This window comes from Sparus aurata, chromosome 14 (assembly GCF_900880675.1).
Source record: "Sparus aurata chromosome 14, fSpaAur1.1, whole genome shotgun sequence".
Taxonomy (NCBI): domain Eukaryota; kingdom Metazoa; phylum Chordata; class Actinopteri; order Spariformes; family Sparidae; genus Sparus; species Sparus aurata.
Window position 1 is genome coordinate 23,259,010 of NC_044200.1, and position 59,099 is coordinate 23,318,108.

A 59,099-nucleotide genomic window follows, 5' to 3' on the forward strand; every position below is an offset into this window, starting at 1 on the left:
CACAAACCGCACGGACACGACAAAGGAAGGAGATTCACACAGGAGGCGATTAACTGAGTATTTATTGAAGTAAAGTGACCTAAACTCATCACGGCGTGTGTAGTCAGTGGAATCAGGAGTGTAGGTGAATACATGAGTGGAGGAGTGTGTGTGTAATGATTTAAAAAGGAGTATAGAAACCTATAAGTGGAACTACTGAGCTCCAGGAGAGTCAGCAGCACCCAGACGCTCAGAGCTCAGGTGGGCCTGTCGAAGCTGCTGGTGTCAGCAGAGGGAGGAGAACAGGGATAACATGGAGAACAGGGAGGTCGGCACTCTGGACCTCCAGCTCCTGCTTTGTTTAGTTTCCTGCCGATACTCCCACGACCTCAGCAATTACAGGCATGTCATGTTGTTGTGTCGAGGACGTTGAACTTTCTATTTTAAAGAGCATTTACATTGACGAGCTGAGAACAGATGAAGTACATCAATTAAATATTTCCTGTGTCACTGACAGGCGATTTATTGATTCTCCAGGGACTGTTGTTCTCTGTCAATCGATCAATCAGTCAGCTCGAGACACTTTCAGACTTAAACAGGAGACCCAACATTTCCCAGAGACAGTGTTGAGAGACACCCAGAGATAGAGAGAGAGATAGAGATAGAGAGAGAGGGAGAATATTCATGTCCTCCAGTTCAGGAAAGTCTCTTTCTCTTTCACCAGAAACCGGTTTTAGAACCACCACTATGAAAACTCACCGACCACGTAGCGTTATCTTCCCAACATCCCTGCAAACAATCGTCCTGCTTCACCTGTACGTTTCAAATGACAGCCTCACCTACTCACTCGTCACTAGCTGTTTTTAAACTGGGCAGCAAGGCGCCAATTTGGCTGTCTTTTTTGCGGCTCGGTCTGCGGTTTTAGATAGAAGGCGGTAAATTGTCTGTTTTAGGCCGCCAATTTGCCACCTCAGAGGGAACACTAATTTCCGCCTTGACTGCTATCTAAATCCGAAGCGTCATTGTGCCGGCCTCTGCGTGAGGTGGCAGAGGTGTGGATGACCTGCACTGTTGTGCGATCCACAGCCGGGGAGTTTTAAAACCAGGAAACAGCTGATCACAGCAGTCAGTCCATCACTTCATCCGCGGACATTAAGATGAGCAACTGAACAGCCGCTGAGATCCAGGAGATGCTAGCGTCTCCTCGGTCTCTGTAGCTGTCTTCGCTGTCCGCTTGTTGTTGTAGCGGCAAGCTAGGAACGGTCGCTACTTTCAAATTAAAAGCCCCCCGCTATGAACCCAATTCTAAACTCTAATGGGGTGCAATGTAAAGCTCTTATTTTGAAGACATTTGTTGTCACTGTTCACAGCCCAACATTGAGCTTCACGTCATGCCACGTCACGCCACGTCACGTCACGCCACGCCACGTCACGTCACGTCACGTCACATCACGCCACGTCACGTCACGTCACGCCACGTCACGTCACGTCACATGTTTACGCCTACCTCAGAGGCGGCTTTTGGAAAAGGAGGAACATTACGCCTCGGTTTTAGAACGACTAAAAAGGGCTAGTGTTAGCTGTTGCCGTGGTAACGATAAGTATGGCGACATCAGTGTAGCAAAGAGAAGTTTAGTCTCACATGCGCTCGACAGCCGATCGCTTATCACATAAATCCTTAAAAATGCTTTGCAGGTGGTGTCACAAAATGTTTGGTTACCTTGCTGAATTCTGAAGAACAGACACTTCAAATAATGATGTTTGAATTTACGCACAAGTTGATGTAATATCGAAAACAACATGACACAACTGCTCAAGAAGAGGCCGGTTTGAGAAACACCAAATCTACTAAACTTTAAGAAAAGGCTGCTTCAAAGCATCATTTTTATTAAATGTAGTTTCGTCATGATCAAAAGCTAAACGAGTACTTTTTCTTCACAGTTTCTCAACAGAAGTGGCTTCACTTCCTGGTCCGGGCTGCTGATTGTCTTCACTTTTCATTGTCCGTCACTGTCAGCCATCAACAGCCACGTCTGACTCCTCTGAAAGGCCTCAGTGAGAATGAGAGAGCAGCCAGCGGTGTCTGAGATCTTTAATCCCTGCGGCTGGAATATTTGTATTGATTTGGTTCCTGAGAGTCAACAGACGGCTTCCCTCTCTGAGCCTGTATGTGTGAACAAACAAGCAGATGAAGGAAACAGAAGCGAGGACGGCGAGGAGGCAATCTGTCCGAGCAAACACAGCTGCAGGATGTCAGTCCATCATCGGCCTGCTGTCAGCGTCCGTCCACCGGCTGCTATCTCAACCGTCACGTTATAAAGTCAAAGAAACAGAAAGCAGAACGTGTCAAACACAACAGGGTGAAACACACAAACCCTGAAGACTCAGGACATTCTAAAACAAGTCGCCTTCTTCATCTTCCTCGCTGATTTTTATCTGTGGAGTTTATCCTGATGAACAAAACGTGTCATAAATCTAATTCAGTAATCTCACAGAGGGAAACTTCAGGGTTAGCCTACAAAACTAAAACTTCATCACAGCAGCAAAGACGACTGCTGTGAGAGAGACGTCTGTAAAACTGTCGACAGCAAACAAGGTCGATTATGGAGGTTTTATATTAAGAGAAACGATTTATAAATGCAGGATGTCGTCACACAGTCGTCTCTGACATTCTCTTCTCTCGTCTCCAATGAAGGGAAACGGCTGCCGATGACAACAGAGAGAGTTTTTAATGATGGAAAAAAAACAAAATCGCAGCTTCTGGGAAATGAAGTGTCTTTTGTGTTCAGTGCGCACCAACAGATGGATACGCTCTGCTTTAAGTGACAAAGTGACTGAAGGAGCGGCGCTGACGGCTCAGACGCTCACTTGGTGCTAAAAGTGTTTATGTGAAAGACTTCCATGATTCAGAGAAGTCATTAAAAAGGGATCAGCTCTGTTTATTAGAAAACAAAAAATGGAAAAACACTTCCTGTACTGTACTGTAGATAAACACTGACAGTGATAGAGAATTAATCTTGATTGACAGCAGGCCGAATTTCAAAGTAAAACAACATTTTATAACACGTTAGCGACGTTAGCATTCAACCACCTCCTAGCGAACATTACGTTTGATTACATTACTTAATGAAACGTCTCCAAGATGTGATTGTGATGTAATTTGGCTGTCAAACAGTAGCGTTAGTCGACCTTTTGACTCACGGAAGCTCTCTTTAGCCGTATCCAACGGTTTACCTCAACTTTTCCTTCCGTTCCACTTGATGTTGGAGATAAAGTTCACGTCTGAATTGGATCAAATTTAACAAAACTTCCTACACAGTCTGTTGGTTTTAGAGTCGCCCTGATGTCTTTAGCGCATGTTTCTCTGCAGATGATTTTGTGTTATCTGATGTTAAAAAAAACATTAAACCCTCTTCTAATAGCTTCAGTAAAAACTGATTCTGCGAGATAAAAATCCCATCATGCCTCATAACACTGAGAGGTGTCAAGATGCCAAAACCCACAAACTGCAGTTAAAGTGAAACTCTCGCCAAAAAGCAACCAAGGCTTTATTTGTGATGAGTCACTATGAGTCAAACCTTCATGTAAAAGCATAATTCTGACAATAAAGGGACTTTTAAGATTCACCGTATTTTCGTTTTCGGGTCAAACTCATTTTCAATGGGAGTGCTACGGGCACTTTTACGATAGCATCAAAGTCTCTATTTTTAAAACAGTAAGAAGTCTCGACACAACATGAAACTTTGCTGGTAGTATCACCAGGGTCTCTACACATGAACACGAGCATTGAGAACACTGTTTGTGTACACAGAGTGTTCATATGAAACGAAACTAAGGTAAATCTTAAAAGTGCCTCTTTCGTCGTAATTATGCATTTACACAAACGTTCACTTTAAGTTTCATTTTGATGCTGTGTGAGTTATTTTGTCTGTGACTTTATCAGCTCACTCCATCTGAACATCCGTCACCGTTAAATGCGTTTTCAGAGGCTGACAGAACTTCTTGGTTTGTTTTTTTTGCACAGATCTGCACATAGAGCTGTGTTACCTCACCTGGGAAAAACAGTCTGTGGTGACATCGCTGATAAAAACACCAACCGTTAGGTTTCAATTTGATATTTTCAGTTTACCAGAAATGAAAGCTGCGGTTCACACACAAAGAGGATGTGCAGTCTGAGGCTTGTAGAGACGTGTGCAGTGTTGTGACAGAGATTGTGACAGAGATTCTAACTGATTATGTAATAAAAATGTGTTGAACACGAAAAACAAAACCCCCCTCAGGGCTGTAAGATGATTTATATTCTGTTTGTTTCCCTTCTTAGATGTACTGTAATTCAAAAAAGCCTTTCCCGTGTGCCTCGGATCTTACAGGTGTTTCTGACTCACAGGAGGACGGTGGGCCTCAGATCTTTTATTTCATTTAACAGTCCGGTTTGTAAGAAAGTTGTTTTCTCGCCAACTCGTCAAACACTGAAGCTGTGGGATTGAAGGTCGGGTCGACACAGTGACAGTTAATGACGAGTTTAAAGTTGATCTTTGAAAGCACCAAAACGATGTTGTTGAAATACAACATTACTAGTAAAAAGTACAAATCCTACTTTATCAGGAAAAGTGCTGAAGATGTGACAACCATGAATTTTACATTAAAATGTGGAAGACCGACTCGACTTCGTCTCGACTGTTTGTTGAGTTCTTACATTATCTCAAAGTCGCCTTGTCTTCCTGGATAATGACGTCACTGAACACGAGTGTGAGCTGATGTTTGAACGCAGGTCGACTCTGAGTGAAGTCAGCACTCAGCAGAGACTCTGGTTCTGGTTCTGGTTCTGGTGCTGGTCCTCTCTCTCCTCTCTGTAACGTTACATTCATGAAGTAAAGTCCGTTTCCCCTCCAGCTCCCGTCAGCAGAACAGAACCTGGAGGTCCGCTCGGTATCACTGCTGCAGTCACTGATCAACAGGAGTGAAGAGAAACTACAAGTCGTCTCTGAGTTCTGCTCCCGTCGGATCAGAACAGAACCTGATGAGACTCCGGGTGTTTATTCCTCCAGCAGGACTGGATCTACTCGTCTCTCTAGCTGGAAGATTTTCAGCCCAAGTTGTGGAATAAAACGTTTCTTGATAATTTCACATTTCCATGTGTCATACAGGGAAACTACAATCAGACGCGGAGCTGCAGGACCAGTTCTGATGGATCTGAGCTTCACATGAGTGAATCATTTCTCTGCCCTGAAGGCTCGACATTTTATTGAAGGAGAATCCTTTTGTTTATTCAACGTGTAGAGACGAGCGATCGCAGCAGATTACTTTTAATTCCTCTTAAATGTCAAACTGCAGAATCCGCCCACGTACCAGAAATAAGAAGGTCAGATGTTGAAGCTCACCTGAGCTGAGTCACATTCCATCCACTTAACTTCTCCTTACTGACAGTAAACTCAACTCACATCTTTGTCCCTCCTCACACCTCCACCTCACACACAGACTCAACATGTTCGTCCTGCTGTTCAGTCCAAACCGTTCACTTTCCCGTGCTGTGACGAGCTCAGCAGCAGAACCACTTCACGCCTGTTTGAGAGCGTTAGCCACGCCTGAAGAGGAAGACGAGGTTGTGGGAAATTCAAGTGTTTCCTTAAAATCCAACCGTGCAGCAAACTGTTAATACACCTGCTGGGATCAGATGACAGACGGATACAGACAACAACCAGTTCTGCTTGTTGTCACCTGCATTAACGTTCCTGTCAACCCTGAATATGTTGCAGCCGGGAAACATTTAAATACAGATATCTGAAAAATGTCCCGACGGTTCATTAAAAACCCAACAAGTGGTTTCATGTTTTCAAATGTTTAAAGACCGTCTCGAGCAGCGGTCTCTCGCCTGGTAGCTGCTAAAAATGTGCGTTTTTTATGTTACATATTAAAATGTTCTTGTTGTAACAGCGCTTTGCCGATTTTCTGGTTTTGTTCAGGCCCTGAGATCTGATTCTGCTGCAACAAACGCGGCTGGAAATCTTCCCGAGGACTCATAAAAACATCCAGCGGTTTGAAACACAGTCCTGAACAGTGGTCTCTGGTTTGGTGTCTGGCAGCTTTGACGTTTCTCTTTCTTATTATTCTTAACGTGGTTGTGTCGGTACTTTGACAGCAGAACATCAAAGTCCGACACGTTCAGCCGACACACACAGGTGTCAGGTTCTGGTGTCACACACACTTTTGGCCGTGCGGTTAACCAACAGGAGGTACTGACGGGATAATCATCCTCGGAGGGATGTGAGGGGGAAGTAAAAGTGAGAAGATGAAAATTAATGTTCCTATTTTGCGGTTTTACACCAACGGCTGCAGGGCTCAACGGATGAAACCGGACCACAACCAACCGCCGGGCCTCTTTCATCACACCTTTTTTATTTTTAACTCTTGGTGCAGTGACTGATGAACGACTCCATCAGCCTCAGTCCTGCTGCTGAGTCCACGTCATGCAGCAAACATCCTGTTTCTGACGGTCTCTGTACAACCTTCAGGACTTTCATCCAGTCAGTCGTGAGTTGAAAGGAAATGTTTGCCTTTGGCGGCAGCAGGGCTCCACCTTGGGTTTCTGTAATCCACCTCCGGACCTGAATGAGAGATCTGAAATCTCTCTGATTACGTCGTCAGTGCCGAGTGTTTACTCTCCGTCACCTGCATTGTCAGGATTCTCTTTCAGGCGTCAGGTTCGACTGCACTCACAGCTTTTATGACAACAACACGCCTCTCAGAGCTGATGGTGGTCGAGCGATGACGCCGAGCGCTCCTGCCACAACAAATCGACACATATTAGCTCAGTTCACCACGGAAACCATCTGTAAAGCCAGACAGGAAACACATCAACACACCAACACACCTCGTCCTCCTGCTGCAGCGCCAACAAATTAATATTGGGTTCATATCTGAGTAGTTTAAACAATCTACATTTCAAAAACAAGAGAACAGAAGGCCAAAGAGTGGAAGATGTGAACATGCTTTCTACAGTTAAACTCAGTGTGCACCCAGTCTGAAGCAGGAGTGTTCCAACAAGGGTACCTCATGATTCGATTCGATTTCGATTATTGGAGCTTTGATTCTTTGATTCTTCGATTAGAACGATTGACGATTCGATTCGATTATAACGATTGACGATTCGATTCGATTATTGCGATTTTTTATGCTTTTTTTCCATACAAGATTGATTTTGTCTTCATCTGTGGCTACATTTGCGAATGAATAGCCTATCAATTAACTCAGTTCCTCTAAAACTACACTCATTAAATAGATAGCAAGGTTTTTTTGAACAGCTGAATTGTGTTTTTCAAGGACACAAAATTGCACAGAAAACACTGAAAACAGCAAATCGCGTAGGTCTCGTCAGTCGTCTTGTTTGCTCTCTCATAAAATCCAAAGTGTTTTCACGCGGTTGCAGTGAACCCCGGTGGCGAGAGAATCAGCCGCTCTGCTGTTCCCATTTTGCAAAGAAACTAACGTTACTGCTCAGCTTGTTGTGGTCCCACTCACTAAACAGTCCGGGCGGCGCACACGCTAAGGTTCCGGTTACGGGTTTTTTGTTCCGGTCTTGCAGCAAAGCATCAACGTTAATTAATCGATGCCAAATCGCCACGTGACGCATCGTGATGCATCGCCACATCGATGAATTGCACCCACCTCTAGTCTGAAGGTGCAGTGAGGTGAACATGTGACCTGTAATGCAGTTTACTGAGCAGGATAACAGGAGAAATATTATTTATAAGAGTCTGTGCTGTTCTTGGTCAGTCAGTTCACTCTGTGGTCAGGATGCTGCTGAGGTAAGTGGAATTAAAAAAAAAAAAAAAAACAGAAGCAGAACACTGAGGTGTCAAACTGCTTCAAGCAGCTATGATGTAATAAGTGGTCAGCATATAGCATGAGAACATCACACTGAGGTCAGACAGCACCAGCAGAACTAGCAGGGAGTGCTGCAGATGTACGATCATATCCAAGAAGTACAGTCGGTTTTTGGGGTTTTACAGTGAGAACAATCTCCCTCCAAAAAACTTCACTGTGATAAAAGTAACTGCAGATACAAACTAATCGTCCTCCACATAGACTTGTAGTTCTTGAGACCGGTCTTGGTCTCAAGAACACTTTTTTGTGGTCTCGTCTCGGGTCTCTCGGTCTCGCAATGTCTCAGACTGGCCGAGGGGTCTCGAAGGGATTTGTAACCTATAATATCCAGGCAGGCACAGTTTTTTGTTTTTTTTTAGTTTTTTTTAAATATCATTATACGCCCCCTTCAAGTGGTAACAATCACATGCATTTTGTGACACAGACGGCGTTGGCGCTCGTCCTCTCATGGCCCTGTGAGGCTATCGTGCCACTACAGCTGCAGAATGGTTTAGGCTACAGATTCTGTAGAGAAGAACATCAGACCTTATAGAGTAGAAGTGTAACAATACACATGAGTTAGTTGGCTGACAGGAGGAGCAGGCATAGTGCTGCAGTTATGCAAAGAGATGAAGTCAAATACAGAGATGATCTGTTAATGTGTCATACTGGATTGGATTTAGGTTTCATAATGCAAAGACCTGATGTTTAGACTGTACACTTAATTTTCATATCACTTGCGTTCACACACAAGGCATGCACTGTCTCTGTATTATTGTGCCTGTCGTTGAAATATTTATACCAAGCAGCTGAACCCAGTATGGTGCTTATGTTCTACAACTCCTGCAAAATGACAAAAAAAATAGGGGTTTTTTTGGTCTCGGTCTCGGTCTTAACTTGAGCGGTCTTGGTCTTGATACTCTCTGGTCTTGGTAGTGTCTTGGTCTCGGTTTAGGCGGTCTTGACTACAAGTCTACCTCCACCTGAGCTGGTGCGCCTGCAGACAGGGTCAAGTTCAAGTTCAAGTTGATTAATTCACAGAGGTAGATTTTGTTTGCAGCAGCAGAGTCATTTCCTACACATGTGGGAAAACATAGAGACACAAAACACACATCATCCAAACTCAGGACAGTGAAAGCTAGAAAAAAGGAGAAAAAAAAGAAAGAATCTTAAAAGTTTTAGAGAGTTCTTACAGGTCCTCCGTCATTCTGGGATAGTAAATATATAAGAAGAAAAAATATATATATATATGTATATATACAAGACGAATCAAAAAGAAAAACAATTATTTAGGCTGTAAAAACAGACATAATGTGTAAGATTAAATGGATAAGTAAAAAGTTAAAAATTAAAATAACAAAAATGAGTAAATAAGTAAAAGCAGCAATAATCAATCATTTGTTTAAAATAAAGTAATTACTTATTCTTCAGTGAAAGAGCTGCAGGGACAAAGCTGTTTTTGTGTCTTTTTGTTTTGCACTTGGGGATTTTAAACTTGTGCCCAGAGGGGAGAAACTGAAAGTCATTGTGCAATGGGAGGGAACTGTCCTTTAAAACTGAATCACATATGCGTTGTGGTTGTTTTGTGTACAGGGCCTCCACGTTGAGCTGTGGCTCACCAATCAGCCTGCTGGACCACTTTACTATCTGGTTAAGTGAGTTTTTGTTTTTCAAAGAGAGGTTCCCAAACCAGGCTGCTAGTGTGAATAATAAAACCGACTCAGTAAAAGCTGGTAAAAGAGGCTCATGATGGATTTATCGATATGGAAGTGACTCAGTTTCCTCAAACAGAACGGATGCTGATGCCCTTTTTTACACACAGCTTCACAGTTAGTTTCAAATGTGAGTTTTGAGTCAATAATCGTCCCCAGATATTTATAAGATTGCGCACATTGAACAGTTTGACCTTTGATTGATGTGACTTCTTGTGTCTGGATTTTGAGCATGTCCTTTAGTTGAAGGTGGGACGCCTCGCACCCTTCAACAGAGTCACTGATGACTGGACCATGACCAGTTTCACAGGTTAACAATCACCGAGTCATCTGCATATTCAGTGATGGTCCTGTTTTCACACCTTCTCTGACACATGTTTGTGTACAGGAAGTAAAGAAGAGGTGGGAGACTGCCGTTCACTCTCACTCTGTGGGTCGACTTTAGTACGGAAGCGTACTGCATTCACTTGAAAAAAAAAAAAAACTCTGGTTTTCCTGAGTAATTTATTTTTTGGTTTGTTTTTTGGAATATTTTTTTTTTTCGGTTTTTCTGACATTTTTTTTTTCCTGTTTTTCTGAGTATTTTTTCGGTTTTTCGTGGTAATTTTTTCCCCCCTGTTTTTCTGAGTAATTTTTTTTTCTGAATCGTCGCGATACTTGGAACTCCCGCGAGAACCTCTATCCTGCAAGTGACGCCCATGGGCCTATAATGACTTCCTTCTGAACAACCGCAAAGTCCTCAGGTGCCTGCGTAGAGTCGACAAACTAATGGTAATACCATCGATATGACTTAAAGACAGGACTATCTCCCAGTGTCTTAAACCCAGCTCAAAGTAAATCTTGATTAAACTAAACAAGTCGGTCATGATTGTTTCCATTGCTCTCTAAACTAACTAACATTCACGTGAGGATGCAGATGAGTTTTCACAGAGAAACTGAATATTTATTGGTTGTTAAATGTGATATCATGTTCCTGGTTAGCACAAGCTACAAATTAATATATTTTATATTTCACTTGCTTCCTCTACATCAGTGTCCTCCAGTGAATGTATGATACAAACTGATGATGTTGTTTCTGTAATTTAATCACTTTTCATGTATCTGCTGAAACAAACTACTAATATCTGAACATCATTCCTCAGAGACGGATGATAACGGGACTGTGGACACATGACATGTTGGATGTGTGTTTATGTGTGGCAGCATCTGAAACTGTAAAGGTGGTTTTCTGGATCAATGAACATCTGTGCAGATCTGGGGTCAGTTTGTAAATGAAACATCATTTCATCATCTACTGCAGCTGCATTCTCCACTTTCTTGTATTACGTCGTCGTCGTGTCCTGTTTTTTCTTCTACATTTAAATCAAAAAGCTTTATAGCTTCGACCAAACTGAGAAACAGTGACAACAAACAATATGAATGTGTTAAAATCATTAAAAACAATAACACAGAAACAACATGACAGGCTGATGTAGCTGCAACAACAGCTGTACAGACTGTGAGACTGTCCTGTGGTTTCTTGTGCAGGTGGGAGGTGAGAAGGTTTTTAGAGTCGTCCATCATCAGCTGCAACAGAAGAGGAAATCCTGCCGGAGAGCGTCTGAAACAGAGTGGAACAGAATCAGACCCACAGAAACACGTCGGTCTGTGCTGCTTCAACAGATGGATGAGACCTTCACTGTATCAGGCCGGATCGTCTCTGTGAGCGCTGAACATAAACAACCTGCCGCCATGTTGGGACTCACATTCCCTCAGTCGTGCTGAAGGTCGTTCAGCTCGGAGAACAGAATGCTTCTTATGTTAAGTGAGAATAAATGTGTATTTTTTTCTTGTACAAGTTCAAGTTATTTGCACTTGAAACGTCGCACATTTTACTCAACTACACTTAATTGAGGGCTGAAATTAGTGGTAACTCCTTTTTTTGATTTTTTTACAATATGAAAAATAAGTTTGTTATATTTTTGTCCTGTGACCTCGTTAAAAGCAGTGATCAGGTTAAATTACCCACTGTTTTACAACAAAGCAGAGCCACCTGTGATCAGATCTCACTTCCTGATTTGTACACAATTAAACACATACATCACTGCAACAAACTGTGTTTTATACACTAAGAGGGAAATACATTAATGTAGAACATTTGCTGAATTTAGAAGACAGTCCAAATAATGCAGAATGAGTCAGAGACAGAGTTTCACAGAGTTTATAAAGTGTCTCCAACTCAACAACTCACTAAACTGACACATTTGTTAAGGGAGTCTGGGGAAATGTGGTTAATAGTTGGTTTCATGTATCACATTTAATGCTGAATTTACAACAAGGACACAATGAGTTACAATCTGTCAGAGTTTATCTTTCACTGTTTTGAAGTTTCTCATAATTCAACAACTCACTAAACTGACACATTTGTTAAGGGAGTCTGGGGACTTTCTCCACGGGGACAAAGAAGTAGCCTATATTGTTCCTGTTTAGTGTCTTTGTAACATGTGACATGTTTAGATCAATAACATGTTTCTTCTTTCATAAATGGAGTGTAAAAGGTGAAATCAGTGTAAACAGTGTGTTCAAACAGCTGATCAATGTTGGCAGGTAAGACTTTAGCACTTTAGACACAGAAGCAGACAGGCTGGTACAGACATGCTGCCACAAACTGACACTTTTTACAAGGAGACAAACAACTTCAGCTGAAAGATTTAATGCTGAATTTACAACAAGGACACAATGACTTACAATCTGTCACACACACAGTTTCATTATGTTTATAAAGTTTTAAGCTACACAACAACTTCTTAAATTAGCTGATTTGTTAAGGGAGTCTGGTGAAATTGTGGTTAATAGTTGGCTTCATGTATTACATTTAATGCTGAGTTTACAAGAAGGAGACAATGAGTTAGAATCTGTCAGAGACAAAGTTTCACTACGTTACAAAGTTTTTTTAACTCAGCAACTCTTAGAATCACTACATTTGTTTTTGTTAAGGGAGTCTGGTGATGTTTATGTGTTAAGACGTGTTTACTGGTGGTTGAAGGTACTTTTGGCATTGTGGTTAAATGTGCAGCAGGTTTCAGTAATGAGGTCAGTGCGTGTGTGTGTGTGGGTGTGTGTTTGTGGGATTCTTTTTCTTTTTTTTTTTTAAACATACTTTATATAAATGATTTGTTCATGTAAATATATAAAACAGTTTTTCAAAACCTTTATAACTGAATCTGTGAAGAAACAGCCTGAAAACTGAAGAACTGAATCTTTTTTTAAACACTTAACGAGCCGCCGAGACGACGACCTGCCGCTCAATCACATCGTCACCGCCATCTCGTGGCTGCAGAGGGGAACTACAACAACAGGCCACACAAACATCAGAGACAAAATAAACTTTATTTATAACACACTGCTCACAGATGAGAGTCAAAAGAGACTCTCCTGGGTTAGATTAACGTTTCCGTCCCTGCAGGTCGGAGCTGCGTGTCGACGGTCACACAAACATCTGGACTGTTTCCTCACAGCGTCACACGACAGCTGCTTCACTCCTGATGTCAGTGTGAGACGACATCATCACTCCGTCTTTTCTGATCATAATAAAAACGCAAAGAACAGTAAAACCAGTAAAATGTCCTTTAACACGGACACACAACATGAAATATGTCTCAACAACAAGAACATCGAACACGAAAGTTTAAAGTTCGGCTCATCAACTGTTGAGGAGGTGAAACAACTGGCACCATTATTAGCTTCATCACTTTGTGTAAGTTAGCGTAGCAGCTAGCGTAGCAGCTAGCATAGCAGCTAGCGTACAGCGAACCTCGCAGCTGATCCTTTAATTCAACTGTATTTTCTCAGCTCTCGTGGTGAATTTCAAAATAAAGGCTCATCTTAAAAGTGACGATACAGATCTTGGATCGATGGATCGATACAGTTCTATCGAGGAGCCCGACCTCGACTTCCTGGATGGCTCCATGTGCTCCACACGGTTGGTAAATGTCGGTGGGGACGATGGTGAAAAATGAAATGTGCTCGTTTTTCTTAAATTAACGTTTTCTACCTGAGGCCGCGACAATCACCTGCCAACGAGACGTCCTACAGCTCAACCAGGAAACAGTCGGATATAAAGGTCTGAGTGGATGTTGTTGTTGATCATCAGCAGCTGTGTGGATTGATGCTTCGGGTTCAGGCGACGGGTCAGAGGTCAGGTGAGGGAGGGTTTGGGTTCGTACTTCACTCTGTTGAAGTCGTCGACCGTCGCTTCCACCGGAGGCGTCTTCCAATATTCCTCCAGACCCAACGCCAGACACAGAACGATGGCCGTTATCTGCATCACACACACACACACACACACACACACCTGTATTACTGAAAAATGGTGTTCTGAGGTGTCATGAAACTCTGTCAACACGGAGGGAAAAAGAGAAGTTAGAACAGAACTCGCTGAAACTGAGAGCAGGATGTTGTGTGTGTGTGTGTGTGTGTGTGTGATGATGTACCGCGATGGTGGCGAAGGCTGAAATGATTCCTATCCTGAGTTTGATGGGGAAGCTCAGGTAGCTCTTCAGGATGGGACCGCAGGGCTGCAGAGGTCAAAGGTCAACACTCAGTGTAAAAACAGGAGCTACAGCAGAGGAAGAGAGAGGAGAAGTGATGTTGATTCTGTGGATTTACCTTCGAGTGAACCCATTTCTCTGTGACCCGAGAGGTCGGAGGTCGAAGGTCACCGTCCACCATCACACACGCTCCGTCTGAGCTCCAGTTACCAGACTGATGGCTGCAACAGGAAGAAGAGAAGAAGAAACTGAGGCAGCGTCTCTGGATCACAACCGAGACCAGAGACGTGAAAAACAAAGTCAAACAGTCGAGTTTTTCAGGAGGTTTTAGGATCTCCGTCGCTCTGCAGCCTCATGATGTCAACGTTCATCTACATGTTCAACATCTCTGGAACATAAAAGAAATCCTCAAAGTTCTCAAATTCTCCTGGAAGCTTACAAACCAATCTGTGAGATTAAATCTCATTCTTGAACTCAAACAAACCAACAGCTCGCTCAGAACTCTTCTAGAAATCCAGAAGGTTGTCCCGAAACTCGATTCTGTAACAACTCCAGAAACGTCCAAATCTCCTCCCTCTGTACAATTATTCATCACAAAATAAACAACTTAAGAAAACAACTCTTTAACTATTAAACTCTTGGACAACTTATCTAGAAGCTCAAAAGTTCTTCCAGTAACTCAGTAAATATGCAGAAAGCTCAAAAGCCTGATGAGAAAATGAGAAACTGCAGAAATGTGTCTAGAAACTTAAAAAATAACTCAACATTTATGAACAAATTTCTCAAAATCTCTCAAAAAACCTTCACAACTTTCTTTAAAAACTCTAAACCATAATGTGAAATCGTTCAGAAATGTATGAATTTATGAGGAGATTTAAAAAGGACCTACTTAACAGCCGAGTGTTACCTGGGCGACAGGTGGGAGGCGGGCGGGGCGGTGGGAGGCGAGCAGAGGCAGGAGTCAGGAAGTTGATCCTCCCAGTCGTCAAAACGCCTCAGACCACAACACGAGTCCTGAGACACACAGCGACACCGTGAGACGCACAGTACAGTTACACTCACGTGGTTCTGATCAGTTCAATCTGGATTGAAGATGTTTTCTGAAACATGAGTTCTGATCCGGCTCAACTGAAGGACAAGATGAAGATTGAAGAGAGCTAACAGGCTAACAGGCTAACAGGCTAACGTGGATTTTGGATTCAATCAGATTTAATTTAGTTGTTCTTTCTCTCCGTGTCGTACCGACATCTGCAGCTTATTCAGTTCCTGCTGGATGTACTGCTCCACTCTGTGGAGAGGAGTGACGTTCAGGAACACCTCGTCCACGGCGCCGTCCAACTGCACAGCACGATCCAGAACAACAGTGACGGAGAGAACAGGAAGAAGAAAACATCGTTATCCAATCAGAATTATATCAGAGAGGCGTTGATCATCTCTGCTCCGGACACATGAAAACACTTCTCAGGATGTTCACAGAGAGGAAACACGTGTTAGTCTTAATGTTGGTTCTGATTCTGGAAGGGTTCTGAAACTGTTCTGGTCCCTGAATCTCTGTGATGAGCCCTGCAGGGGGCAGCGGTGGACAGGAAGTTACCTGAGCCTGGACCTGGACCAGCGGCGAGGCGACGACCATCAGAGCCACAAACTCCACAAATATCAGAGCCGAGAACTGAAGGAGAGGATGAGAGGTTAGCCCCGCCCCCTCTGTGTGTGTGTGTGTGTGTGTGTGTGTGTGTGTGTGTGTGTGTGTCTCACCACCAGCAGCAGAGGTTTGAGGTCCAGCGTCGCAGCACAGACGCCCAGAACAGACAGAATCACCGTGATCGGACCGAAGACCTGCAGGACCAGCAAACCATCGCTGCTCGACAACTGGTTGAACAACTGAGAGACACACACACACACACACACACACACACACACACACACACACACACACAGTGGGAGGGAGGTTCACACAAAGTTTATTCGGGTCGACTGATTGGATCTAATATTCAACATTTCCATCAGACTGAGTGTTTGTTTGATGCAGCAGGCAGGACATCTGTGCCAGGTGTTGTGATCGAACACGTTTACCTCGGCAACAGGTGTGTTGCCGTCGATGGAGGAGAACCCGACCCCGATCATCACCACACCCGACACCTGCAGAGAGAGAACCGGGGAAACGTGGGATCAGACCGCTGCGACCCAGAGTTTGTTGTTGTTCACAGGAAGTCTTTAACAGCAGAGACATTCCTCTCAAACTGTCGTGTTTCCCCGGAGACGCTCCGTCAGCTGGGAGCTGTGACGCTCCGACGTCACAGTTTAAAGTTCCCAGCTCTGTTTTCAGAACAGTTCTACTGAATGTTCTGACACGGTCGGCTGAGAACAAGACGCAAACACAACAAACACGAGAAGGGATGAGATTAAAACACAGACTGAACCGTCGACAACACGTGAGGACTGAAACAGAAAGTCTGACAGTCGAGTCGACGATCAGCTGACGGAGAGTCAACAACAACACGGCTGGAGCCAAAACAGGAAGCAGCGAACAGAGTAATCAGAGATCACTGCAGTGTTTTATAGGCACGGTGAAAAGGAATGAGTGGAGGAAACAGAGGGAGGGGAGAGGAAGAAAACAACAAGAGGAAGTGATAAAGCACTAATTACACAACTCAACTTATGTAACAACCCGCTCTCAGACCAGCAATCAAACACGGCATCAGAGTACAAATACTGCGGAAATACTGCGCTTGAGTCAAGAGTATTTATTTTTCTGACATCGGAACATCGCACGCCGCCTTCCCAGCATCCGACCTATCAGACGCAGCGAGACGAGACAAAGACGTAAAAGCCGTAAGAAGGCGTAAACAGACAGAGAGGGAGACTGGAATGTGGAGAAAAGGCGTGTTAGTGTCTCGTATCTGCAGAGAGTTTCTGATTTTCTCTCTTTGTTGCTGCTCGGGACGCTTTACCAACCCAACATGTGTCTATTTGACGTCCTGGGAATGAGACTCAACAATCAACTGTCTTTGTGGTGCGTTCAGGAACAGCTGGGACAAATCCTACTGATTCTACCTTTAACTTTAATAGTCTTTGAATTCTATTAATATGACGTGAGCTTCAGTTAGCTTTGAGCACAAATGTCCTTCAGAGGGAGACTTTTTACTCTGATACTCTGAGTACATGTCAGAGCCTGTAGTTTGCTAGCACGCTTTATTTTGAAAGTCTTAACAGGACGTTGCATATCACGTATTACTGTTAACGTGACCACAGAGCCATAAAGCATGATGGTCGTTACTGATATCACATAAACTCTTTTCACACAGGTCAGTGTGTTACAGGTGACTCATGTTAATAATAAGAAAGTACAAAATATAAACCATAAAACTAAAATCTAAGATATATCTGTAACAGCATCAGTTTCAGTCACAACATCACTCACATAACGCAGAGAGTCATCAGCATAAAGAAACATGTTTTACACAAAAAACTGTTTACATGGAGACTAATTCACAAACATCTTACCAAAAAAAATTAACAATCAGAGACAGTTTGTGGTAACTATTTCTGTAACAAGCTGAGTTATAATTAATAAGTTTTTTTTTTTTTATTGCCGTTTATTTACACGCTCCTGGGTGAATAAATAAATCAAGTTGCATTATATTTTATAGTCTGATTCAGATCATCAGTGTGTTTTTGTATGTTAGATATTATTTTGTAAAACAATGTGCAAATAAAGTTGTGGAATAAATGAGCAAGTATTAAAAAAAACATCACAATAAATGTAGTTGAGTAAAGATTGAATATGAAACAGAATCTGCCACCAAATAAAATAAACTTTAAATGACATGTTTGATTAAATCACAGCAATTGTTTTATAACCAAAGAACGTCTTTATTAATCAGCTTTAACTCGTGTTTTCCTCCAGAATATTAATCCAACTGTAAAAATTAAAAGAAGCTAAATTAAAGTTCAAATATTAAACTCAAATACGCGTTTTCTTCTCTCTTCATTTTCTCATCAATCTTTGAACCAATGAACAGTTTTGCAGCTTACTTTTCACACTCGTCTCAACCAATCATAAACATGCTGTTAGCAGTTAGCAGTTAGCGGTTAGCTTACCATCAGCAGCACAGTGACACAGATGGCGAGCCCTCGTAAGTAACTCCTGCAGCGAGCCATGACCGCCGTCTGAGAGAGCCGGGCTGAAACAGAACCAGAGAGACCGGAGAGCAGCTGAGAGTGTGTGTGTGTGAGTGTGTGTGTGAGTGTGTGTGTGTGTGTGTGTGAGTGTGTGTGTGAGTGTGTGTGAGTGTGTGAGAGAGAGAGAGAGAGTGTGTGTGTGTGTGTGTGTGTGAGTGTGTGAGAGAGAGAGAGAGTGTGTGTATGTGTGAGTGTGTGTGAGAGAGAGAGAGTGTGTGTGTGTGTGAGTGTGTGTGAGAGAGAGAGTGTGTGTGTGTGTGTGTGAGTGTGTGTGAGAGAGAGAGAGTGTGTGTGTGCGTGTGTGTGTGTGATGGATGTTGTTTAAACCTCAGGAGTGTTTGGCTGCAGGACGGAGAACATGACCAAGTTTGGAAGATCAACTGGAGAGGAGAGGAGGAAACAAGGAGAGGAAACAAGCAGAGGAAACAAGGAGAGGAAACAAGGAGAGGAAAAAGGGAGAGGAGGAAACAAGGAGAGGAAACAAGGAGAGGAAACTAAAGAGGAGAGAAGGAAACAAGGAGAGGAAACAGGGAGAGGAAAGGAAGGAAAAATTGGGAGAGGAAACAGGGAGAGGAGGAAACAAGGAGAGGAAACAAGTGAGAAGAGGAGGAAATGAGGAGAGGAAACAAGATAGGAGAGGGGAAACAAGGATAGGAGACAAGATTGGAGAAGAGAGGAAATGAAAGGAGGATATGAGGAGAGGAAACGAGAGGAGACGAGGTAATGAGGAGAGGAAACAAAGGAAGGAAACAAGGGACAGGCCACAAGATAAGAGGAGAGGAAGCTAGGAGGGTTAGGAGAGGAGAGAGGAGAGGAGAGAGGAGAGGAGAGAGGAGAGGTTACTCCAGGTAACAGAATCCCTGATGAGGAAGGATGAAGGATGAAAAACAGGACTTCCTCCTCCAGTTTCCATCTGATCCGGTCCTGATTAAATACTGACTGGTTTTATGTTAAAGTCGTGTTGACGATCTGTTTCTATAAAGTTTATAGAAAGCTACGCTGCAGCTAGCATTAGCAACGTTAACATTAGTAGCTCACATAAGCAATGTTAACGTTGCTAACACATTTAGTGTGAAGGTGTAGCGGCTGAATGTCGTCAGTCAGGAAACTGTTTTAAACATTAATCTGTGATATAAATCAAGGTCCACTCTCTCTCAGATTTAATTTTGTGATTATGTCGGGTGACGACAACTGAGCAAGACCAGGAGCTGCAATTAAGAATCCAGGTTGAACCCAGATTAAAACCTTCCACGACTGAAGCAAACATAAATAAGCCAATTAAAACAAAACAAAAACAACATGTAATATATCGTGACGAGTGAATTTAAAGGTCTGTTGACCAGATAAGATAAAATAAAAATGGAACAGAAAGGAATTCAGTGGAGTCATTAAGCAAAGCGCCCTGTTGACTTTAGACTAAAAATAACTGGAGGGGACGAACTGACTGGCTGCCTGAGTGTGTGTGTGTGTTTATGCCCATAAATGTGTGTGTGTGTGTGTGTGTGCTGGTTTCTCGGCAGACGCTCGTTGTGTTTAAAGAGTATAAATATCCTGACGAACAGCGGCGATGGCGATAAACAGCGACACACTCCAGCTGCTCACGTGATGGAACACTTCCATCCATCAGCGTCTGGCGGTTCTGCTGGTTCTGCTGGATCTCTGCCGTCTGCTGGCGCCAACGTTTCATATTGTTAAACACATTTCAGCCTCCAGAGGGCGCTGTGTGGGTTTCATACTGTGAGCGGGCGTCCAGTCGTACCTGTTAATACAACAACAAAGTTCAGCTCTACTTTTATAGAAATGGAGGAAACATGGGGAGTTCTTTGCTTTCTGTATATTTGAGCTGTAAAATGATTCAATCACAGCGACACCTGCTGGAGACTGAAGCTCAACACAGTCTGAAGAAGCTGTGTGTTGTTATTACACCTGGAATATTTGTGATGCACTAACTGTAGATGTTATTGCGTGATGCCGTTAAACTATTACCAATAATTAACTTGAGGTGTCATCAGTCACACACTTGTTCTTCTTTTGACACCATCGTCTCTATTGGTCAGCGCTGAAAACATTTTCAGATCTCTCTGTAGATAAGTTGGTCATGTGTTGTATTTTTTACAGAATGTTTTGTCATATTTATTCTGTGTATTTGGTACAATTGATGCAAAGATGGATGGGTGGTGGTTTTGTGTCTCTTGTGGTGGTTTTGTGTCTCTTGTGGTGGTTTTGAGTCTCTTGTGTTGGTTTTGTGTCTCTTGTGTTGGTTTTGTGTCTCTTGGTGGTGGTTTTGAGTCTCTTTGTGTTGGTTTTGTGTCTCTTTTGTTTGGTTTTGTGTCTCTTTGTGGTGGTTTTGAGTCTCTTTGTGGTGGTTTTGTGTCTCTTTGTGGTGGTTTTGAGTCTCTTTGTGGTGGTTTTGAGTCTCTTGTGGTGGTTTTGTGTTTCTTGTGGTGGTTTTGAGTCTCTTTGTAGTGGTTTTGTGTTTCTTGTGGTGGTTTTGAGTCTCTTGTGTTGGTTTTGTGTCTCTTGTGTTGGTTTTGTGTCTCTTGGTAGTGGTTTTGAGTCTCTTTGTGGTGGTTTTGTGTCTCTTTTGTTTGGTTTTGAGTCTCTTTGTGGTGGTTTTGAGTCTCTTTGTGGTGGTTTTGTGTTTCTTGTGGTGGTTTTGAGTCTCTTGTGGTGGTTTTGTGTCTCTTTGTGGTGATTTTGAGTCTCTTGTGGTGGTTTTGTGTCTCTTGTGGTGATTTTGAGTCTCTTTGTGGTGGTTTTGTGTTTCTTGTGGTGGTTTTGAGTCTCTTGTGGTGGTTTTGAGTCTCTTTGTGGTGATTTTGAGTCTCTTGTGGTGGTTTTGTGTCTCTTTGTGGTGGTTTTGAGTCTCTTTGTGGTGGTTTTGAGTCTCTTTGTGGTGGTTTTGTGTCTCTTGTGGTGCTTTTGTGTCTCTTGTGGTGGTTTCGAGTCTCTTTGTGGTGGTTTTGAGTCTCTTTGTGGTGGTTTTGTGTCTCTTGTGGTGCTTTTGTGTCTCTTGTGGTGGTTTTTAGTCTCTTTGTGGTGGTTTTGAGTCTCTTGTGTTGGTTTTGTGTCTCTTGTGTTGGTTTTGTGTCTCTTGTGGTGGTTTTGAGTCTCTTGTGGTGGTTTTGAGTCTCTTTGTGGTGGTTTTGTGTCTCTTTTGTTTGGTTTTGAGTCTCTTTGTGGTGGTTTTGAGTCTCTTTGTGGTGGTTTTGTGTCTCTTTTGTTTGGTTTTGAGTCTCTTTGTGGTGGTTTTGAGTCTCTTTGTGGTGGTTTTGTGTTTCTTGTGGTGGTTTTGAGTCTCTTGTGGTGGTTTTGTGTCTCTTTGTGGTGATTTTGAGTCTCTTGTGGTGGTTTTGTGTCTCTTGTGGTGATTTTGAGTCTCTTTGTGGTGGTTTTGTGTTTCTTGTGGTGGTTTTGAGTCTCTTGTGGTGGTTTTGAGTCTCTTTGTGGTGATTTTGAGTCTCTTGTGGTGGTTTTGTGTCTCTTTGTGGTGGTTTTGAGTCTCTTTGTGGTGGTTTTGAGTCTCTTTGTGGTGGTTTTGTGTCTCTTGTGGTGCTTTTGTGTCTCTTGTGGTGGTTTCGAGTCTCTTTGTGGTGGTTTTGAGTCTCTTTGTGGTGGTTTTGTGTCTCTTGTGGTGCTTTTGTGTCTCTTGTGGTGGTTTTGAGTCTCTTTGTGGTGGTTTTGAGTCTCTTGTGTTGGTTTTGTGTTTCTTGTGGTGGTTTTGAGTCTCTTTGTGGTGGTTTTGAGTCTCTTTGTGTTGGTTTTGAGTCATTTGTGTTGGTTGTGTCTCTTGTGGTGGTTTTGAGTCTCTTTGTGTTGGTTTTGTGTCATTTGTGTTGGTTTTGTGTCTCTTTATCATACGATACGATATACTTTATTGTCCCGTTCAGGGAAATTTGTCTTGGACTCAACAGCTGCGCCATAAATGCCTTGACAGCCACAATGACAACAAACAATACATCATCAGCCATCCCATCACTGACAAATACATAACAGTATTGCACATATCCCATAACATAGCACATATATACACTATACATAAGTAATACATGCTAAAAGATCACCATAATAAATAATCAAAACACTCTAAAAATTATTGCACAAGTATCGGCCTCAAGCAGCATTATTTAGGAATTTGATGGAGGTTGGAACAAATGAATTCTTAAAACGGTTGAGTTTACAGTGAGGGACTCTATATCGTCTGCCTGAGGTTATGAGGTTATATTCTAAATGAAGAATATGGGATGGGTCAGTCACTATCCTCTGGGCTTGCCTAAGAACAGTTTGTTCATAAGTGAACTGCAAGGTCTGATAGTCTCTTTTCAATCACCTTCATGGCTGTGTGCACCAGACGAGCGAGTTTAGTTTTTAGTTTTGCAGTGATGTTGCCATACCAGGATGACATCCCATATCTGGCTAAGCTCTCTAGTACTGCCTGGTAAAATAAAAACATGATGCTTTTGTCCATGGTCCATACGCTCTCAGTCTGCGCAGAAAATACAGTCTGCTGTAAACGAGAGCACAAACTTTCAACATGCACATACCAACTAAAAGTGTCATCTAAGTGAACTCCCAGATACTTGTATGAGCTGACCTGCTCAATAGGTGAGTCATGTATGACAACAGGACTATGCCGTTTTGAGAGTCTCTTCCTAGTGGTTTTGTGTCTCTTTGTGATGGTTTTAAGTCTCTGCGGCAATTTTGAGTCTCTTTGTGATGGTTTTGTGTGTCTCTTGTGGTGGTTTTGTTTCTCTGTGTGGTTTAATATATAAAACCAACTCAAGGAAACTCCAAAAAAGGTCCAGTGACACTTTATATTTGCTGAATGTTGAACTGCAGGTACTTGAGTTTTTCTTCCTGTAATAAAAAGGACAGTTTGAATTTATCTGGAGGAGGGGAAGTGAGTCCTGGCATTTATCAGAAATTCAGCGTTGAAGCATTTCACCTGTGACAGACGGAGCTGCCCTTCATCACTTCTCCTACTCAGACAGCTGGAACGGTGTTAAAACCATCTTAAACAACAGCTGCAGACGTTCACACGGGAACATCAGGTTCAGTGTGTCAAGATGGCAAAAAACGACATCCTGTGTCAGGTTTTATCACAGTGTGCAGATCAGTGAGGCTCAAAGTGAGGCTCGGGGACAATGAGAGGCCGGGAGTGGAGACGAAGGGTCCACAGAAAACATCAGAATAAAGTCAGTTATCTTTTTGTTTTGTTATTGAATTTTACCTTTATTTAGAATATTAAAGAATCTCTCCCTCTCTGGTAGGAGAAGAGTGTAGGATAAAACAGACAAGCAATTTTTTTTTACTTTTTATATAGTATGACACTTCATGTCCCAAAGTAAAGGTGACAAAAATACACAATAAAAACATCCTTACAGTTTTCAACCGGTGCCAGTACGAAAAACAAAGTGTTCACATATAAATGCAACAGCAACAAGATTCAGTGCAAAGACTCAAAGAAAAGAAATCAAGTCTGCTCCACAAGATTAAACCACTTCTAAATCAAAAGTTAACGAGTACTATAACGATTTGGTCCAATATATTACATCTATGCAGCAGTGTTGCACGGTTTGATAATGACAAACAGTGATTTATTTTTTTTCTAAAGATATGATGAGACACAAACAACACAACCTGAACTTCCTGAGGATTATTGTGTAAAAATGGCAGCAGACATGGAGACAGAAAGTTACAGCAGTAAATGTTTAGACATCAACTATGGAAGCCCATCGCTGCCAAAAAGCTTTCATCGACCAAGAAGAAAAAGAAATATAACTTACAGATCTAATTACTATGATTTAGCACATAAGAATAATAAGAATACCACATTAGATTCTTTCACGCACTCGAACAATTTACATACAGAAAATGTCTAAAAACACTTGGCTGAAAAGATTCCTCTTATATTTCACGTACAGTACCAATTTCACTTCACACAAAAGAAACGTTTGCATTTCTCCGGGACAGGATCGAAGGGAAAAAAGTCCACATTTTTAAAATGAATTAATCATTTTCCTTTTGTTTAAACCCAGTCTTACATTTTCCAATAATTTCTAATAGATATGAGAAGAAATTGATCGTATAAACCTACTTTTATATATTTGTTTCGCTCCTTCTTGGCAGTAACAGGCTTCCATACATAAAAGCCCGACAACACTGAACTGATTCAAACACTGGTCGATCATTTTCCACCATTTTGTTCCTTGAGGCCACAGCGTGAAGGGAAACATAGCTGAGTACTGTTTGTGTTTTTCTGTTGAAGCTGAAGGAAAACTTTCATATTTTGGGAAAGATGATCGTATCGCAGGCAGTTTTATTTTTGTGCATTCAAGATAAAAATTAATCCAACCAAAATATATCAGCGTGTTCCTTCACAGTAAGAGCACAGGTTGAGTTACAGAAGCACTGAGGATACATGATGCATGTTACATGGTGCATATTTGGGCACTGCTGATTGGCCGTCGCCGGGCAGAGACGGGCCGTGGTCACATACGTGTTCAGGCATTGGTTGTGGTGGCTTCGCCTTTCCTGCCGATCTGACAGTAGAGAATCATGGCGAAGACCATGCCGAAGATCTGCAGAGAGAGGAAACTCATCAGAGAAGCAAACACTGGAGACGACCGCCGTACTCCGTAGTAACAGAATACATCATGTTATATCGTTTGGTGTGAATCTGAATCAGGGATGGAGCCAGAACGTTTGTCTCTGCCGCTCAAAGAAATGGTATCTTTCACCATTTTCTCAGAGATGCATGGATCTTGATGAAGAAAACTCTGTCATCTATGAGCCAATTTAACATAGAGCCATTTAAACATCCATATGTAGCAGATTAAATTATGTTTTAGAGGATACTGGATTAGACTTCAGGCTTGGATTGCACATTTGGAGAAAATTCAGTGCTTCAGATGTCACATGTGTTACATCATAAAGATATTTAAAAATGGCTGAAAAATAACGTGATTATATTGTTGGATTTGTCACATTAAAGTGAAGGAAACTGATGTCAGGCATCAGGAGTTTATCACAGTCTTTATTTGTTGCGGCGACCACATCCATGAACATTATTAGAGACCTTTTATGGCTTTTATTTGTAAATATTAAGTATGATACAGTACAACATGTGGGTTGGTACAGTTCTAGACTGATATAGGTCTTATTTAACAGTTAAAGACTACTTTGTTTCTATTAGTCGGGAATTTCTGTTCAGAAAGACTAAATATGTCGTGCAAGTTTCCATCACTACGCAGATAAGATGTTCTATATCATAGATTCAGCTGTTGATGTGACGACCCTTTTATTTGGAAAACTAAAAGGCTTTACTCTTTGTTTGTCATTTAATCTAAATTTCAGGTATGTACCATATATTATGATTGTCTCTTAAAAACCTTCTGAAGCTCTGAAGTATGTTTTTACTGCATGTACTTTTATTTTAATGTGTATCACGTTAACGTCTCTTCAGATGGCAGTAAAGAGCCTTGATGTGGCTCCAGGATATAAATGATCTGTATGGATTGTTTCTCCTGGGAAATTAAATTGTATGCCTGTGCGTGTGTGTGTGTGTGTGCGCGTCTGCTGACCAGCAGGATGGCGATTGCAAATGCAATTCCAATCACGACCTCCATGTGTTGCTCCATCAGACTGATGATTCGGGTGGAGCAGGGCTGCAGGAGGAGACAGTGATGTCATTACTCATAATCATACTGTACATCAGGTGGTTTTATGTTTCAGCTGATGTCCAACTGACATTTTCAGAGACGATCTTGAACTCACCGTGCTGTAAACACCGTTACCGTTGCAGTCTGTGTCTGTTGCGTTGCAGCGGCAGGAGTCTGGAACTGGTTTCCAGTCTGATGGTCCGTTCACCAGACCACAACACTTCAGCTGGAAGGAAGAGTGTTGATAAGTCATTCCCACAAACTGTTGATTTGTATCTTCAAATAAATCACCGACAGAAATGAATCATCACTGTGCACAATAGTTTCATTTCTACCAGTAGAATACCAATGTTGTCAGTTTTTAAAGACAAAAACAAATTACTGAGCAACAAACTATGATTTTGTTAAAATTGTAGAGTTTGTAGGAAGTGGCAGCAGGTGATTCTTTTTATTTTGGGTGGATGTAAAAGTTTCCACATCACATCTGTGCATCACAGCCTACAGATCATACGGACATTTCTAAAGAAGCGTGCCATATACAGTATCTTGTGATATTCATATCAGCAGGCGGAGGGGATGAAGGGGATGGTGGTGAAGCTGCAGGTGAGAAGGCATGTGATGTCTGTTCTTGAGACCTATTTTAAAAGGAAGCCTTGGACAGTTTCTGCCATGTTTGTGGTGAAAAAACAGGTATTTAGAGCCCAATCACTCAGTTTTATACCTTAACCAGGTGTTTGTGTCTAAATCTAACCTGATCACACACACAGAGTCTATATAAGAAAATACTGAACCACTGAACCAAAAGAAAAGTAAAGGTGCAACATAAAGAAACCACGTTTCAACACGTGTGTGGTTCACAGAAACAGAACCTGCCAACATGTCCTCTGGTGACTGAGTCGCTGTTGGAGTTGAATACTGGACCAGGACTGAAAACAGCTTTTTGAAAAATGCTTTAAATCTTGAAATAAAGCTGCGTCTGATTCTGATGCTTTAAAAATAAAACACTGGCAACACTACATGCAGTCAGCCAAGAGACCAGGTGTTCAACCAGATGGAAAAAGCTCAGGTGTAACCTCTGTTTTCATATTCGCTCCGAGCTACAACAACCAGCCACCGCTCTCTGCTGCCACCTGCTGGGATATTCAGCCAAATGCGGCTTTGAGTCAAAATGGAAGAATTCTGTGTCTTGGGCTGGAAATAAGTCACAGCTCAGAAGACAGAAGTGTGTGTGTGTGTGTGTGTGTGTGTGTGTGTGTGTGTGTGTGTGTGTGTGTGTGTGTGTGTGTGTGTGTGTGTGTGTGTGTGTGTGTGTTACCTCTGCCTGCAGTAACTCCAGGTCTTCCTTCACTTCAGCTGGTTGATCCGACAGCGGGGTAAACTTCTCCAGACGTTCCTTCACCCAGTCCTTCACCTGCACACAAGAAATCCACAGTGAAACTTCCGAACGAGCTGATGAGACGATGACAGGTGACTGACGATGGCGTCACTTCCTGTTTTACCTTCTTCTCCTCCACAGCTCCCAGGATTCCCGCTGCCAGCAGGAGGATGAAGATGATGAGGAGGCTGATGAAGAACTGAGGCAAGAGAGAAATAATAGACAGGTTGAGTTTCTGATCACCTCATTATGTGAGGATGACTTTTATCTGTCGTCTGTTTTTTCCTCTTCCATGAAATATTAATTAATTAATTCAGAGAATATCCGATCAGATCATGTAGGAAGAATAATGTGATGATTCCCACCAGCAGCAGCATGCAGCGGTTCTCTCTGATGGCTCCACAGCAGCCCAGGAAGCCGAGCACCATGATGATCACGCCGATGGCGATCATCAGGTCGATGCCCGGAAGAGATTCATCGGTGATCTACAGACAGGAGGAGGTGGGAGACAGTCAGTCAGAGTTTACACAGATGAAAACTCAAACATGTGGCAAAAAGAACATCTGGACTGTGGAAAGTTCAAACAGTTGGACTCTTAACACTGATGCTAAAGCTTATTTTTAGGAAAAGCTCGGGTTAAGGTGAAGAAGATCTTCACACACATTTTCATATTTATCATCTGCATCAGATAATAAACTGTCAGTCTCACCTTGTTTCCATCTTTGCTGACTTTCAGGTAGATAGAGACACCCAGGATGATGCAACCACTAATCTGTAGGAAGAGAAAGAGGTCAAATGTAAGTGCAGAATGCGCAACAAGCTTCACCTCAGTTTATTGGGGAGATCTTGGTGACATCTGGTGGAGAAAACCTGCAGCGACGCCAAAAATTCACACAACATCTCTCAAAATCTGAATCTCAGGGTTGAATACATTTTATTTCGCAGGCTTGTGGCCTTTCTAGCGCAACCATCAGGACAAAAAAACACTTTCTTCATCTTATGAATGCGGCTGCAACTTGCCATCACCCAAAAATCAGTCCAAAACCCAACGACTCAAATTATTGTCGTTAAGGACAAAGAAAAGCAGCAGAACCTCACATTTAAAAACCTTGAAACATTGAGATACTTCTGCTTGAGAAATAAAATTTACTGACTGACTATCAGGTGCATAGGAAAAGACAGAGCCGACAAAATCAGGACATAAACTCCGGCTCACCATCCTCTTTACTTGCAATTAAGTTTGATGACATCAATGTTTGGGTACTCAGACCTTCATCAGGTGACCTCGACTGAACTTTTGGGATTAAAAACGGGGATTGTACTTCATGAATGAAGAGAGAAGAGATCGCAAAAAGGAAGGACACTGGAAGATAACACAGAACCAGACTTTCTGGTGAGTGCTGACTTCAGTCAGAGGCTGAACTATCTCACTCTTATTCAGTATTCTGCATGTTTGGGGGAAATAAACCGGCGGTCAAACTCAGTGAATTTCACTTCATGCTATTTGCAGAAGTTATGTGTGAGCACAGACAGCTTGTTAGCTTCACTGTAGCTAGGTTGGTAGTTTCCGCGTCGGTGGGCTGGTTTAACTAACTAGGTTTGCTTCAGCTTCATCGCTTTGTTCCTTTTGTTGTGATTACCTGGGGGTTGAGTCAGGTACTGCCAAGATGGTGAACATGGTAAACGCTGTCACTGCTAAATTAGCCTTGTCTCTGTATGTTAGCATGCTGACGTTAATATTAACAGCTCAACATTACAGAGCTGTTGGAAGTCTTGATATTATTTGAAGACAACAGATGGAGTGCACTCAGCTGACTGCTATTGACAAGCTACAGAGCTTCTCTCCACATTTAATATCAAGTACCTGACAGATATTTCCTTTATCAGTTCTTACATTTGTCGAACAATAAATAGAACTCGACAGGACGGGAGATCAAACTGGACCAAAGCCAAAACAGGCAGCTGATCCTCGGTCGGGATCAGGACTCTCTCATAGAGATGCTCCTACATGGGCAGGGTTGAGGATTGATGACTGACATGTATTATTCAGGACTTGTACAATTAGCCGACACAAACAAGCTACTGTGAGTAATTATCTGCCATCAATATTTCATAATCGGAGCTGTCAGCACGCAGCAGACAGAAGACAGAGCCGAAACACAGAAACCAGGCGGGGGACACATCACATGGGAGGAATAATTACAGGATGTTGAGGAGATGAAGAAGAAACAGAAATACTCGGCTCGCGCCTGAGAGTCTATTTATTCAAATCTAAATTAAAAGCTGTATTTCCTTCTCTATGTTGCAAAAGTGCCCTTGGGTTATGTGAAAGAAGCTTCAAGTAAAAAGTAATTTATAAAAAAAAAAAACATTGATGTATTCTTTACGTTTTTCTTATCTTTTTATAATATTGTTAATTGCATTATTAGTGTTCTTTGGCTGCTTTGACAAAGAAACGTCCCCGTTTGTAGGACAAATAAGTCATGACCAAAAGAGAAGTTTTTGAAGCCGTCACTGAGATACTCGGGTACCAAATTCTGAACATGTAGGTGAAAGCAGTGCCAGTGGCTGCGCTTTAGGGGGCGCTAGTGAGCCTTTATCCCAACCCAGGGCCAAAATCCCTAAAATACATTAAACAGGGTTCCTGCAGGTTTGAACAAGTCAAATTTAAGACTTTAAGACCTTTTATGACCATTTTGAACTAAATTTAAAACCTACACGAAGTACGAAAAAGTAAGGAAAAATGCGGACCCAGAATTGCTTTAAACAAATAACCACATTTACTGCCATTCACAGAGAAGCTCAAACAAGGAATAATGGAGTGAATGAGTGTGTGTCAGGGTTATTATAGTTTTAACATTTTCATTTGTTTTTCAGTTTGTTTTTTCATTTTAGTTTAGTTTCAATTAGTTGTGATCTAAGTGATCCAAGTAGTTCAAGTATAGTTTTTAGGAATAGGAATAGGAATAGGAATTTCATTTGAGTTAACTATAATAACCCTGGTGTGTGTGCGCACACACACACACACACACACACACACACACACACACACACACACACACACACACACACACACACACACACACACACACACACACACACACACACACACACACACACACACACACACACACACACACACACACACACACACACACACACACACACACACACACACACACACACACACACACACACACACACACACACACACACAGTGTTCAAAATCGAAAGCAGCTCCGCTTTCAACGTCGGAGTTGGGCTAAAGATGGTTTGAATGTCGCTTGACTGTTAGGTGGCAGAGGCAGTGCAGAGTTCGGGTCGAGCAGAACTGGATGAAACTGGACCGGGAACTGGTGACAAAGGCGTACAGAAGTGTGTGATTACGTGACTTCGCTGGAGACTTTTAGAAGCCAACTGGTGTTTTTTCAGTGCTTTCACACCGAGTGTGCCCAATTTGAGGGTCCTCTGGCAGATTCCGCTGTCGAAGTCGTTCCGGAACTGGCGAAGTGTGCGGCGATAAATTCCTACCACGCTGTCGGCAAAATACCACTTACGTTCCTGGATACTTCAGACAGAAGAACACACGGAGATGACTGTGAATCTCACTAACACATTTCCTCCAAACGAAAAAAAAAAGAAAGGCGATGACGGAAGCGGTTAATGAACGTACATATACAAGACCCGACTAAATTTAATTTAAGACCTATATGCAAAATATGAACGTATTTAAGACTTTTTAAGACCCTGCGGGAACCCTGTTAAATCCAGGGCGTTTTAAATTTGTGTGACGCTTCATGAATACATTTGGCAGCTCAAAGAAGATTCAGACACAGATAAGAGAAAAAAGATGGATCATTCATTCGACTTGTGAATGAACGGAAACAGACGTGACAAACTAAAGAAGGACGTGACCTCTGTGCGTACAGAGGTAGCACAAACACACATTCATCTAATGTCACCACACCCTCAGCCTATTTACACTGCACTCTGATTCAGGAAGGCTGAATAAATACAAAGAGCAGGCTGAAGATTTAACTGCTCTTTCTCAGTCACACCTCCAGAGACACACACCTGACCAGTGAAACCAGCACAACCACAGTCCCAGTTTGGACAGAAACATCACCAGAGTGTGAAAAATCAATGCTTAATGCTGTTAAGCTGCACTATGTTGACACGCTGTTGGAAACATTTTTTATTTAGTTAACACAGCCATTTTCAGACCACCACCTGGATCTGCCCTCAGCTCTGTGGACCTGTGTAGGGAGTTTTAGCCCATTGTTCATCAGTTCCACCACAACTTTAGTTTGTTGGTTTACTCTCAGGGCTAAAAAGCCACAGCAGACAGATTACAGACTAGCTGGTGAACACAGTGTCACACCTTTTGTTGTTCCATATGCAAAACAAATAAGTACTTCCTTAAAAAAAGAACTCACCACTGACTCATTGCTTCAAATAGAAATCAACCCCTGGTCTCCCAACCAAACCCAGACTCCTCACATCGTGGACTTTCTGGCTCTTTTTCTCCTGTTATTATCCCCCTGATGGTACTGGACCTTCAACAAGCATCTACTTTTCAGCCCAAGAGAGTCAAAACATCACCATCACATCCTCACGTCCTCTAGACGGCTTTATTACGCTCTACTCCATTTTTGTGGGCGACTTGGTTTCACAAGCAAAACCAAAGTACGACCATGAGTGTCTCTACAAAATGTCAGAAGAATCCATCCAATATTTCTTCAGGATTCTTCAGCCTGGACTAAATTGTTGGACTGACCAATAGACAGGCATTGCCACCCCTAAAGCTAACCGTTAGCATGGCTTACTGTGGAAAAGTAAAAAGGGCTGCAGCACTGTAATTCAGATTGTTTGCACAACAAACACAAAGGCGGGCAGCCTGCTGGTGGCAACACCGCCTGACGACAAACCAGCTCACCATGGGTTTGTTTTGGAGACATCTGCCCTCATACGATAAAGAGCTTAAAGACAACACGAGCTCAAACTGCTCCAGCTGTTCAGGATCGTTGTGGTTTCACTGCAGATTTTAAAGAAGACCTCTTACTCTGCTTTTTCTGTCTCTCTGGTTTCTTTTTCCATCTTTCTGTTACTTTGGATGCTTGTTTTTATGTCATTCCTCCATTCTGCTAGATGTAATTTACTTTTGGATATGTCACTTAACAAATGTATTTATTCCAGGCTAAAACAATGCGCCGTGGAATTCTGAAGTTATTAGTTGTGACTTAATGATCACAAAGCACACAACAACTCAACAACTGTTTTGTGGTTTCATGAAATGACCTTGGATCCTACGAGCTCCTGTTCTTTGATGCCTGCATTCGTGAAGCAGCACTCCTGAGCCAGTTTGGCATTTGCCGTTTTTACAAGCGCTTTATTATCTCGTAAGATGAACACACTCACAGAAAACCTGCAGAACCACATATGTGATCTGAGTGGGTCTGAAGTATAGAAGACACCCTCTGTGTTCGCCGCAGCATGTCAGCTCTCACACACTGAACCCAGATCAAAGGAAACGATTACAAACCAGGATTACAAATGATCTGGATTACAGATTATCAAAATCTCATGCCTGTGTAAATCACATCCTCGTTTATTTACCATCCTTAATGTCCCTGCTGGGTTCCTGTACACTTATCAATGCAATGTTGAAATCTCAGAGTCAAGTATTTCTCCCTCTTGAGAAACAATAAACACCGTGATCATAAAAAAATAACATGAGTAAAACCAGAGGTGGGGGCGGTTCATTCCTCAGCAGTGACTCACAGGAAGTGGGTATCAGTGGTGATGAGTCACTTTGGAACTGAATACAAGTGGATCTGCAGGTTTAAGTGTAAATCCAGCAGACGAGACGGTGCCATTACACAATAACCACAGACACAAGACCGTGACTGTGAAACAACTAATAAAAGGCTGGTGTGAACAGTCACGAGCCACCGAGCTGATCAAAACACACCCAGCAGGGTTTTCGCTCCATTTGAGATCTATTCAGCTCAACAGAGATTAAGTTCAGACAGACACTGTACAAGTGATGACTGACAGTTCTCTTCTTCAGTTTAACTCCAATATGAACCTGACTGGAACACATGATGACTCTGGAAAAACATGGCAACAGTTCTTCAAACTATGTTTTTCTTGTACTCGTCTCAAAGTGGACAAAGAACCAACCAACACCTTCTAATATCTGGTTTTTGTCTTCAGTAGGAGAGCAACAATCAGCACTCAACTGCAGGTCAAATGACTCTCAGCAGTGCTGGCTGTCATGAATTTGCCACCCGGGTGGACACAGTGATGTTTGCTCTTATTCTGGTGCGATGCTACGATAGGTGTTGAAGTTAAAGATGTAATATAATATCGAGGTCCTTTCTAATTTGTTTCTGAATGTAAAATTCAACAACCACAACACACTGTAAGCTCTCTAGTACTACTAGGAGTACTACTTCTCCTGCAAGAATGGTCCCTGAATGCAGCATCTATTATTCATGGGGTATATGTGCACTCTGCTAAAAGGCGTTTATGTACAGAGGCAGAGCCACACATTACTGCTTATTTGTTTCCATCGGAGGCCATAAAAGCACAGCTGTCTGACAAGATGTCTGACAACTTTTTCTGTTACGAGTTCAGCCAAAGAACAACTGCAAACTAATGTTAAGACAAAACAATGTAGACACAATAAGTCACAAGACAAATCATGATATTTCTCACATTTTCCCTCAGACTTCATAATGGTTGCATTGTTCAGCATCACATAGCAACTGAGAGCTACAGCAGAGCCACAAGTTACAAACTACAACGAACAGGCTTTACAGTAAACAAGAAGCCGACCCCACCCTCGGCATCATCATCATTAGGTAAACACATCATGTCCACCATGTCCACTGAGTGGTTAGAATCAAGTTAACATTGATTTAGCATCATTTCTGGGAACATGATAGAAGGACTGAAATAACCTCAGCGGGCAGCAGGAGGTTATTTTAAACAAAACCACGGAGCAGGACGGTGGACGTGTTTAGATGGCCGACACAGTAGCACTCATCTGGAAAAGGAAAACAGGAAGATTCTGACGCAGGAGATCTGGAGACTATTTGGAAGCCTGAGTGGTGAAACGTAAACAGTACATTTACTGAAAGTTTGTATTTGTGTATTTATGTATAGCAGCTTTCTTTTGGCCTCTGGACCACCATTAAGTTAGTCCTGGTGTCTCTTTGATGTGTCAACATTTCGACCAATCCTTGTCATTTCTGTGCCTGATTATAACTGAAACTGAATGCTCCTACATTTCCCAAGATGCTTTTTAGTCCGTCGATTTAATGATGTCATCATTAAGCAACCAAAAGCAGGAACCAACGAACGTGGTGAGATACTGTGTTTACTTCCTGCTTTATTCCGGTGATTAAAACCACTGAAGTGTTTGTCACGTGCTGAATGGTGGTGTGATAACAGCACAACTGGAGGAGAGTGGGCTCGTTCAGAAACAGCAGCAGCTACCAAGCTCATTTCAGCCATCTGCATCTGGTCATATGGAACCATGCAAGACTGTAGCCACAACACACCTGCTGAGTTCAGGTTAGGTGAACTGATAAACTGTTGTTTTCTTCCTTTAAAAACGCAACACAGCAATATATTATGTCTACTTTAAATGTGATGCTAAAACCTTCTTTAAATTAAACTGAGATGTGGCTGGAATCTCATTCATAGTGAGAGGACGGATATCAATTTGTTTATGATCAGAACAGAAGTAAGTTCAGAAAGTGTCAACAGGTTCAGCGTGTTTGAAAGGTTGTTTGACTTTGAAGTTAAGTTAAAGTCTTTCTATATAATCTAAATAGTCAGTGGTCTTGAGAATTACACACCTCATACTGACAAAGCAACAGTTATCTTACAGGTTTAACCAGAGTCTCTCAGAGGCACGTCTGCCGGGTGAAATTGTGGGAACAGGACAAACTGATTATAAAGTTGATGCTTCATGTTTCAAGTTATAGTTCTTTGGTGCGATTTGCACTGAAAGCTGTCTGACTAATAACCTTTTAATTAGTTGTAGGTAGCTCCATTGCTAACCTCTGATTAAGCCACCTCCTCTCTTCATACCAAAATTCCACCATTTAAAATAACAACAACAATACTTGGATTTCTACAGCCCTGTTACAACAGCAAGTACCAACACGTTTGTGTGGAGCCAGATCTTAAAGACTGATTGGAGCTATAGAGTGAGCAGCATCTGGGTTTAAGTGGAAACTCCCAGCAGGGAAGAGACAACATTAACTCATTCATTTAAATTCTGAGTCGTGATGTGAGGCTGCAAACGCTGACATGAGGGGAGGCGAGCCGGGCCACACCCTGAAACTGAGTCAATGTTTGCCTGTGGAGGGAGAGGCAGATGATAAAGAGCCGATACAACCTGTTCTACACTACTGACAGTTGACTTAAATAACAAAAAGCTTGAGCTGTATGGAAAATACAACAAACAAATAAAAAAAAATAAAAAAAAAAGAGAAACACCAGTTTGACAAAGACAGTTCAGAAGCCTGTTCGACTGAAACAAAAACCCCAGAACAGAAATCAGGTTGAACATATTTGAAAGAAGCAGAAGTAGATTAAACAACAATAACATTCTAAACCAAGAGTAAATTCTAACAACTTCAATGACAAACTAAAGAAACCTCCTCTTGAAAATACAATTAATGTGATTTAAAGGTGCAACATAATCTGTAAAAATGAGAAGATCAACCACTTCTTCATATATCACCACATGTCCAACACACTGCCTGAAAAGTGTCAAAGTGTTGGGAAATTTGAAGTCATGCAAAAATATATCAAATCTAAAATGATTTGTTTTCTAGACTCACCCAGAAAAGGAGGTTGAAGAAGAAGAGAAGGTATTTGATGCATTTATTCACAGCCATGGTTTGAATTCTTCCTGACTCGTTCCTCCTCCAGCGGCTCCTCAGTCAGACTGGTGCTTCCTGAAGGCACGAACAGAGAGCTTCACTGAGGCTCGACCAGCCGGCTCGACCTGTTTCCTCTCACTGAGGAGGCGTCCCTATCGGCTTTCCTACCCTGCACCCGCCTCCTCTTCCTCACACCTGCTGCTCTCTGTCTTTGTCTTTTCTTTTCCAACCCTTCAATCTTTCTTTTGTTTCCTAGCCTCTCATGTTGTCTCTGTTAGTTGTCCAGGTCATCTAACAGCAGGATATATACATAAATACAAAGTCATTCAGAAGGACATTTGTATTTCTCAACAAAATCTGCTGGTAAACTTTCTAGAAGGAAGTTTTAACCACTTATGGAAAAGTCTTAATTTATATGACCTACAGAATTAAACTGAGTCTATCAGTGAGCAGAGCGCCTTTTTCTTCTGAGTTATTAGTCTTGTTGTTAATGTGCTAAAGAAAAGAACATGTTTTGTCTCACCTGCTTCTGTCACCACAAACGCAGCTGGGAAATGTCCGGATGTTAAAATCCGACAGTGTCACGCTTGGAAATGTTGAATGCCGTCTTGTACAGATGTCGCTGTCATGATTCTGTGTCTTCTTGTTGTGTTTTGATTTTCATATTACATCCTTGTGCGTCTCTTCTTCAGTTCTCCTGTGTGTTTCCCTTCGTTAGCTCACCTGTCCTTTCCCCTCCTCACTCGCCTCACCTGCTCCTCATCTCCTCGTTAGCGTGTCTGTGTTTAATCTTCCTGCACTCCTTGTCAGTTCTTTTCATGATGTCCTCAGTATTCCTAGTTTCCCCGTTTTGGTCTGTTGGTCCTCGTGTCTTCCTTTTGGTAGGTTTTTGTTTGCTACTTTGTTTTTTGGTCTTTAGCTTTGTTTGAATAAATCCTGCCTCCCGTGTGTGTCTGCGTTTGGGTCCAGCTCTAGTTTTCCCCCTCAGTGTAACAGTCTCTAGTTAGGCAGTCTTCTTTCTTTTTAATTGTGCAAAATACGTCACTGTACACATTTCAGTATAAACAAACTATACTGTAGATACAACTACTTTCAGCATATTTCTGAGTTGTACTTGTAATGAAACCTCAAGACCACACAAGCACACTTAAATCTAATTTAGCATTTGAAGCATGTTAGCAAACTGACAATCCCTTGTGTTGGATTGTTTGTGTATCTTGTTTCAGCTTCTTTAACAGTATAAAGCAGTGACAACATACATTTATGTAAACCTGGGAGACACAATCAAAATTGACAGGCTGAGTTTTCTTCAGTAAGTTTGTCTCAAATGAGTCAACAGCAGTTTACCGTACATTTGTGGGTGGAGAGGATCAAATGAAAACAAAGATTTAAATAAGAGTCAGAGTCACACTTTGAATTTACTCTTGTCCCAAATGTTTTTAATATGTCAAATAAAAACATGCTGTAAAGCTGAAGTAGTAAAACTCATGGCATGGCCATTAAAAGGACAGAAGAAATGACTTTATCTCCATCTAGTGGCAGCTGAACAGGACTGCATCCCAATCAGCAAACCCTTCTCCACAGTCCCCGCCCTTTTCTTTAATGACTGACCACCAGGCAGCGTACAGCTTCAGTCCCTCAGAGAGAAAGCCACAGTGTTGAAAAATGTCCACTTTTCTACCATCAAGTTCTCACTGATGCAAATCTACAGTAGACTCGCTGACATTAACCCTCCTGTAGTCTTCACATTCTGTATACTCCTCATTCTTGTCCTCACTGATGATCTAAATTAAAGCCATTTCATTTCATTTTAAATGCCCAATCTATTTAGCATGAAGAAACAACCTGTCAATCATATTTCTTAAGGTACTGCAAAGGTGGTAAATAATATTTTTTACTTTTTATCAAGAAATAGTACTCGTATAGTCTAAGTATCACAAATGTGCAGAAAGTAGTTTCGAATGCAATTTACTGAAGACACTTCCAATAACAGTCAAATGTGAACAAGAGAAAACAACAAGGCGACCTGAGAGACTCTGATGTACTCTGAAGTGTTGGTAAACAACGCTTTGATGGTTGTGTGTGAAACTGTTTGAACTTTGATCTTTAAAAAGTTGAGTACGAGGTCGTGGAAAGGTGACGGTACACCTGCACCAGAGAGTTTCAGTTCTGTCTGACATCAGCACAATGTGTGTGTGTGTGTGTGTGTGTGTGTGTGTGTGTGTGTGTGTGTTTTGTAGATAGTAGCTCACTCTCTGACTGTGTTTTTAACTGCCGTACCCAAGTGGTGCACAGCTTCCATGGAAATATAAATAAAGGCAATGTTTCCCTTTTTCTAATGTTGGGGTCACTTAAGGAAAAGTCATAACATTTCAAGTTGAAAAAAAAAGCATTTAAGGCATTTTCTCTGCTGTTAAACACGGTTTAGGGTCATTTGTGACCCGAAGACAACTGGAGGATTAAACTAAGAGTCCAGCTGGTTTGAAACCAACTTATTATAAAACTGGTGTCTGATCTGCAGATCTCTGTTTTTCGTTGATGGCGTCTTGAGTTTTGCCTCACATTAAAGCCACAGTCCGTTTATCATTTGGTTGACTGAAAGAAAATTAGCTGCCAACTATTTTGATAATCAATTAATTAGTTTCAGTCATTTTTTTTTTAGCAAAATCTTGAAGACATTTTTGGTTCCTGCTTCTAAGATATTCGTGATATTCTAAGTTATTTTCTTAGTAAGCGTATCTTAGTATTTGATTTTCACCCTTCTTTAGCCTTAATGAAAGCATGCAATCGAGCAGGCATTGAATCCACAAGTTAATGTAAAATCTGATGACTCATGATATCCATGTATGATTTGACAGTGTTCCTCAAAGCTTCTTGTGATGTCATTGAAAGCTTGTTTAAACGTGGTCTCAAACTGTTGGACCCTACTGGAATTTGAGAGGGAGAGGCGGGGATAAGGGGATAAGGGGATGGAAGTTTAGAGTGTGTGAGTATACGTGGATAATGGGGTGGGGTGAGAAAGAACAGGCAGAGAAAGGGTAGATTTCATGTGTTGCTGCCGCTGCATGGGAGAGACAAAGAATCTAAAGAGTGGAGAGGGTTACCAGCAGTATCTCTGCACATCTGTGTATAATCTTTCCCTTCGTACAACGGCTGTTTTTTTCAGAACGGTAATATGATTTACATCTTTGTACGATTTCCAGTGAAGGCTGGTCATCGTCTAGTCTTTTTAGCAGTTTCTCTTGTTGTTGAACCAGTTGTTTGTGTTTGTAGAGCTCTAGTTTAGCAATAATCCAATGTGGTTGGTTGCTCTTCCATCCCAGATAGTGTGTGTGGTGGAATGTTAAGTTGCTGTGCTTTTTAAGTGAAGGAAAGTCTGTTATGGCTTTGTTATGGTAGTTACAGAGATTAACTGGGTTTTAAGAGTTTTAACTGAGTGTCGTAGGCTTGGCACAGTTTCAGGAAGCAGCTTGGCAGTTCTTCAATGTGTGTGATCTACAAGTTTTCAATAGGAATTTGTTTGGTGCTTCACTGTGCTTCAAACATGTGGGTGGTCATGTTCCCTTGATGTTGAATGTCTTCAGGGGCTTGGACCGAAGTTCACTACTTTGTCTCTGCCAGAGACATTTGTAAGATTATCAAAGCGTTCATCATCACATGTCATTTGATACTTTGTGGTAAAAATTATTGATCGTAGCTGCTTTAAGGTGAGGGAAAGATTGTGGCTACAGTTAAAAATAGCAACCATTAATGCAGGTCTTAGATGGGACGCTGTACCTCACACTTGGTTGACCTGAAGTATGCTACAATCAATATTTTTATATTAGATCTTTTGATATGCATAATGAACCATCTGATATACTGTTGCGTAAGGTTCATCTCAGGTGTTTATGTTTTCTTAATGATTACAAATGTCAATATACTTACCTGTGGAACCTAGAACAAAAGTTTCAATTTTACTTTTTCTCTCATTAAAGGATAGGTTCATATTTCTGTCTGAAAATGCTCATGTTCCTGTCAGTACAACAGGTTTACAACAGGTTTTGCTTGCTGTAATCATTCAGCGTAAGTCCTACTGGCCCTGAAGTGACCCAATCTTCCAGTGCTTTCCATGTATAAAACACAGTTCTTGTTGATTTAAATGCAAGGCTTGAGCAGTTTCATCATTTAGTCATTAAAAATGGCAGAAACTTTTCCACATTGCTTATTTTGTCCAAGCAACAGTACAAAACCCAAAGAATCTTCATCTACTTCCATAAAAGACAACAAAAAGCAGCCAATCCTCACATTTAAAAAGCTGGAAACTAGCAAATGTTTGACAATTTAGCTTTAATTTGACTGATTTTCTTTCTCAATTGACTAATCGCTGCAGCCCTATTCAGCAGTCTGAGGAAGACAGAGAAAGACTTTGTTCTAAAAGAGAAACTTTAGAAAAAACTGACTTAATTTGCATGCCAGTATAAAAAAGAGGAACGACTACAGCAAGCAACAAATTAGACTTTGTCCTTGAAGTCCCAGCATGTTTACCAGCTACTCTCCGTTGCCTCCGTGTCAGTTTGTAAATGCAGTGATACTTCCTGCTTCCTGCCTTAGCCATATTAGTATTTACTGCAGCACGCAAGCAATCTGGTCTGATGTCATACTTTTTTATGTTGCAAAGCTAAAAGTTTCCGGATTGACTGCAGTCAGACACTGAGAAGAGAAGCAACAGTTGTTACCTCATCGGCACGACTTTAAAAGGTAAGACAAGTTCAGGACACACCTGATAAATGTACTATGACCTACTTATGACAGCGAAGCAGTAAAACCCACTTGTATCTGGCAACTGCGATGGATTTATTAAACAGTGTTTGTTTAAATTCCGTTCTATCAAAACAGTTTTCATGTGCAAGATCCAGCATGTCAGAACCGATCTCAGAAACCTTACAACACTGTCAGAGCAGGGACTGTCTCTGCTGTTATTGAGTCTGAGTACAAATTTGCATTAAAGCTAATGATTCAACATTGTAACCTTTGCGGATGTCAGACGTGTGAGGCTGTGAGTCCGTTTGTTGAATTTGATAGTTAAATTAGTGTCAGGGCGGAAGATGATACGTTTCTCCCACAGACAGTACAGTACGTTTTGTGATTATTTCATGAGGTTGGAGGCAAATATTCTTAAGTTTCAGTATAATTTTATTGAAAATGCAATCAATCTTTGTTATTGTTTCCTTGTGAGTACAACTACCAACTACATTTCAAACACACTGAGTCACCAGGGCTGGGCAACATATTTTATTGTTATTGTGATTTGTGACTATATATTGTGTCAGGTCCTGGATTTGTTACATTGTGATATAGCATCTGTTCTTTCTCTGGTTTTAAAGGCTTCATTACAGTAAAGTGATGTCATTACCAGACTGTTCTACTTGCTCCAATAATCTGTGCTGATCAGAAATCTCATTGTGTTGATATTTTGTGAAAGTACCAATTGTCATCCCTACAATATTGTGCAAAATCAATATTGTCTCATTTGGTCAAAATATTGTGAAGTTTCCCGCAGGCCTGGCTTTTTTCATCCTTCATCAACATGTTCACATTACCTGCTAATTTAGGAGGGTTGCTCGTCTTTTTTGATGACATCTAGCTCTTGTTACTTTTAATCCACTGGTTTTAAATTACTTTGGATAAAAGTGTCTCTCAAATGAATGTAATATAATGAAATGTACTATTTGTGGCTTGGATTTCATACAAGGAAATGGTAGAATACTGAAAAAATTTTAATATTAAAACTTTGATCCATTTACCAAGGAGTAGCTAATTTGTAGGAAGCACATTTACAACAATTGTACTTGTGCAGGGGAATGAGTGAAGATAATCAGTTTCATCCAGTGAATATTTCTCTTATATTTTGCAGTGATCCTTAATGGCTAAACTTTCCGAGGAGCTGTGGAACACCCTAATGGGCTTAACAGAAGATGAGTTTAAGAAATTCAAGTGGTTCTTGAAACAGGGTGACATCCTGGAAGGTTTTCCAGGAATCCCAGTGGCTCGGCTGGAGAAGGCAGACATGCTGGACACAGTGGATCTGATGGTACAGAAATATCAGGGTCCCGGTGCTGTGACGGTATTCTTAATGGTCTTAGAAAAAATCAGCAGGAATGATCTGGTGGACAGTTTGAGAAAAACACAAATAGGTAAGTTGACAAAGAGGCGTGACATGCATCTCAATTTGTACAATAACTATGGATTGATTACTTTCAAACAATTTCATAAGTCTTAATTACAATGCAACTATACAATGTTCTGAACCAATTTCAACACCAGCACATTTTAATGGATGACTTTCACCTAGGTGACCAGGGTTTGAATCCCATGTGAGGCTAACAGTCTTTGGTGACTACTTTAAGGAGGTTGTTATTTTAGGAAAAACATATTTTTCTCAACTTAACCTTAAGTTTTTGGATTAAGAAGCTCATTGGATCAGAATCTGCATCAGTAAACACCTAATATTGAAGAACCTGAATCTGGATCAGGGCCAGGACATTTTTATCAAGACATCAATAGTTGAAATAGCAATTGACACAATAAATATCACAGAGAGCTGTTCTTTGGACTGACCAGATGTTTTTGTGTTCTGCCTTGTTTCAGACACCCACAGCCATCACACTGTTCCTTTCAAAAGAGATCATGAAAGAAAGAAGGCCGAGCTGGGGGCTAAAATGAAGCTGATGATCCAAGAGAGACAGATGAAGATTGACGAAATCAGACACTCAGCCAAACTCAGCAGCAAATCTGCAGACAGACATATTGCCGACAGTGAGCGGGTCTTCAAAGTATTGCTGCAGTCTGTTGAGAGAAGTCAGGCTAATCTCATTGAAGCTATTAATGAAAAACAGAAAACAACTCAGAAACAGGCTGACAAACTCATCCAAGAGCTGGAGCACGAAATCTCTGAGCTGACAAAGAGGAGCAATAACATCGATCAGCTCTCACAAACTGACAACGATACTGGCTTATTATCGAAAAACTATATTCCAACCACCAAGAATTGGACAGAAGTCACTATTCACCCACCATCTTATGGGGCAAGCGTGGGGGTCGCTTTGAATCGGCTGGAGGAAGAATTCAGCACAGAGAAAAAGAAGCTGATTGCAAAGGCCAAGCTGCACAGGGTCCAGGAGTCTGCAAAGGATGTGACTTTAGATCCTGATACAGCAAATCCTTTCCTTATTTTGTCTCACAACGGGAAACAAGTTTACTGTGGTGATGTAAAACAAACTCTCCCAGAAAACCCTAAAAGATTTAATGCTGCTATCAATGTCCTGGGAGAGCAGAGTTTTTCTTCCGGAAGATTTTACTTCGAGGTTCAAGTTACGGGGAAGACTTCCTGGGATTTAGGTGTTGTCAAAGAGTCAATCCAAAGAAATGGATCGATCAATGCAAGCCTCAAGAATGGCTACTGGACTATATCTTTAAGGGAAGGAGATAAGTACAAAGCTTCTCTTGGTGATGTCAATGTAAAATATCCGCCGAAGAAGGTAGGAGTGTTTGTGGATTATGAAAAGAGTTCAGTCTCTTTTCATGATGTAGACTCTGCAGACATTATCCACTCATTTAGTAACTGCTCCTTCACTGAGAAACTTTATCCATTCTTCAGTCCCGGTTCTCGTCATGGTGGTAAAAACTCCGCCCCTCTGATCATCTCTCCCGTCAATTATGCTGATTAGATTTTATGAATCATCCCTTGGAAAAAAATGATTGCTGAATTTAATTATAATTTGAAAAAACAAAATGTATTGGAGTTTGGTTGGTGTACCAGACTGTGCTACTAGGTGGGGCCACTTTCTTTTAATGTTTTCTTTTGATGAAGGAATTGTTCTGTGCATATCCATGTTCTAAAACTCCTGTATGAATAGTTAAGGTACTGCCAAGTATGGCTGAAGAATACATAATAAAGTAATATCCCTATCTTGTCTGTTGGCTTTCCAATTTAAGTGAATTTTGAACAAAATGTAAAAGTCTTGTTCAGAAGTTTAAATAAAATGTTTAAATAACATTGAGCTTGCAGAGGGAGAGGGTGGGTCAGAGACGGTGAGCCAACCAAAAATAGTGTGAAGATATCATGTTCATTGGGACAAAAGTTAATGATCAGACAAATGAAATGCAAATAAAATGACCAAGGGTGTGATAAAAAGAACGTTAGAACAGGAAGGTGTATGATTAGAAAGACGTTTTCAGATGATACTTGACTATCACCAGGTAGAGCCCTTTACACTGTAGTTCAAAAAATTAGAACGATACAGTATCTATAAAAAGACAGACATTGCTGAAGAATACACAATATATAAAACACAGACTTGATATTAACATTCTTTGATATACTGTAGAAAGATATTTGTGGTTTGCTTATTATCAAGTAAGTGTTTCATATATTAGGTATTCTTTAGCACTGACTGTCTGAGGCCAGTGTTAGGCTATACTACCTGCAGCAAGACTAATTCGCCATCTAAGTGCCAAAAACTTTTCAGAGTACAAACCAATGCAAATAATGTACGATTCTTTTACCGTTCGGTCATTTGGTCCAAGAGTCAAGAAAGTAACCACAAGTGTAGCTATAAGTTCTACCTCAAAGAATGCTGGTTTGGCTACAGCAAATCATTTGAAGCCTGGCAAAAAGGATTTTGGTGTGATCATGATATTGTGAACCCAGCCTTGCAAGGCAAACTACACAATGCTATTTGGTAAATCCATCTCTCTAAACAGCACAGGCATTCTATAAGGAAGAAAAATAAACAGACACTGCATTCCATTTCCCCTCCTTAGCACATCAGCCTAAGAATATGGGCAGTGGGCGAGTCGTAAATGGTACGTTTCTAACAAAAGCCCATTCAAAATCTACATCAAGAGGAAGTAGCTGTAGTGGCAGATTTGTCCTAAATAATGATGCCCTTTATAGTGCAAACAATCTAGAGATGTCAGATTTGGACATCAACGACATTTAATATCTCCTTTTTTTCATCCTTACAGAATGTGAAGTGTAATTGTACAAGTACTATATCAACCAAAATATTGGGAATTTTCTAACTTTTGTTGCTTCATACTGATTCTACTGGAAAACATTTATCATTTTGAAGGTTCTACATCAGTGTGGATGATACCATTATCCCCAAACATAAGTTTAAGTAATGGGCCTTGTATGTACTTTGTATTTTTTTTAAATAATGTATTTATCCTTACCTCTAAAAATGCCCAATTGCTACTTCCTTGATTCCCATTGTCATATTTTCTTTCATTTGCACTTGCCAGTTGAGACTTTGGTATTTTATTAGTATCACATACAGTAAAATTACACTGGAAATCGTGGGCTGTATTATAAAAGGTCACAGAATCATAATAGAGTTGAAGATCAGATATAAAGCCATAAAAAAGGGAAATACAGGTTCCTTATATTGCTGATAAGTTGACAAGCAAAGAAATGCATGTAAGTGAAACTGAAATTGACGTTCTTAAAATGTGGTCAGCCGCTGTTAAAATTCATGAGAAGTCTCACGTCTAACCCAACGGCGGGGAAGTCAGATACTGCAAATGGTAAGCATCCTGTTTGCTTTTTTTGTCCATGCACTGTGGCTGAAACTTTGAATTAATTACCAATCAAGAGGTGAGATGTAGGGACGTTAGTCTGACTCTGACATTTTGTATCTGAACCACAGTAAGAAGTTGAAGGAGGTATATCCCAAAAAGGACATCTTTCAACAAAACTGTGAGTATGAGTGCTTTTTTAAACTTATTTTCATAACTGTTTTTTTTTTACAACTCCATTCCCCCAAAAATGTGATGCTGTTTGAACATGCTGTGATCACTTGTTAATCAATTTTGACATACTCAGACAATATATTTAACGTCATCACATCAACTTCTGGTCTGATGTGTTGGCCTGTACTTACGTAGGCCCAACCTCAATAAGGAACCTGGGGTCAACATTACCCAAAATGGTTAAGGGGGGGCTTTTAGCTTTTTACTGGAAAAAGAGCAAGTCAAGGTTCAGAAAGTAAGAATCCACCTCTTCTTCACTGAAGATCACAAACGTCATCCGCAAACTAAAAAGCGCCTTTTAGTATTGAAGAGTTTTATTTGACTAGTAACTTTCTAGTACATACTAAGTGCTGAACTCTACTTGGTGAGTTGTACCAACAGATGATAAAACACTTTTTCCTTTGTTCAAGTATTTCTTGTTTATAAAGACAGTAGAAAATCCTTCAATGGTACTGATCTTTTGAATGATTACTGTCTATTTCAACTCTGAGATTTAAGTAGAGTATTGGGTCATTTCATGCAAACTCAGTTTGTCATGGATTTTCTTGAAGAAAAAAAAATCATCATTATTTAATTAAAATAGTTAATTATATAATTATTAGAATGTAATAATTCACAATTTGAATCTGGAGTACAGCTATATTAATTTGCAAGGTGTCATGCATTCAATAGAAATTTTAACATTAATTTCTTTCAAGAAAATCCATGATATGAACTGGGAGGCCCCAGCTGAGTTGGTATAAATTGACCCTATTATTAGTACTATTATTGGTAATAATCATAATTATCATATTATTAACTATGATAGAATTTTTAGTACTGCTATATTTTTGTGTTTAAGCCTCATCAGTTACTTGTTCTTCACTGGATAATCCAGTCAAACAACAGGGCCTGTCAATAAAGAATTCTTGTATGTGTAGTAGAGATCCAGAATGACAAAACTTACAGAGGAGTTTTGGAAAACTCTGGAGAAAATAAGAGAGGATGATCTCAAGAATTTCGAGTGGTTCCTGAAGCAGGATGACAACCTGGAAGGCTTTTCAGGCATCTCAGAGGCTCGGCTGGAGAAGGCAGACAGGCAGGACACAGTGGATCTGATGGTACAAAACTATCAGGGTCCTGGAGCTCTCAAGGAAACCTTGATGGTTTAGGAAAAGACTGACAGGACTGATCTTGTGCAGCTTTTGCAAAGCTCCAGCTCAGGACCAAAAGGTATGTTTGGAGAAAGTAAAAAGTGCGCCTCTGATTGCAATAAACTCCAACAAAGTTGCAATCTGCCTGGGGCTGATGAGTTTTCACTTTTCCTCAACGATCAACTAATATTCAGTGCAAGAGACTACAGAATATTATGTCTTATCAAATAAAACATGATAACATTTTCATTTCTTTTCTGCAAGACTGTGTCTGTCTCTGTCTGTGTGCTCTGCCTTCTTTTAGACCTCACCACAGTGAGAAGGTCAAGCTAAAGTGGGCCAAGCAGTTCGCACTGGATCCAGATACAGCACATCCTCGTCTCATCCTGTCTCGTGATGGCAAACAATGCATGATGGGGATGTGCGCCAGAAACTCTTATACAACTCAAAGAAGTTTACGAGATTTGGTGAAGTCTTAGGAAAGCAGAGTTTCTCGACGGGAAGATTTTACTTTGAGGTTCAGGTTGAAGGGAAGACTGACTGGACTGTGGGAGTCGCCGTTGAGTCGACTGACAGGGATAGATGGATCACATTGAGTCCTGAGAATGGTTTCTGGACTATATCTTTGAGGAAAGTAAATGAGTATGATGGTAATATTATCTAATTTAAACTTCTCTCCCTGAAATCCACTCCTAAGAAGGTTGGAGTGTTTGTGGACTATGAGGTTGGTCAAGTCTCCTTTTATGATGTCGATGTTGCAGCTTATCTCAAATCCTTTACTGGCTGCTCCTTCGCTGAGAACTCCACCCGTTCCTCAGTCCCGAAATGAATGACAGCGGTAGAAACTCTGCTCCTTTGATTATCTCTCCTGTCAATCACCAACTGAGCCTCTAGACACATGACTTTAGTATTCAGAAAGATGAATTTGAAAGAAAACATGCTGAGCTGAAGAGCATCCAGCAGTTTTCAGTGGAGGTGACTCTGGATCCTGATACAGCACATCCTCGTCTCGTCATTCTCACAATGGCAACCAAATGCATCATGGTGATGTGATTCAGAACCTCCCATACAACCCAAAGAGGTTGAGGTTAGGAAAGCAGAGTTTCTCAACAGGAAGATTTTACTTTGAGGTTCAGGTTTAAGGTACGACCAACTGGGCTGTGGGATTCACCAGCAAGTCGACTGACAGGGAGGGAGATGTTTCACTGAGTCCTCAGAATGGTTTCTGGACTATATCCTTGAGGAAAGGAAAGTGGTATATTAGTAATGATAGTCCATTTAAACTTCTCTCCCTGAAGTCACCTCTTATAAAGTTGGAGTATTTGTGGTCTCTGAGGGGGGTCTGGTCTCCTTTTATGATGTAGATGCACATCTTCACTTCTCCTTTACTGGCTGCTCCTTCACTGAGAAATTCTACCCGTTCTTCTGTCCCAAAAATAATGCCGGTGGCGCCCCCTTGAGCATGTGTCATTCATTATACTTTAAGGTATTTCGGTTATTCTAATTGATTAGAGTTATTTGCAGCTTGAAGATGGCCAGAGTTGAGAGTTGAGCTCCGTACCATCACCATGCCTATTGAGGCTTCTCCCTCTCTCTTGCTAACATCTATATATTGTTGCTATTGTATATATTGTGTTGTTAAGTGTAAAAACTGAATAAATAACTGATCAGAAAAAAGGGCCTCAAAGTTTGACCTGATTTGATCTATTGGGTTGTTTGTCTGTCAGAATACAGTTCCTGTATGGACCTAGTTAGTTTAGTGTGGTCTTTGTTCATTCTCTTCATCGAGCAACAGATTTTAGCAAATTAATCATGTAAACTGAGTCCAGCCGTTGTCTGTGGATGTTTCACTCTTACCACTCAGACAAGGGTGCAAACTTCTAAATTTAACGGGATATACGAAGGAAGACGGGAAGGCATGACAGTGAAACTGAAATTAATTCACTTGATGTGGTCAGCCACTGTTAAAATTCACATGAAAATGCACGTGAACCTCTGGTTAACCCTGCAAGAGGGAAGTCAGACCTAGAACCCTGAATTTAATTTCAGAGTTTACTGTATTTGAAACTTCGTCTCTAAATCTAATTATTTGATGGTCATAAATTCAGACATTAGATTGACTGACATTTTGCCTCTTACCTATAACAACTAAGTTGAAGAAGGTACAGTATATCTCACTTAAGCAGTTCATTAACAGTGTAAATGTTTTTGTTTCCTACTTATTTCTCTTCCACCTCGATGAGGAACCGGAGCTGTATGACAAGAGAAAAGGAGGGAGGGCTGTAAAAAAAACAAAACGCTGATGACAAGTGGAGGCTCGTGGAAGACATTAAGTTTTTCAAGAGGGTAGTGAGACTGGAAATTTAACACAAAGAGAAGACACAAGAACAGAACACAAGAAACATAAGACATCCGACTTTCCTTGACTGAAGATCATAAAGTTAATCTGGAAACTCAAGTTAACTTTTGGTGTAATATACTGAGTGTTAGATTTTTACTGGATTGTTCATCTTTCTACATTTGAAGAACCTGATACTGAATTCAGCTTGGTGAGTTTGTGCATTTCTAATCTCTAGTTTTTTTCTGCTCAATGAGATGCAGTAGAAATTGCAATAGGTGGTGTACTTTGTATCCTTTTTGATTCTGTAGAAGACTCTTTGAAGTTGGGGAAATGTTTTTTCTTTCTAGTAATAACTGATTTTCTGATAACATAATTACCTCACAGGAAGCCTGTGGCAGGGAGCCAAAATGGGAAAACCGTTGGTAAATCTCTGGAAAACACTGCAAGAATTAAAAGATGATGAGTTCAAGAAATTCAAGTGGTTCCTAAAGCAGGACGAGATATCCAGCATCTCAACAGCTCAGCTGGAGAAGGCAGATAGGCAGGACACAGTGGATCTAATGGCACAGAAGTATGGCGGCACTGGAGCCATAACAGAAACCATGAAGGTCTTAGAGGAGATCAGCAGGAACGACCTGGTGGAGAGTTTGCAGAGCTCCTGTCTGGACCCAAAAGGTAAATTGGGGGATGGTAAAATTAAGATCTAAATACTCCGAATTGTACAATGCACATAACACTATTCTATCAATAAAAATATCATTAAAAAAATCTTTACTCTTGGTGAACTGGTTTCACAACTAGAAAATACACTTTTAAATTGAAAGAAGCTCAAGAAGGGAGCAAAATGTCAGCAACTAAGTATAAAGTTAAATGTCTAAAAGATCATGAAGGGCAGATTAATAATTCTGAGGTGAATCCATCCAGTTTAGATGAGGGTCAGTACCTCCAAGTCTGAGACCATGGATCCCTGCCAGAAAACGGTGGATTGCCCCCTCTATTGGGGGGTGAGCTCCTACCCCAAGCAAAGGAGTTTCTTAGGTTATCTCAGGGTCTTGATCATGAGTGACAGGAAAATGGAGGTTAAGCTTGAGTGCTGCAGGCATTGAGCCAGACCACTGTGGTGAAGCGGAAGCTGAAACTGCGCTCGTGACTGTGACCATATGCGATGGTTTATCGTTTTGCATGTGACACAAAAGATTTTTCAAAAATTCCAAGCAGCTGGACTAAGATCTGTTCAATCTGATTGTAATCACATTTCAAACCACCCCTTAATGTGACTTGGATCCGACTTGCAAAAATCACATTTCGTGCTGTTTTTTGTTTTACATATTTTTTAAGATCAATCTGGATACAACATGGATTTGCCCCCAAAAATATTTGGACTGGGGGTCTGAAGGAGGCCCAAGAAGTCCCTGCAACTGTCAAAGAAATAGTCCCAATCATATCTCATGTAAAGTCACAAGCTATTGTTTATTTTAACAACGTATTAACTGAAAGAGATATGACCTGTTAATCAGTGAGCTTTAAGAGCAGCTGGTAGGTCAATTTCGTTTCTTTTTGACGGAGCCATGGTCAGGTTTTCTACTGTTAAAATGTTAATGCTAAGCTAAGCTAGCCGGCTGCAGCTTCATATTTGTAAGACAGATACGAGCACAATACCAATTTTCTTATCTCACTCTTGATAAGAAAGTAAATCACCATATTTGCCAAAATGTCAAACTATTCATTTAAAGCGTAACTCTCACCAAAATGCAACCTAGGCTTTTTTTGTGAATGTACCCGATTCAAGCTTTTGTGTAAAAGCATAATTATAATGAAAGAGGCACTTTTAAGATTTACCGTATTTTCGTTTTCGGGTCAAACTCATTTTCAATGGGAGTGCTACGGGCACTTTTACGATAGCATCAAATACTCTATTTTTAAAACACTGAGAAGGCTCGACACAACATGAAACTTTGCTCGTAGTATCACCAGGGTCTCTACACATGAACACGAGCATTGAGAACTTGAAGAACACGTTTTTGAACAACTCATGTCTCATGGAGTTAAGGTGGAACGCTCCTAAAGCTTAGTTCCATATAAATGCAGGATAATTTGTTGTTTTGTCATTAGCGAAAAACAATATTGCCAAAATCAAAAAGCCAGAAAAGTCACGTGAGATCTCGCGTGGATAGGACGACAGTAGCATTCCACCTTAACTGTCCTCCATGTTACGTCGCATTCGGAGATCGATACTTCTCGGCTGGCAGGACGACTGCGAGCAACTGCTAACGTGAGTTGTTCAAAAACTTTTTTAGTAAACTCTGTGTACACAAACAATGTTCTCAATGCTCGTGTTCATGTGTAGAGACCCTGGTGATACTACGAGCAAAGTTTCATGTTGTGTCGAGCCTTCTCAGTGTTTTAAAAATAGAGATTTTGATGCTATCGTAAAAGTGCCCATCGTAATTATGCTTATACACGAAGGTTTGACTCATACACATTCACAAAAAATGCCTACATTGCATTTTGGCTAGAGTTTCACTTTAGGTTTTAACCTCTATCGTGATAAATAATAATGGTGCGTCTATCTCTGTTTTAGACCTCAGGCCACCAGACTATGAAAAAAAGAAGGAAGAGCCAAAGAGGGTCCAGTGGTTCGCAGTGGATGTTACTCTGGATCCTGATACATCCAGTCCTAATGTCATCTCTTGTGGTGATGGAAAGCAAGTACATCTTGGTGACTTAAAGAAACTACTGGACAATCCTGAGAAATATTTCCGATGCATCTGTTGGAACAGACAAAGAATCAATCAGAGGGAAGAGACAACTAACAGCAAGACCTGACAATGATTACTAGACTTTATAGTTGAGGAATAAAGATGAGTTAAGTTCATATGATGAAAATAAACGTATCAATATATGAGGCTGTATCCTCAGAGGGTCAATTGCTGACTCCTGATTCCTCAGACCTGTACTAATGATGGTGGTATAAACTCTGCCTGTGATTACCTTTCCTGTCAATCACACTGATCAGACTGGTAATTTGTTTTCCAATCAGAAATCATCTATCATTTAAAATACAAATGGTGAATGTATTTAGATAAAACAAATATAAATTCACTAGATCCAAATTTGTATTTGCATCAAATTGTACTTACTTACAGATACAAGCCACCTAAATACATAAATCAAGATCTATGCTTTGCTGCATGAGAACAAGCTGATAAATAATAAATATATTATAAAATCCTCGATCCATACCTTCTGGGGTCTGTTCTGGGCCAAGATCCATCCTCCATTCAAGTTTTGTGGAAATTCTTTCAGTAGTTTGTATTTAAGCCTAACTGTCAATTCAACCAACAAACCGATACGCATGAAAACAAAACAAAACGTTAACAGGAAAGTCGCCAATGGTGGAAAATGTATATTTTTAACGATGGTTAATAATAAGCAATGTTCAACTTTTACAGATTTATTTTTTAAAGAGCTGTTTATTAGTCACATGAAATTCAGCCATGATTGAGACTAAAACAACTTACTGAAATTAATATAACTCAATAAGTACTGAAATTCTAAATGAACTTAATATTCAGTGGTTTGCTCGTTTTTTCAGGATCTAGTCTCATCACTGCCATTTACATATTGCACTTTGTAAACGTGTAAAAGAAACAAAACAACAGCCTGTATTATAAAATACAAACAACAAAGACTTTGAGAAGCTTTTCTACTAAAGTTATGTTTGAATTTCTTTTCAAACTCCTGAAACTAACACATTGATTCAATACATTTAGCTTCTGTATAACAAGGGCGTGCAAACACAACAAAGTAAGACATTTTATAAACAACTGATGAAACACTGGAATTACTCAAAGTCACTGACACAAGCTTCAGTACTGTCGGCTGAAGCGTTTGTTGACTTTGAAAACTGAAACATAGACAGTGAGGCTGATGAGGAAGAACTGCTTCTGCTCCTTCAACCACACCAGCTTCATCTTCACCTTACCCTCTGCGTTCTGGTACTCCATCACAAAGTGCTCGCCGCTGTAGTTGGAGGACGGCGAATTCTTCGCCATCGTGATGTAAATGGGCGAGCTGACGCACCAGAAGGGTTTCTGGAACTCGTCCAGCAGTGTCAGCGTTATGATGCAGCAGTTCTACGCAGCGCAAAAAAGAACCATCAGAGCTTTAAAAGAAAAATAAAGGGATGTGACCCCTTCCTTCCCCACACGGCCGAGTCAAAGCGCAATCATAACAGACGTCTTCAACCACAGTTAGTGCAGATTTGTGCATCAGTTTACTGCTGCATTTAACTTTAACTGGTTGGTTGTGGTGTGAATTCCTTCGTTACAGAGACTGTGTGGACCAAAGTGTTTATAGGTAACTGCTACGTCAGTTACGTACATCATCCACGTAAGGCAGCAGGCTGAGCTCTCCTGAGTTGTCTTCAGTTTATAATGAGAACTAATGGATGTTCACTTACTAACCTGCAGTTATTTTTCCCAAGACGAAAACTGCTAATCACACAGCTAGTTTGCTAACACTACATGCAATTATACTGTCTATGATTGATTCAAAGTTGACAGATGTATTGATACTTCGAGAACACGTGTGTAAAACACTGGATAGTTTCCAAGCTATAAAAGAAAACAGATTTTAGATGTTAGATGTTTATTTTTTTTAAATATTACGCCATTTATGTGTATATCTGAGAGAAGTAGAAAAACACAGATATAACATATGACATATGATATGATTAGTGAGCTGTAAAGGTGCTGATAGGTGGAGGTTGTCACCTTTTGGACAGAGCCAAGCTAAGCCCACTCAGCATGTTTCCAGCTTTACGTGAAGGGCAGCGATTTAAACATTTTAAAAGCACATTTCAACACACTGATGCGACTGGTTACAATTGTGTTTTTGGTGTCTGAAATGTCTTTGTGGTTTTGGATGGATGTACCTCCACTGAGCCCTCCAGAAACTCGGTCTTCCAGGGCAGCTTGATGTTTCCAGACAGCGACCTGTGCTGAGACAAGTTGTTCTTGTTGATGACCCTCAGCTCCAACAGTCCGCGGCTGATCTGATCTGATCAGAGCGACACATCAAACTTTAGGTATTTACACCAAAACCAGCAGTTGATTCCGTCAAGACATTTGCTTTTAAATCTGGATTTATTTTCTTTTTTAACCAGTTTAACCTCAATAAAAATGAAAATCTATTGACCAGATTGCATTCTGTAATCAGATTACCTGTGCAAAAGGAGAGCTGGCGGAAGTGTCCCAACATGATCTCAGTGCCGGTGTTGTGCAGGACGAAGTGCAGACTGTAGCCGTGCAGACCAAACTCAGGGTCCGAGTTATCTGCAGGTGGGAGGTCCTCGGGCTCATAGTACGGGCTGCAGGAAGGGACAAACAGGATGAAGACCAGAGGAAAACCTGAACAGACTGATGATGAATACTGCAGAGAAAATTGTAGAAGGATTGAACAACACAGTTTTGATGACATCAGAGCTTCTACAAGTGTCATTTAATAAATAACATTTATTTAAAATTCAACAGCAGCTGCTGCAGTAACAGTACTCGTGTGTCCCCTGATATAGGAAACACTGATCAAATGAAACACTGACTAAGTAAGACTGATATGATACATTTGTTTTGAAATTTAAAAAGCTGTAAATGCTTATTTCTTATATTATGAAATGTGTTGTAACATTACATAAATTAGACCTGCAATGATTAATCAGTTACGTTCCAAATATTTAATAAAAAGACTATTTGGTCAATTCATTTCCTTTCGAGTAAAGAAATCTCTGAGCTTCTCAAATCTGATTACTTCCTGGTTTCTTTCCTCCTCTGTAGCAGTACACTGAATATCTTTGGGTTGTGGACAAAACAAGACATTTGAGGACTCTGAAAAGACACTGATCAACACATTCTATCGATAAATCAAGAAAAAAATACATTAAATGACTAAAAATCAGCATTATTTGTAGCTTCTTTTTGAAACAAAGCATTAATGTGACAAAAACTTCCACTCCTAAATGTTACCCCTTATTGGACAAACTGGCTGTTTCTATATGATTCAAATCAAATAAACAATCTAACATTTGTTAATGAAGCTGCAGTGACATGATGATACCAGCAGAGGGAGCTCTCGACTTACCACTCTGATCCTGACTCAACTGAGGAGCACTTCGATTCAGTTCTGAAGACAAACTGGATGTTTGTTTGTCAGTCTGATATTTATGAGAGGTGAACTTACCAGGCTGGAGATCCCAGCAGACTCTTCTCCACCAACTTGTGGAAGTGCAGGCTGGCCATGATGAAAGCAACGCTCTGCTGACCCTACAAACATTTCAAAATCAATTACTCAATTCTAGAAAGGATCCAGAACGCTCCAGAGACTCCACATACGTCAGGCTGAGTTTAAACAAAATGTGTCTAAAGAAATCTAGAATAGTTTGTTTTTTCTGTTCAACATTTACCCTCCAGATACCGATGATGAAGCCAGGCGCCAGATGCAGCAGTCTGACCAGCTTGTCTTTGCCGAGGAGCCGGACACACTGAGACTTTACCTCCAGCTTTGATATCAAAGAACGCCAGGCAGACCTGATGGAGAGGGTGAGGAAGGAGTGGTGAAGGTGTGCTGGTGGAAGGGACGAGGCATTGTAGAGGAGAAGTGTCTTACTTCCTGACTTCAGGGCTCTTCAGCCGCTCCTTCCGGACTCCGTGCAGCTGGATGTTGTGGATGTGATAATATCTGGGGAAGCTGCCTTCACTCCAGCAGATGATCACAGAGGACTCGAAGAAGTACGCTCGGCTCTGCTCCAGTGTGATCTCCCGTCCCAAACAATCAGTCACCGTCAGCTCCCAGCTCACATTCATGTTTCTGGAAAAACAAAAAAAACAACACGGTGCTAAAATAACCGGATGGGACTGATATTCAGGTTTGTCAGTGGTTTCAGCTTTTTCAAATATACGATATGTTAACCTGACACTTTATCATGGTAACTACTACGACTAAGTGAAAAGGGGAGTAAGAATCTGATTAATCATGCAGGTGATAAACAATCTGGCATTAGTTACCATGAACCTTCAGTAGATTTCATACTGCAAAGTCATTGTTGTGTATCACACAGGAAGAACAGCACCACTAAAACCAGAACTGGGCTGCTTCTCGTACCTGAGGACCCACTCCGTCTGTCTGGGCAGCCCGGTGTAGGGACTGTATTCTCTCAGCTCTCTCCTCCACTTGGTCATTTCATGTCCAGCTGTGGTCCTGAAGTACAGCTTCTTCCAGTTGCCTGCAGACCGATCCTCCACCTCCACCGGGTCATCCTTCGGCGCTGCATTATCCACCGACTTCGGCCTCCATGTTCGAGTCCCAAACTCTGACATGTAAATCTTCTGCCACATGATACTACAGTGAAAGAAGGTGCAGACTAACTGTGGACACAAGTCTTAGTGTCCATGTTTTAGCCTTTAAAGCATCATTACAAAAATATTCTGGACGTAATTCTGTTCTGATCTGCTTATCAAAAAGGTAAAGAAAAATACACAGAATTAGTTGAGCAGTCTTACAAAATCCTGTCCGGTAAACTACCGTTTGGTTGAAATACTCTTTCTACATGAGGGCTGTGTCGACTCCGTCAGACTTACTCATCGTTGGCGAGTGAGTGGAAGAGCCTGCTGACGTGGCTGATACATAACAGCGAGGACGCGTCCAGGTACGACAGGATCTTAGTCAGGATCTCACACGGCAGCCTGAAGAAAAACAAGCTCCTTAAAATTAAGTAACTGTGTCAACATCTGTTCATTGACTTGGTTATTTCCTGAATAATTTCTCAATTATATTAAGAACATAGAAGAACTATTAAAAATCCAACTTTAAAAAGACAGGTGTGTGTCATTCGACCAGTACAGGAAGCAATCTGGTATTTATTTTGAGTCAATTGGTGAAATTACCTGGAAGCTACAGTAAAATGCAGATTTTCTCTTTTTTTTTATCATAAAAACAAGAGAAACCACACAAATCCAATAAAAAGAGGTTTGTCCTCATTGTCAAGTGTAATAATAGAAAGTGGCTTTAATTTTGAGAATTTCTGAGAAAAAAACTACATTTATTTACCACCCAGATATTTCTGTAAAATCAATAAATTACTCATTAGAAATCAATATCGGTGTATTGTATTAGGGCTGCATGGTATGGTCAAAAGGTGATGTTGTGATTGTTTTTACAGAATACTTAATTAATGATCTTTATGGATGATTAAATTTTACAACACAACTGATGGTCGCTGCTAACAGAGCTAACTGCTAATCATTGACTGCCAACAGCAGGTAAAACTGACACCGCTGGATCCAGAGAAACAAAACTACCAAAAGTCTTTGTGGCAATTATTTAAGTTTAAATACTAAACACACAGTTTAGTAAATTAAAGGAAAGGGTCATTCTGTCCAATTATTGTGGCTGATGTTAGCTAACTTACCTTTCCATTATGTTTTCCTTGGATGGAAAAGTTTGGGGAAAATCTTCTTCCTCTCTCTGTGTTCTGGATACAAATAAATAAAAATAAAAAAACACATGCTTGTAAGGAACATTTAATAAATGTAGCTGATTCTTTGGGGTGGCGGAAATGTAGCTAACGTTAGCATGTAGCCTAGCTAACGTTATTGTGATGCCCCGGCTTCACGCGGTGCTATCCGCCCCGTCACCTGCCATCTTTCCCGCTAACGGAGCTCAGTGATGCCTTTGGCTGCTTCTTCTTATTCTGCCTGCGGCCCGTCTGTCGTTTACCCGGACCCGACTGTCCTCGACCCGGACCAGACTGTCCTCGACCCGGACCAGACTGTCCTCGACCCGGACCAGACTGTCCTCGACCCGGACCAGACTGCCCACGACCAGGACCAGATTGTCCTCGACCAGGACCCGACTGTCCTCGACCCGGACCAGACTGCCCACGACCCGGAATAGACTGCCCACGACCCGGACCCGCCGCTGTTCCTCTCCCATGATTGGGCTGGGCGGGTTTCCTCTCCAGGCCCTCCAACAAACTCCGAAAAAACTCCCCTCGTCCGGCCGCCATTACGGAGTTTGTTGCAAATAACCGCCGGTCACGGTGAGGAAATGACTTCCGGTCATAGTAATCTTTCACAATAAAAGTTTTTTTTTTTATTATTTACATTTTTATTTTTTAATAATAACGTTATGTTTACATTAAGTTGTTATTAAAAAGGTTTTTCTTCATCAATCTTGAGTTTTTTCCCCTTTTATATACAACTGTCTCTGAGCTGATGTTTTATGGAGTTTGGACAATTCAGGCTTCTTTACTTGAGTATTTGTATTTTCTGCTACTTTACATTTACTCTTCAAATTGACTTTTTTTCTCCTCAAGGTGTATTTAATAACTGTAGTTGCTAGTTAATTTGCTGATTGCTGCATTAGAGCCCGAGTAGTGCATTTTTATAATCAGTTCATTTTATCTGCGATCTGATAAAAAAAAAAACTAATCATTTCTCAGTAATCCTTAGTGTTTTGGTTTTACCTGGAAAAAAAGAGGTGTGGTAATCTGTGCTTATTTAGTTACTGCAGCTAGTGTGTGTGGGTGGGGGTGTGGGTGTCGGTGTGTGTGTGTAGTTTCAGGTTTCATA

The 59,099-nt window shown here is 41.0% G+C and overlaps 5 protein-coding genes across 11 annotated transcripts; 2 read left to right on the forward strand and 3 right to left on the reverse strand.

Moving 5' to 3' along the window:
* Positions 1–10,471: 10,471 nt before the first annotated feature.
* LOC115595150 (CD63 antigen-like) lies at positions 10,472–18,323 on the reverse strand. 2 transcript variants are annotated; one of them, XR_003986650.1, is made up of 10 exons: positions 18,185–18,323; positions 16,157–16,222; positions 15,839–15,964; positions 15,678–15,752; positions 15,326–15,421; positions 14,991–15,097; positions 14,202–14,304; positions 14,027–14,110; positions 13,607–13,854; positions 10,472–11,154 (listed from the first exon to the last, which is right to left on the reverse strand). XR_003986650.1 is itself a non-coding variant. In XM_030439286.1 (9 exons), exons 1-9 carry the CDS (start codon positions 18,242–18,244, stop codon positions 13,732–13,734), a joined length of 840 nt encoding a protein of 279 aa, XP_030295146.1. In that variant the 5' UTR covers positions 18,245–18,323; the 3' UTR covers positions 12,650–13,731. The 2 variants fall into 2 exon arrangements, 1 of the variants encoding a protein (XP_030295146.1); XM_030439286.1 differs by lacking the exon at positions 10,472–11,154 and having other exon boundaries at positions 12,650–13,854.
* Positions 18,324–23,470: 5,147 nt separating this feature from the next.
* LOC115595364 (tetraspanin-8-like) lies at positions 23,471–36,869 on the reverse strand. The gene is made up of 9 exons (XM_030439759.1): positions 36,728–36,869; positions 36,163–36,279; positions 28,011–28,073; positions 27,667–27,786; positions 27,426–27,500; positions 27,242–27,337; positions 26,042–26,152; positions 25,849–25,932; positions 23,471–24,846 (listed from the first exon to the last, which is right to left on the reverse strand). The coding sequence occupies exons 2-9, from the start codon at positions 36,217–36,219 to the stop codon at positions 24,769–24,771; spliced, it is 684 nt and encodes a 227-aa protein (XP_030295619.1). The 5' UTR covers positions 36,220–36,279; positions 36,728–36,869; the 3' UTR covers positions 23,471–24,768.
* Positions 36,870–40,863: 3,994 nt separating this feature from the next.
* On the forward strand, positions 40,864–44,154 carry LOC115595360 (E3 ubiquitin-protein ligase TRIM21-like). Its single transcript, XM_030439756.1, has 3 exons — positions 40,864–40,944; positions 42,101–42,380; positions 42,835–44,154. The coding sequence occupies exons 2-3, from the start codon at positions 42,110–42,112 to the stop codon at positions 43,911–43,913; spliced, it is 1,350 nt and encodes a 449-aa protein (XP_030295616.1). The 5' UTR covers positions 40,864–40,944; positions 42,101–42,109; the 3' UTR covers positions 43,914–44,154.
* Positions 42,223–58,566, reverse strand: LOC115595359 (F-box only protein 15-like). Of its 6 annotated transcripts, none has more exons than XM_030439752.1 (11): positions 58,164–58,566; positions 57,938–58,000; positions 57,108–57,212; positions 56,632–56,868; positions 56,137–56,337; positions 55,934–56,057; positions 55,711–55,793; positions 54,699–54,844; positions 54,410–54,534; positions 53,459–53,609; positions 42,223–42,349 (listed from the first exon to the last, which is right to left on the reverse strand). In XM_030439752.1, exons 1-11 carry the CDS (start codon positions 58,532–58,534, stop codon positions 42,336–42,338), a joined length of 1,620 nt encoding a protein of 539 aa, XP_030295612.1. In that variant the 5' UTR covers positions 58,535–58,566; the 3' UTR covers positions 42,223–42,335. The 6 variants fall into 6 exon arrangements, with proteins under 6 accessions (XP_030295612.1, XP_030295613.1, XP_030295614.1 ...); XM_030439750.1 differs by lacking the exon at positions 42,223–42,349 and having other exon boundaries at positions 52,927–53,609; positions 58,164–58,272; positions 58,336–58,566; XM_030439753.1 differs by lacking the exon at positions 53,459–53,609 and having other exon boundaries at positions 42,236–42,349.
* On the forward strand, positions 49,435–52,765 carry LOC115595367 (zinc finger protein RFP-like). The gene is made up of 3 exons (XM_030439763.1): positions 49,435–49,681; positions 49,858–50,148; positions 52,055–52,765. Exons 2-3 carry the CDS (start codon positions 49,881–49,883, stop codon positions 52,297–52,299), a joined length of 513 nt encoding a protein of 170 aa, XP_030295623.1. The 5' UTR covers positions 49,435–49,681; positions 49,858–49,880; the 3' UTR covers positions 52,300–52,765.
* Positions 58,567–59,099: the final 533 nt, after the last annotated feature.

Bases quoted from the DNA above. Each gene is read 5' to 3' on its own strand.
- LOC115595359 (XM_030439749.1), bottom strand. From the start codon at position 58,534: ATGGCGGCCGGACGAGGGGAGTTTTTTCGGAGTTTGTTGGAGGGCCTG. The intron at 54,535-54,698 runs GTAATCTGATTA...CGCTCTGATCAG, and splicing joins CCAGCTCTCCTTTTGCACAG to ATCAGATCAGCCGCGGACTG. The intron at 53,610-54,409 runs GTACATCCATCC...TGCGCTGCGTAG, and splicing joins TTCTGGAGGGCTCAGTGGAG to AACTGCTGCATCATAACGCT.
- LOC115595150 (XM_030439286.1), bottom strand. From the start codon at position 18,244: ATGGCTCGCTGCAGGAGTTACTTACGAGGGCTCGCCATCTGTGTCACT. The intron at 14,305-14,990 runs GTAACACTCGGC...TTCCTGTTGCAG, and splicing joins GCCTCCCACCTGTCGCCCAG to CCATCAGTCTGGTAACTGGA. The intron at 14,111-14,201 runs GTAAATCCACAG...TGACCTCTGCAG, and splicing joins AGAAATGGGTTCACTCGAAG to CCCTGCGGTCCCATCCTGAA.
- LOC115595367 (XM_030439763.1), top strand. From the start codon at position 49,881: ATGGGAAAACCGTTGGTAAATCTCTGGAAAACACTGCAAGAATTAAAA. The intron at 50,149-52,054 runs GTAAATTGGGGG...TCTCTGTTTTAG, and splicing joins CTCCTGTCTGGACCCAAAAG to ACCTCAGGCCACCAGACTAT.
- LOC115595364 (XM_030439759.1), bottom strand. From the start codon at position 36,219: ATGGCTGTGAATAAATGCATCAAATACCTTCTCTTCTTCTTCAACCTC. The intron at 27,338-27,425 runs GTAAAACAGGAA...TCTTGTGTGCAG, and splicing joins GAGCTGTGGAGGAGAAGAAG to GTGAAGGACTGGGTGAAGGA. The intron at 25,933-26,041 runs GTGAGTTCAAGA...CTCCTCCTGCAG, and splicing joins GTAACGGTGTTTACAGCACG to CCCTGCTCCACCCGAATCAT.
- LOC115595360 (XM_030439756.1), top strand. From the start codon at position 42,110: ATGGCTAAACTTTCCGAGGAGCTGTGGAACACCCTAATGGGCTTAACA. The intron at 42,381-42,834 runs GTAAGTTGACAA...GCCTTGTTTCAG, and splicing joins TTTGAGAAAAACACAAATAG to ACACCCACAGCCATCACACT.